This window comes from Melitaea cinxia, chromosome 2, assembly GCF_905220565.1.
Source record: "Melitaea cinxia chromosome 2, ilMelCinx1.1, whole genome shotgun sequence".
Lineage (NCBI taxonomy): Eukaryota > Metazoa > Arthropoda > Insecta > Lepidoptera > Nymphalidae > Melitaea > Melitaea cinxia.
The window spans coordinates 372,053-444,141 of NC_059395.1; the positions used below are offsets into that span (position 1 = coordinate 372,053).

The following is a 72,089-nucleotide window of genomic DNA, read 5'->3' on the forward strand; positions in this document are numbered from 1 at the left end:
GATGGTTCAGTTCAGCGGTCGCCTTGGTGAATAGGGAAGACCGCACGGAGGCCTTAATAGACAGGTACGAGAAATGCCCGGCTCGACTTGAACAGGTCGAGACTCTGTACCAGCGCCTCCTTCTGCACCTTGACGATGTGCCAATGGAGTCGCTTCCGAAGGAGCGACGGGAGCAAGTCCACGAGGACTACGTCCAAATTTTGGGCCTCGCCGATGAAATCTCCCAACGCGCCCGGGAGATCTTAGCCTCGCGCGCCGGAGTACCGCCTACAAGGGCCTCTTTGAAGACTCCCGTGGGCCTTTTGACCCGACTGCCTAACCTGGATCTCCCCCATTTCGATGGTCGACTCGACGCGTGGATGGGTTTCATCGGCCTGTTCGAAAGCCTTGTGGACTCTAGGGAGGATTTGAGCCTGTCCCAAAAGCTGGCCTACCTGCTCTCAGTGCTGGATGGAGAGGCAAGAGAATTGGTGCAGCACCTCCCGATTTGTGAAGGGAGCTATGCGATCGCGCGGTCATTACTCACCAAGCGCTACCAAAACCAGCGCTGTCTGGCCGATGCTCATATCGACCAGATAATGGACATTCCTGTCGTGAGTAATACCGCCCAGTTGAGGACCAAGATGCTTAACCCCCTCGTTGCAGCTACCAATGCTCTTAGCCGCTTGGGCCTGCCGGTTGACCAGTCGTCATACTGGTTGGTGCGTATTATGCTCAAGCGGTTGCCGGTGTCCCTGAGAGCACGTTTTGAACAGGCGCACACTAGGGATGAGGCATCTCCTCTCCCTAGTTATGAGCAATTGTTGGCGTTCCTGGAGAATGAGTGTCGCATGGGCGACGTTATGGATGCGCCGGTGGGACTATCAAGCTCCGGACCCACCAACAAACGGCGCACTGCTAAAATGGCGCCAAAGGGAAGGGCGTCCCCCCGCTTTGCAGTCGCGCAGGCTGCGCGACCGGTCTGCCGGTTCTGTAAGTCCCGGGGGCACCGAACGATGCAGTGCCCGGACTTTGTAGCGTTGCATGTGGCCTCTCGTAGGCGGATTGCTAAGGCCCGAGGCTGGTGTTTCTCCTGCCTGGGGGACCACTTTCAGCGCGCTTGCCCCGACATGCACCCGTGTCCTGTTTGTGGAGGGAAACATTTAAAGGTGCTGTGCGCCAACGCAAATGGCCGCCGCGACCACCCGGGGTCGCCTTCGGGCGGGTATAAGAGCGGACACCGGGCTCAGTCCCGCAATTTGGAGTCCGGCTCACCTCCCCCCCGCCACGCAGATTGTGCTGCTGTGGATCGCCGACATGATTCGGCGCGCAGCCCCACGGGCGGGTATGGGAGGGGGCCTCGGGTTCAATCCCGCACCTTTGTGCCCCGTTCGCCCTCACCGCACCCTCGTGACCAATCACGGTCACCTCCAGTCATTTACCACGATTACCGTGACGCACGTCCGGTACGATTGCCGTCCCCCCCTCTGGCGGAGCGTTCCCGTTTGGAGCCGCGCAACCCTCAGTACGGACGCTCCCGGCGCTACGAACCGCCGACTATGGCTCGTGGCAGTCGCCATCGAGAGGAGGGCGAGTTTAAACCACTCCCTCGTTTTGACGTGCCGTCCCGGGACAGCGGCGATAGATCGCCGCCACGCCAACATTAGGATGTTGGCGTCTGCCCCCGCTATGCACCACCCCCTTTTGAGACCGTCCTCTTGCCCACGGCCTATGTCCGGGTCTGGGGACGGACGGGCGCCTCGGTTGTAGTCCGAGCAATATTGGACACAGGCTCACAAGGGTGCATAGCCTCGTCTTTGTTGGTGGGGCAGACTGGCCTGAATATTAAAAGGTATTCAGATGTAATAAGAGGTGTCGGGAACGCCCCTGTAACCACGGTTGAGGGCCACGTTTCGTTTGAGTTCTCGCCCTCAAATTCTCCACGCCCGACGCTGAGATCGTCGGCCATTGTGATGGAGAACATCTTGGGCAGTCACCCGCAAGTTCGGTTGTCTGCGGATGCGGTAAAATTGACCGCCGATTTGGACTTGGCTGACCCTAAATTCGACCTACCTGGCACGGTCGATTTGTTGCTTGGCGCCGATGTACTGGGCAAAATATTACTCGGTAAGGATCGTGTTTTGCAGCCAGGTGGCTTAGTAGCCCTCCGGACCATATTTGGGTTCGCATTGATGGGGCCTGTATTGAGGGCTCCCCCTCCTGCTGAACCTGGAACGGCTTTGATGGTGGGCTCCGCCCTCTCTGACGCCGTGCAGAGATTTTGGGAAGTGGAAGAGCCACCACAAGCACCCCGCTCTGATCCGGAACACGAGGAGTGTGAACGGTTCTACAAGAGCAACACTAGTTATCTTCGTTCTGGCCGGATCATGACAAGATTGCCATTTCTTGCCGTACGACCGCCCCTTGGCGACTCGCGGCCTACTGCAGAGAAGCGTTTGTTGGCAATGGAACGCCGCATGAGCAGGGACCCGCTACTCAAAGAGAAGTATATTGACTTCATGCGGGAGTATGAAGATTTGGGACACATGTCTGTGTCAAAACTTGACTGGCGCTCGACGGAGCATTTTTTCCTACCGCATCATGCTGTGATAAAGCCGTCAAGTGGCAAGCTGCGCACAGTATTTGATGGTTCTGCGCAGACCACATCGGGAGTGTCCTTGAACCAGTGTCTTCATTCTGGTCCCAAATTGCTTAAGGACCTTTGTGACGTCATCACGCGGTTTCGGCGTCACCAATTCGTTTTCGTAGCTGACATCAAGATGATGTTCAGGCAAACGGTAATCCACCCTGATGATCGTCGATACCAGCTGATATTGTGGCGGGAAAACCCGCAAGATCCCATACTTGTCTACGAACTCAACACGAACACATACGGGCTGCGGTCTAGCCCTTTTTTGGCCATACGTTCGCTTTGGGAGCTCGCAGATCGAGAGCGTATGTCGTTTCCTCGCGCAGCCGCCATTTTGAAGGAGGACCTATATGTTGATGACATATGCACTGGTGCGTCCACGGAGAGAGAGGCTCTCCTTTTGCGTGACGAATTGATTGGCATCCTAGCCTCCGCAGGATATGAATTGCGTAAATGGATCTCCAACTTACCTGCGCTCTTGGATGGGCTACCTGATGACCACCAGCAGGATCCTCACCTATTTGAGAACCGTGACAATCCTACCATGATGACAGTCCTTGGAATACAGTACAGACCAGTCCAGGACATCTTCACGTTCAACGTCGATTTGGATTCGCCTCGCACTTGGACGAAACGGCTGGTTCTGTCGACTGTCGCGAGAACGTTTGATCCCAATGGTTGGATATGCCCAGTCATATTCTGGGCCAAATGCTTCCTGCAGAGACTTTGGACTGCAGGTCTTGGATGGGACGAGCCACTCCGCGAAGCTATTTTGAAGGACTGGCTCCTGTTTGCTTCCTCATTGCCTGCTATCAATATGATATCGTTGCCCCGTGCTATGCTTCCACCAGGGAAGCATACAGCGTCCCTTCATGGGTTTTCGGACGCTTCGGAACGTGGGTACGCAGCAGCCGTATATTTGCGCACCGTGACCATGGATGGTCAAGTGAAGGTGTCATTGGTCATGGCGAAGAGCAAGGTCGCGCCTCTTCGAACTACCTTGACAATTCCCAAGCTAGAGTTGTCAGGGGCGGCCCTTCTTGCTCGCCTCTTGAATCACGTCATGTCCACCTTGTGCCCGTCAGTTAACATTGAGACAGTCTATGCATGGACTGACAGTCAAATTGTCCTATGTTGGCTGAAGACGTCAGTCCACACCTTAGAGGTGTTTGTTGCAAATCGGGTCTCTCAGATCCAGAAATCGGAAACCCCGTTAATCTGGAGGCATGTGCCTGGCGAAGTCAACCCTGCTGATTGCGCATCACGGGGATGTATGGCCCCCTTTTTGGTTGAGCACTCCCTGTGGTGGGGACCTGAGTGGTTGACCAGGTCAGAATCTAATTGGCCGCGAACACCGGCCTTGGATACTGTCACATTGCCTGGGTTGCGAACTCTTGCGATTGAACGGCGGGACCATCCGTTCGACCCAGATTTCCTAATGAATCGCTACAGCTCATTAGACAAATTACTGGGGGTCACCGCTTGGATCAAGCGCTTCACCAGAAATTGTAGACACCCACAGAACAAATGCTTGGAGGCGTTCTTATCGCCACAAGAGCTCCAGGATGCTCTTCTTCATTGGGTTCGTTCTGTGCAAGAAGAGAACTTTGAAAATGAGATTGATATTTTGAGAAAAGGCAAATGTAAGCTGCCTGGAGCCATTTGCAAACTGAACCCCTTTTTGGACAGTGCGGGTCTTATGCGAGTCGGAGGGCGTCTAAGGAATGCAAACCTCCCGTATGGAGCTCGTCATCCCCTCCTGTTGCCCAAAAGTGGCCACTTAGTGAGTTTGTTGGTGACTGATCGTCACATCAAGAACTCCCACGCAGGCTGTAATGCCTTATTGGCCATTTTACAACGAGAATTTTGGATTTTATCGGCCCGAAGGACGATCCGTAGTGTGGTCTTTCGCTGCATGTCTTGTTATAGACTCAAGGCCTCTACCATGCAGCCTATCATGGGTGACCTGCCGTCGGATCGGGTCACACAGACAAGGCCCTTTGCTGGAGTTGGGACGGACTTTGCAGGTCCCTTTTCGGTTAAGACCTCGACCCTCAGGAACAGTAAAACGGTCAAGTCCTACCTGTGCGTCTTTGTTTGCCTGTCCACCAAGGCGGTACACTTAGAACTAGTCTCAGCCCTCTCGACAGAGGCCTTTGTTGCGACGTTAGATAGATTCGTGTCACGACGAGGACTACCGTCCTTGATTCGGTCGGATTGCGGCACCAACTTCAAAGGCACAAATAACTATTTAAAAGAGATATATGAATTTTTGGCGTCTAATGAGACTGAGATTGCGTCTAGACTAGCTAGTCGCAGAATAACTTGGAAATTCAGTCCCGCGTCATGCCCCCACTGGGGAGGAATTTTTGAAAGTGTTGTAAAGGTTGCCAAAACACATTTGCGACGAGTAATTGGCGAGTCCGTATTAACATTTGAGGAGCTCGCAACTGTGTTTTGCAAAATTGAAGCCATGTTGAATTCACGCCCGTTGTGCCCGATCTCTTCAGACCCTAACGATTTGGAAGCCCTCACACCGGGCCATTTTTTGATTGGACGGCCGCTGAACGCCCTGCCGGAATACCCCTATGTTGATGTGAAACTCAATCGTCTCTCGCGGTTTGAATTGATCCAACAACTCATTCAGAGCTTTTGGAAACGTTGGAATTTGGAATATTTGCATATTCTCCAGCAGCGCGTTAAGTGGACTGACAAGACTGATCCACCGCATGTTGGTGACCTCGTTCTGGTTAAGGACGCTAACTCACCGCCACTGTGTTGGCGCAGAGGGCGCATTCTTAACCTCGTCTTTGGAGCAGATGGAGTGCCCCGTTTTGCTGAGGTTCGGGTGGACGGTTCTGTTCTGAAGAGAGCGGTATCAACCTTGTCACGACTGCCAATTGATTAGCGGCCAGGTAGTCCTGGCCGAGGCGGGTAGATGTTATGAACCAAATGTAGCAACACTAAACTATTATATTATCTATGACAGTTAGTATAGTTTACGAAATGGTTTTTATCTATGAGCTGTCATTCGTCACCTTTGAATTTAAAAATTTGCATCGTTTTTCCGGTCTCCGTATAAAAGTTACGCCTTTGTTTGTACTTGTTCGTTCTCGCGAAAAATTATCGCCTTTTGTTGATCGAACCATCCTTTGTTGTTTGAAGTAATTTAATTGTTAATAGCAAAGTGTATTCCTTGTATTCCTTGTTGAATCATTGTGAAAAACGTGAGGGAACTACGCCGAACAACGGCCATTTTGATTGCTGGTTCCTGCTTCAGCCCGCCACTTCAGTTAAGTATAATTGATTAGCATTAGACGTAATGATTGGCCAATTATAGTTTGATGTTAATTAAGTTATACCTGGCGAGGCTTCACCGAACAGTATTCAGTGAAACTAAGGTAGGATTTTTATTTAAGACATTGAGTGTTAGCTCTGCGTACTGCAGACAATTGTTCGTCCCGTTCGTACCTGAGATCACGCTTCCACTCGTTTCAATATACTCCAGGTCGGACGTAACAAAATTATTATATTTATGAAGCCATGAAAGCCAGAGAGGCCTAAAATAAAAAAAATAAAAAAATAAAATAAATCTACTTTATAATGCAATACAGGTGTCGTTCTTTAACTATCATGGCGACCTTACGACGCTATTTTCGAAAAATTTAAAGTGTCACGATTTCTAAACACCCAGTTTTCCGTAGTATCTGATTTCTCATTCTGATCTGGTCATTTGTGTCCACTGAAACCACGTATTGTATAGATATAAGGTTTCACAAAACCCTCGGTTGCGCCCCGTAGATTCGAATGGGCAACGCCATTTTGAATTTCAAATAAAGCGGAAGTTGCGAGGGGGATTTATTGCGATACAATCGTCCGGTGCCCCACTTGTCTACGCACCTGCCTGTGAAAAGTTTTCGATGCTATTAACGAAATGGGCTCCTATCGATTTGGGTTAACACACATTAATGCCATTAAAATAATTAGAAAAAAAAAACAAATAATTGTATTGTAGTTATGACGTATACAGGGCCTACTCCAATCCCTGCGCTCGCAGCCATAGCGCTCTCCATACGTTCTCGGGGTAAGTAACAACCCTAAGACACCGTATTTGTTATGAAGTTGTTGAACCACCGCACAGGTACATCAGTGCAACAGGTACTGCATGATCACTATCACGGCTGTAGTTACAATTGGAGTTTCAAAACCCCACTACGCTTAATAAAGCTAGTGTATTTAGTACTTAGATTAAAAATAGTGTTTAGATTAAATATGAATTGGAAATTGTGATGAATGATAAATTTGGTTGGTTTGTATCATAATTTGGCATACAATTTTACCATATTTATAGGCTGGAAGGAGGAGACTGCTAAACTTATATCATAAATTTCATATCTCGAAGCCAAATTTAATAGAGCTTTATGTCGGTGACCGTGTGAAAGAGTACCGACATTAGATGCCTCGATAGGTCATGAGAAAGCAACGAAAGTATAAATTACGTCAATTGGCGTAATGACACTCGTGTTTATGATTCGCTTTCTTGTCCGACCGTTGACCACAATCTGATCTAACTTCCTTCGTGGAATCTATAATTTTGATTTCTTAAATAAATCTGAACGTTATTTTTGTCTTTTTAATATTTTTGACTGTAATCCCACTTCAGAATCGCAAATGTTAAATCGTTTATCTTTAATTATTAAAAGAGTAATGGTGACGTTTTTATATCAAATAGGATCACGCAATTCGCACTTAACGCTCCGTAGCAAATGTTTCAATTAATCGCACCCACTTTTTGTTCAATTATGATTTTTTATGCTCTGGAAACCAACACGCATAATTGTTGTATTTAATGTGTCACACGATTGTGCCGCAGCCGTACATTGTCTTTGATGAATTGCGGACACAATGATAAACTCTGTTAAAATTAATTTTCATTTTAATTTACCATTTGCTTATTTAATTTTTAATTAAATAACGTCATACCCAATAACTACTAGTAGAAAAATGGGGACTATCAATTTTCATAAAAATACTTGAAAATGCCGATTCAAAAATATTGTACAGGAAGATAAACTTTATAAAACAATACAATCAAATATTATTCATAATCAGTATATTTGTTGGTTTATCTTTAATCACTGCGTATATTTTACATAAACAGATTCTGTTATTGTTCTATTCAACTCGGATCAAGATTCTAACTCGTTAATACCTCGTTAATGCCTTTTCAGTGTCTTTCTATTATTTGAATATTCTCACAGTTAATTCAATTTCCTATCCTTCAAAATGTGCACATTTTGCTATAATAATGCTATCTCATTCATCGACACTTAACACCTTAGTAGATTCCTTAACACTTTACGTATTATTTTTGATTTGTAATTTATTACAGATTTTGCTGATACGTATTACCATAATTTCAAATTCAATACAATCGATTGACACTTTTGAGTCCAAGGAAGTATCCCTTGTCATAAAGTTAAACGTCGGACCGTGACGTACTTTCGCTCCGATTATATTTCACAGTCGTGGCCTATTCGCGATGCAATTAATTTGATTCGTATCGTGATTCCGTATCACTATCAATATATTTTTTCGGTCTCGCTCCAGATTTTTACTTTTCATCTAAATTTAAATTGCTTGTTGTCATGAACACTGGTCATTGTTTCAATGCTATTTTATTTTCACTTTTACATGTCTTGTTTGAATTAAGTATTTTATTTCAATCACATATATTTTTGTTTGATGTTCTGTTTTTATTTTCAATGACGGTTTATTTTCAGCTATCCAAGATAGTCGTTGCTATTTGATGAACGGTGGAGCCGTCGAGAGCTTCTTCATAAGTGAGGATACGCCTGTCGGCAGCATTATAGGTGAATTATGAATTATTACAAGCAATACATTCTGCTATTTCGAAATCTGTTAACCTTTTGTTTTTTTATTAATCAATAAAGCGTGAATGAAATGATTTAAATTTTATTTAGCAATTAAATTAAATCGTATATTTTGTATTACAACAATCAGCATTAAGTAAAGCTGTCGCAATATAGCTTTACTTAACGCTGATAGATTTGGAACTAAATATTAATTTGCTTCGTTGTTTCCGGTATTTCAAGGAACGTTGAGTGTAAATGGGGACCCAAATGAACTGGGCGGGGACATATCGCTTCGGATACAGGAGAAGAATCCTCCTGTAGCACTGGCACCTGGTAGTAAAAACATTACGCTACTTCGTCCCTTGGATAGGGAGGAGCGTCTTGGGCCATCTAGTGTATACGTTAACGTGCGATGTGATAGACGACATACAGCTGATCCGGTAAGCGTAGTGTATTATTACATTGACAATATAGGTACAATTGTTTATTTTCTAAAACCAATACTTATATCGGTATGTATTTTAATAAAAAATATCTATTTGTATAGGCTTATTTTTTTTTAATGTTTTATATAATTTTCAATTTTATTTTGCTCTGATTGAAATTTTGATGTTCTGAAATTGAACAATAAATTGTAACAAATGGTAATACTATGAATTACATAAGGTCTTACTAGTAAACCTTGCGGTATACCACAAAACAGCGATATTTACACCTTACTCAATAACTTTGCAAACGTGTTGGAATAGACTAATAGTAGTAACTAATTCTGTTTATAATAAAATGTGCTAGACAATCAAAGAACCATTTCAACATAAGTTTTATTTTTTTTTACAAAATTTCTCCAAAGCTGCTCCCAAACACACTCATAAAGTCTATGTCACTATACCGTACACTTGACCACAGATCCACAAGATGGCTTTTAGGAATAAGTATAATTTTCTTATGAAGACAGTCATTGACAAATGATGTAGAGAGCGAATGTGTCGTGTGGTAGAGCTTCGTGATCCCGGTGTCGGTGCGCGTGCTGGACGTGAACGACAACGCGCCGGCGTGGCTGGGCGCGCCGTACCGCGCGCGCGTGTCCGAGCTGGCGGCCGCGGGCGCGCGCCTGCTGGCGGCGCCGGCCGCCGACCCCGACCAGCCCGGCCCGCACGCCGCCGTGCGCTACTCCGTGCTGCCCGGCCCGGCCAGCGTGAGTGCCTCGCTCGTAGCCCCGCCCCCCGCCGGCCGCCGACCCCGACCAGCCCAGCCCGCACGCCGCCGTGCGCTACTCCGTGCTGCCCGGCCCGGCCAGCGTGAGTGCCTCGCTCGTAGCCCCGCCCCCCGCCGGCCGCCGACCCCGACCAGCCCGGCCCGCACGCCGCCGTGCGCTACTCCGTGCTGCCCGGCCCGGCCAGCGTGAGTGCCTCGCTCGTAGCCCCGCCCCCCGCCGGCCGCCGACCCCGACCGGCCCGGCCCGCACGCCGCCGTGCGCTACTCCGTGCTGCCCGGCCCGGCCAGCGTGAGTGCCTCGCTCGTAGCCCCGCCCCCCGCCGGCCGCCGACCCCGACCGGCCCGGCCCGCACGCCGCCGTGCGCTACTCCGTGCTGCCCGGCCCGGCCAGCGTGAGTGCCTCGCTCGTAGCCCCGCCCCCCGCCGGCCGCCGACCCCGACCGGCCCGGCCCGCACGCCGCCGTGCGCTACTCCGTGCTGCCCGGCCCGGCCAGCGTGAGTGCCTCGCTCGTAGCCCCGCCCCCCGCCGGCCGCCGACCCCGACCGGCCCGGCCCGCACGCCGCCGTGCGCTACTCCGTGCTGCCCGGCCCGGCCAGCGTGAGTGCCTCGCTCGTAGCCCCGCCCCCCGCCGGCCGCCGACCCCGACCGGCCCGGCCCGCACGCCGCCGTGCGCTACTCCGTGCTGCCCGGCCCGGCCAGCGTGAGTGCCTCGCTCGTAGCCCCGCCCCCCGCCGGCCGCCGACCCCGACCGGCCCGGCCCGCACGCCGCCGTGCGCTACTCCGTGCTGCCCGGCCCGGCCAGCGTGAGTGCCTCGCTCGTAGCCCCGCCCCCCGCCGGCCGCCGACCCCGACCGGCCCGGCCCGCACGCCGCCGTGCGCTACTCCGTGCTGCCCGGCCCGGCCAGCGTGAGTGCCTCGCTCGTAGCCCCGCCCCCCGCCGGCCGCCGACCCCGACCGGCCCGGCCCGCACGCCGCCGTGCGCTACTCCGTGCTGCCCGGCCCGGCCAGCGTGAGTGCCTCGCTCGTAGCCACGCCCCCCGCCGGCCGCCCACCCCGACCGGCCCGGCCCGCACGTCTCTTTCTCTTTGTAAAATATGGTTCCGAGTATAAACCACCACGCTGCTCCATTGCATGTTGGCGGATAAATTCCCTACTATGAATAACTATTTCTTTCAAGTGTCTATAATAACAACCGAAACCGTCGGCTTAACGTGCTTTCCGAAGCACGGTAGAAAGGACAGACTAAGACAGACAACCAGATCGGAAATAAGTATTTGTATGTATAAATACAAATATCCATCCCGATTGGGAATCGAACCCGTAATCATCAGTGTGTAAGCGACCATACGGTATACGCACCACTTTAATCAAACTATGATCATTTCCGTAGGACTACGTAGGTTTCCTCAGCGAGCTAGACAGCACGATCGTCATCAAGCGCCCTCTGGACTACGAGACTCTCCGCAACTTCACAGTACGCCTGCGGGCCCAAGACGGAGGCTCCCCGCCGCAGTTCAACGACACCACGCTCACTGTCGAGGTGCTCGACGCGGACGACCAGAACCCGCGGTTTACGTTCGAGCACTACACCGCCACCGTTCCGGAGGACGCGCAGGATGTAGGTTCATACGTCATTAAACAACTAGGTCGCACACAAGCGTACGGCTCACCTGGTAAGCGATTACTGTGGCTTATAGACGCCTGCAATACCAGACGTATCGCAAGAGCGTTGCAGACTCTACCCTCAATCCCCTCAGTAGTTCTGGGCACCTTACTCGTCACACACAATACTCCTTGAAAGAAGTATCTAGCTGTGATCTTCTGTAAGGTCGAGGTACTTCCCCAATTGGATTGCTGTAGATTTTCAGCACGATATTTTGCTGTTGTTCCAAACCCCAGTAAAAATTTGACCCAAATGTAAATACTTGATCTATTTATTACGTCCCTAGAATCTAAATTACCAATTTTATGCCTTTACATAGAATAAAAAAATGTGACAAACGTGACGATAATTATTGAAATACAACTTTACCACCTAATTTGTGTGTGATCAAGGGTACGATCCTGGAGACGCTCCCGGGGCCCATATCAGCTGCGGACCAGGACCTGGGCATCAACGCGCCCGTGTACTACAGCGGCGGGGAGGGCGCGGAGCTGGTGCGCCTGGACCGCGACAGCGGCACGCTGGCCGCCACGCCGCGCCTACTGCGCCTGCGTGCGCCTGCTACACTTGTCATCAAGGTACACTCTCCTCCCGCTACACCTGTGATCAGTATACACTCGTCCCGCTACACTTGTGATCAATATACACTCCTCCCGCTACACTTGTGATCAATATACACTCCTCCCTTTACATTTGTGATCAATATACACTCCTCACGCTACCCTTGTGATCAATATACACTCCTCCCGCTATCCTTGTCATCAATATACACTCCTCTCGCTACATTTGTGATCAATATACACTCCTCCCGCTACACTTGTGATCAATATACACTCCTCCCGCTACACTCGTCATCAAGGTACACTCCTCCCACTACACTTGTGATCAACATACACTCTTCCCGCTACACTTGTGATCAACTTACACTCCTCCCGCCATGATTGAGAATAAGTAGTTTCATAGAGGTCTATAACTCAACGCCGAGACAAAAACAACTTGTTGAGAGATTGTCGATGATATAGACAAATGCAAATGTAACGTAAAAATAATTGGTACACATAATGAACGAGGCAACCGTCTCGCGGTGCAGGCGACGCAGGTGGACAACCCCGACCGCTACGCGCTGGCCACCGTGACGCTGCGGCCGGCGGCGAGCTCGCGTGTCGCCGAGGACGGCGTGCGCTTCTCGCGGCGCGCCTTCAACGTGTCGGTGCCCGAGGACGCGCCGCCCGGCCGCGTGCTGGCCGCGCTCGCCACGCGCGCGCGCCACGCCCAGGTGCGCTCGCTGGCTCCAGGCTACCTGCCTGTACCTACCTGCTCTGTTCTTACCTTCAACGTGTCGGTGCCCGAGGACGCGCCGCCCGGCCGCGTGCTGGCCGCGCTCGCCACGCGCGCGCGCCACGCCCAGGTGCGCTCGCTGGCTCCAGGCTACCTGCCTGTACCTACCTGCTCTGTTCTTACCTTCAACGTGTCGGTGCCCGAGGACGCGCCGCCCGGCCGCGTGCTGGCCGCGCTCGCCACGCGCGCGCGCCACGCCCAGGTGCGCTCGCTGGCTCCAGGCTACCTGCCTGTACCTACCTGCTCTGTTCTTACCTTCAACGTGTCGGTGCCCGAGGACGCGCCGCCCGGCCGCGTGCTGGCCGCGCTCGCCACGCGCGCGCGCCACGCCCAGGTGCGCTCGCTGGCTCCAGGCTACCTGCCTGTACCTACCTGCTCTGTTCTTACCTTCAACGTGTCGGTGCCCGAGGACGCGCCGCCCGGCCGCGTGCTGGCCGCGCTCGCCACGCGCGCGCGCCACGCCCAGGTGCGCTCGCTGGCTCCAGGCTACCTGCCTGTACCTACCTGCTCTGTTCTTACCTTCAACGTGTCGGTGCCCGAGGACGCGCCGCCCGGCCGCGTGCTGGCCGCGCTCGCCACGCGCGCGCGCCACGCCCAGGTGCGCTCGCTGGCTCCAGGCTACCTGCCTGTACCTACCTGCTCTGTTCTTACCTTCAACGTGTCGGTGCCCGAGGACGCGCCGCCCGGCCGCGTGCTGGCCGCGCTCGCCACGCGCGCGCGCCACGCCCAGGTGCGCTCGCTGGCTCCAGGCTACCTGCCTGTACCTACCTGCTCTGTTCTTACCTTCAACGTGTCGGTGCCCGAGGACGCGCCGCCCGGCCGCGTGCTGGCCGCGCTCGCCACGCGCGCGCGCCACGCCCAGGTGCGCTCGCTGGCTCCAGGCTACCTGCCTGTACCTACCTGCTCTGTTCTTACCTTCAACGTGTCGGTGCCCGAGGACGCGCCGCCCGGCCGCGTGCTGGCCGCGCTCGCCACGCGCGCGCGCCACGCCCAGGTGCGCTCGCTGGCTCCAGGCTACCTGCCTGTACCTACCTGCTCTGTTCTTACCTTCAACGTGTCGGTGCCCGAGGACGCGCCGCCCGGCCGCGTGCTGGCCGCGCTCGCCACGCGCGCGCGCCACGCCCAGGTGCGCTCGCTGGCTCCAGGCTACCTGCCTGTACCTACCTGCTCTGTTCTTACCTTCAACGTGTCGGTGCCCGAGGACGCGCCGCCCGGCCGCGTGCTGGCCGCGCTCGCCACGCGCGCGCGCCACGCCCAGGTGCGCTCGCTGGCTCCAGGCTACCTGCCTGTACCTACCTGCTCTGTTCTTACCTTCAACGTGTCGGTGCCCGAGGACGCGCCGCCCGGCCGCGTGCTGGCCGCGCTCGCCACGCGCGCGCGCCACGCCCAGGTGCGCTCGCTGGCTCCAGGCTACCTGCCTGTACCTACCTGCTCTGTTCTTACCTTCAACGTGTCGGTGCCCGAGGACGCGCCGCCCGGCCGCGTGCTGGCCGCGCTCGCCACGCGCGCGCGCCACGCCCAGGTGCGCTCGCTGGCTCCAGGCTTCCTGCCTGACCTACCTGCTCTGTTCTTACCTCATCAAATGCTTAAGCCAGTTTATTTCCATAAAAGACGAAATTTAAAGACTTGTTTCCCTGCCTTAACTTTTATTGAAAATCCAAATCTTGCAAATTCTAGGTGCCCCTGCAGTTCTACGTCTCAGAGCGAAGTTTCCTCGACAAGTTCGCGATAAATAATGCAGGGGAGGTACTTCTGCGAAAGCCGCTCGACTATGAGACCGAAGATTCCTATCACTACCAGGTCATGGTCACGGACGGCGAGACGGTGAGATTCGTTCACTTAAATCATTCCTTTTCAAGAATTTTCCTATTTATTTTGCCAGACTTTCTCCTTTTTTGCTGTATCATAATTTTTATTTGGTCAATTTAATGAAATCGAATTCCGAACGAAGTTACAATATGATTGAGACACATATCGATCCAGAAACGCTTCCGTTCCAGAACGACACGGCGTCGATCACCATCACGGTGCAGAACGTGAACGAGTGGGAGCCGCGCTTCAAGCACGCGCACTACGAGTTCGTGGTGCGCGACGAGCACGCGCCGCTGGGCCGGCTCGTCGCGCACGACGGCGACCGCGGCGAGCGCGTGCGCGTGCGCCTGGCGGGCCCCGGCGCCGGGTGAGTGGCTGCTCGGGCTGCTGCGGGCTGCTGCCGGCTGCTGCGGGCTGCCGGCTGCTGCGACTGTCGCTCACGGCTCCTCTGACCCGCAGGGCGCTGGAGGTCAGCGACTCGGGCGAGGTGTTCCTGCGCGAGGGCGCGCTGTCGACGCTCAACTCGTCCACGCTGCACGTCGTCGCCACCGCCGAGGACTCGGGATCACCGCCCAGGCAGGTTCGTTACCAACTTGTATTTGTATTGTACTAGGGTCATCTGGGTGACTTGTTCGTTATAGACTTACCTAAATACTGCGTCATCTGTTCTGAACATCATCGTTTGCTCGGCAGATTAAACAACCTGTTAAAAGCTCCATGACATAAAAATATTGTTTTTACTTAACTTCAACTTAAAAAAAATGCTGTATAATGTAGTAGTTTAAAACGATTTTAAATTCAAACAGTATTCATAATTAAAAAAAAAAAAAAAAATTAGTGACTTTTATACTAATATTATAAAGTAAAGTTTATAACTTTGTTTGTATGTAGGGGGTAATCTTCGCAAATACTGATCCGATCACGAAAATTCTTTCACTAACAGAAAGCTACACTATTCAGGAGAGACATAGGCTATATTTTATTGTAATTGAACAAAAAATTCAGTAAATAAGAAAAAGATTAAAATATAATATCAAAATGGTAAATAAACTAGCGCCATCTATCGCTATTAGAAAACAATTTAGTCTTTCGACGTTATTAATTTAGTCTTATTTTAGTCTATCGACGACGTTTTCTCGATTTTTGATAGATGGCGTTGGAGCAACATATTATTTATTTAAGTGTATAAAATTTGTTCTTTAAAGTATGTTATTTGGTTAATATAATAATAATTAACGCCCAACGAAGTGGGCACGGGTCGGCTAGTATCCAATATTTTAAGATAGGCAGTATAGAGTATAGCAAGTGCCATAAAGCTATATAAAAAAAATGTCGCCGCAGACGTCAGTGCCGGTGATAGTCCGCGTGCCGGCGGCGCTGAGCACGCACGCGGCGCGTGCGCACGCCTCGCCGCTGTTCGCCGCCTTCGCGTGCGCGCTGGCACTGCTGGCGCTGCTGCTGCTGGCGCTGCTGGCCTACCTGTGCCGCCTCAAGTGAGTGCCTCCCGCTTGTACACCCGCCACGATGGCGCTGCTGGCGCTGCTGCTGCTGGCGCTGCTGGCCTACCTGTGCCGCCTCAAGTGAGTGCCTCCCGCTTGTACACCCGCCACGATGGCGCTGCTGGCGCTGCTGCTGCTGGCGCTGCTGGCCTACCTGTGCCGCCTCAAGTGAGTGCCTCCCGCTTGTACACCCGCCACGATGGCGCTGCTGGCGCTGCTGCTGCTGGCGCTGCTGCTGCTGGCGCTGCTGGCCTACCTGTGCCGCCTCAAGTGAGTGCCTCCCGCTTGTACACCCGCCACGATGGCGCTGCTGGCGCTGCTGCTGCTGGCGCTGCTGGCCTACCTGTGCCGCCTCAAGTGAGTGCCTCCCGCTTGTACACCCGCCACGATGGCGCTGCTGGCGCTGCTGCTGCTGGCGCTGCTGGCCTACCTGTGCCGCCTCAAGTGAGTGCCTCCCGCTTGTACACCCGCCACGATGGCGCTGCTGGCGCTGCTGCTGCTGGCGCTGCTGGCCTACCTGTGCCGCCTCAAGTGAGTGCCTCCCGCTTGTACACCCGCCACGATGGCGCTGCTGGCGCTGCTGCTGCTGGCGCTGCTGGCCTACCTGTGCCGCCTCAAGTGAGTGCCTCCCGCTTGTACACCCGCCACGATGGCGCTGCTGGCGCTGCTGCTGCTGGCGCTGCTGGCCTACCTGTGCCGCCTCAAGTGAGTGCCTCCCGCTTGTACACCCGCCACGATGGCGCTGCTGGCGCTGCTGCTGCTGGCGCTGCTGGCCTACCTGTGCCGCCTCAAGTGAGTGCCTCCCGCTTGTACACCCGCCACGATGGCGCTGCTGGCGCTGCTGCTGCTGGCGCTGCTGGCCTACCTGTGCCGCCTCAAGTGAGTGCCTCCCGCTTGTACACCCGCCACGATGGCGCTGCTGGCGCTGCTGCTGCTGGCGCTGCTGGCCTACCTGTGCCGCCTTAAGTGAGTGCCTCCCGCTTGTACACCCGCCACGATGGCTCCTTCGCATGTGCACTTTATAGCAAAAAAAAGATATAAAATACAATTCTCAGAAACGGATATTCTAAATATAAGAACATGAACGCACTCCAATAACAAATTTTGGGAACCAACTAAGTCTACCTAACTCTACTTTCCCTTATTTACCTATTGTAAAATATACAATTGAACTAAATCTTAAAATATTGTACTCATGTATTAAACAGTATCGCATATATTGTGTAAATTTATTTTTTAAGTTCCATCAAAACTGTCTTCCTTATAAAGTAGTACCCGACGTGACCGCAGACGCAGCCGGCAGGTGAAGGCCGAGAGCCCGGCGAAGCCCGCGGAGAAGGGCGGTCCGGCCAGCGGTCCCGCCAGCGGCCCGGCCAGCGGTCCCGCCAGCGCGCGCGGCTCGCTGGCCAGCGTGTCGGCCGGCGCCAGCAGCATCCTCGCCGCCTCCAGCTGCAGCCTGGAGCGCGCGCCCAGGGAGCCCGCCAGTGAGCGCTCGCCTTCGTACCCTGGTGCCGGTGGTGCGGGAGAATGTCCTCGCGTTTCGACGGCTGCAAAGTCAAAAGAGTTATATAAAAACAGCTACTTTTCGGGAGAGCGCAAAATAGGAAAAAGTGCTCCCATTTTGTCAATTTCAAACCAAATTTGTTGAAATGTATATTTCCTTTCTTCTAATTATGTTTAATTTACGAGATATTGCAGTTGTCTGCCTCTACATTGTGCTTAAAAATATGACAACTGAATTAACTACCACTTGGTCGTTTCTACATAGGATTTAATAAATCTGGATTTAATAAAGATGTTTCATATATTTCAGTAAGTGTAAAAAGGATGATTTTTCCAATACCAAAAATTTTCAAAAACGTCTTTCCATATCTATTGCGGTGTATTCAAATGGTTTATTATTATGATAAAACTAGTTAGTTTTTAAATAGTAGTTAACTTTTTTTACTTTACACCCGTCGATTTGTCGCTGTTGCTGATCATAATTGCCCGCCGAACTCTAGCAACATAACTCACCAGATGAACACAGTTCTCCTAGAGAGCAGTGTTATTTAGCTGTGATCTCTTTTATGGTTGAAGTACTGCCGCAGAAGTATTGCTCCAAATTTTGAGCAGGATATTTTTTGCTGTGACAGATCTCAATTTTTTTTAAAGGCGGGACCATGTTAGGATAGCTTACGTCAAGCATTTTATTTTAGAAGTTCGTTTCTTTAGATGGATCCCAACGTCAGTCCCGTGGTAAGGTGTCTCCGGAAGCCACGGGGGCAGTGACCGGCGCCGGGGCGCTCAGTGACCATCTACAGGGCGCCGCGGGGCGCTCCGGCGTGGCGTGGCCGAGCGCCACCATCCCCGCCAGGGTCAAGCACCTCAGCTGGGACGACGCGGCGCAGGTGAGTACTGAGCGCCCCCCGCAGGGCGCCGCGGGGCGCTCCGGCGTGGCGTGGCCGAGCGCCACCATCCCCGCCAGGGTCAAGCACCTCAGCTGGGACGACGCGGCGCAGGTGAGTACTGAGCGCCCCCCGCAGGGCGCCGCGGGGCGCTCCGACGTGGCAAACGCAGTGTGGGACGTCCTCCGGCCCGTTGGACCGACGATCTACGTAACATTGCCGGTGTAGGCTGGATGGGGATTGCGGAAAACCAGGATGTCTGACGCGAACTTGGGGAGGCCTATGTCCAGCAGTGGACCGCCATAGGCTGAACTAACTAACTGACTGACAACAAAGGTTTCAATCACCCATCAGGGTGGATTGACCATTTTATGTGATTTTCGTTGCAATACCAATTTGTATAAACTGATATTTTTAGTGTGTTGTCTGATACCAATTAAATTAAACATAATATCTAAAGCCAATAATAGCACTCATCAACAACCTATCTACATATGGTTTACGACTAACCAAAAAATTCGTCGGAATTAATAGTAATATTTCTAAAAATGTGTCTACTACGAGTACTTCCAAAACTTTATACAGTATTTTTTGAAATAAAAATATTGTTATCACACTCACCAGGCAACCGAAGACCGCCGCGAAGTGACGGAGGCGACGAACCCCGCGATGGCGGAACACATGAACCTCACCGTCTACTTCTGACAGCCGTCCGACGAGCGGAGAAGCGTTATACGAGTTATTTGTAATTGAGCAAACAAACACTCATTGACTTGCGAAAGTTGAGCCTGAAAACTGATAATTTTAAATTGCAATTTTAGTCAGTACATCTGATCTTCGAAAACACGATATTTTAAAAATTAATAATGATTGATTAATTATGTAGGGTTCAGCCGCAGATACATATCGCCCAATCAGCATTTTACACTAGTTTCACAATTTATTAGCTACATAGAATCAAGCCTTTAAATATTATAAAAAAAATATTTATAACACACTACGTTACGTTGGGCATGGGCCTCTTTCTTCACTTAGGAGAAGGAAAAAAATCATATAATATTGCTATAAAATAATTTCTCAAGTACTAAACTGAGTTTTTATCATCTACAGTGCAAATGTAGGCTCAATTCTCGTGAGACAATATCTCTTTATAGTAATAAAAATAATGCTGGTGTACATTAGGAGTCAGGTTAGCTACTAGATTTAAGTAAAATCTTTTATACGAGTGCTTAAAATGTAATTTGTATATAGACATTGACGTTTAATGGTTCCTGTGTTTTTTCAATCAATTTTGTACAATAGTAAGAAAATTTGTCCTAAAGTAGAACCTAAATGAACACTTTCACAGACAGTGAAGTAACGAAAATTTTAAAAAATATTTATTATAGAAAATTGTTTAAAATAATTAAGAAACAATAAGTAATTTAGGAAAGAATGAAAATTAATAATATGTTTACTGTTTTTAACCATTTTAATTATTAATATGATAAACATTAACTTTCATACGAATATAGTAATTTTAAGATGGGTTAAGTACTTAATGGACCAATAGCTTAATAGATATAATCATTTATTTAAAAAAAAGTTTACTAAAAAAAGGTTCCAGTCTTTTAATTTTTTTTAATTCTATCATTACTTATATGTTGTAGATATAATCTATAATAATAACGGTCCCAAACGACATACATTAAAATTGTATATTTAAAAGATTTTGTAAATGTTTGTTTGTATATTTATGAATTATTTAATAATTTGTTACATCGATAGATATATTGAGTTACGGAATAAGTAATGACTGTTATTAAACTTCTGTTGACTAAAATGTGTTTTATTGAATGTCACGGCTTTCTCTTGCGAAAGTAGTGTGTATTAACTTCACAATGGACGTGACCTTTGAGGCGGACAGGACAATGAGGCGACACAGGCAGAGATCTGATACCTAAATTATTATATAAGATTGTTTATTCGTGTCTTCCGATTCCAAGAATAAACACTTTAAAAGCATAATATTTGTGTGTAAAACTCGCATGTCAAATTATCGAAAAACCGCGTTCAAAAGTTTTTTTCCTACTCGAAAACCCTAACAATAGCGTTTTATTACAATTGCTATTTAAGTATTTAATAACTGATAATAAATTTTAAAAATTTGCTTTACTGATAAAAAGCAGTTTTTATAAATAAGAAAGCCAAATAAATTTTACTCATCTTGCTTAAAAGCATTTCAACTATTCCCCTTTTAATTTACCCTTTCAATAATTAAAAAAAAAGTGTGTGTACGCATGTACGAAGTTATATTTCACGTTGCTAACTTGTGACAGTGTGACCCTAACCCCACCAAAAGAAGTATAACTTCAAAAACTATTCTACCCAAATCCTATATTTTGAAAATATATTGTTTTCAAAATATGTATAATATACTCGTTTTAGCAGCACCATTTATTTCACTTTTAAAATATTCATTTAACTTTCTTATAAAAACATGCCCATAAAAATAACAAACAACAAAAGAGTTAATATGTAATAAATTAATTATGCTAACGATTTTAAATATATTCATAATAAATAGTTTTGCATAAACTAACACTTAGGACATAAAAGTAGAGATTTAAAAACTTCCACCGTTTGTTTGGCTGTATCAGTGAGAGTCGGTGAACGCGCGAAGTTTGACGTGTCGTTGCGCGGGAAAAGTGCAGTTTCTACGAATATTTTTATTTTCTAAACTATTTCTGGATTCCTATTGATGTTGCACTGTAAGTAATTATATTATTATTGTTATTGAATTAAGAATAAATATGTTTAAATTAGTCAAAAGTTTGAAACTAGATTTTAAAATTGTTTAAATATAAAAGACATTGGTACCTACGTATATTTTTGTAATTGTTTTTATTTTGATGGAAGTATTATAGTTGCTCAAATATCTGTAATTCGATCCGGTTGCTCTTACTTAAATTTCTTTATTACTTGAGGAACTATACATTATTGTTTTTATTTAGGTACAAAGAGGAATTCAAAAGACGACGACTTACTCGTCGCTGGATTTTTACATTTTTTGCTAAAACAAGTTAAAGTGTAATAATATATTAAATTAATTGTTGCTCTGATCCTAAATTTACTTGCCGAAAGCTGTCTTTCGATTCTACTTGTATTCGGTTATGTTTTCAATAAGCTGACATAAATCCTTTTAATATTATAACGCTATGAGTGAAGTGAGTATGAATGGATGGACGTTTATTGCTCTTTAAATCTTGTGAGATTGATAGCTAATAATTGCTGGCAAAAAAAGCGACTACAATTACATCGACAAGTAATACAACGTAGGTAGACGAAAATAGCCAAGTAAATACGCATTATCAAAGATTACTCCAAAAGTTGTAATGAGATCTCGATGAAATTTATATGTAAGCACATGATAAACATCGACTTTCGATTAAATTAAAAATCATCAAAATCGGTACACCCAGTAAAAAGTTACACGGTTTTCGAGGGTTTCCCTCGATTTCTCTGGGATCCCAGCTGCGATTCTACGTTTTCCTGAAGAGTGACCTAGGCGACACAGTGTCTGTCTGACACTGTCTAAATCGTCTGCAATAGACGGGCTAAGGCCAATGAGACTGATATATATAAGGTCGAATTGAGTAGCCTCCTCCTTTTTTGCAGTCGGTTAAAAAGCCAGAATTACAGATAGACTACATTTCATTCCGATATTCCCACGGGAATTAAATTCCGCGCGAAATAAATAATAGAAATTACGCGCGTAAAATGGCAAGGCAGAGCTTGTAGGTATTTATATATGCTACCTCAAATTGCTTATTTTCCTCTCGGCAGGATGTCCATATCTTCCAAAGTACTGAATATTTAAGTTTGAACTTTATGTATGGCAAAGTTCAGGACATAAACTATCTTTCATATGTTTCGAAAATACGATTCCATAAATTCTTCTCGATACAAAAAAATCGCAAACTTACCTCTATTTTTGTATTAAAACCTTAATATCTCAGTAAATATAGAAGTTACGGACTTGAGATTAAGCACGGTAATTGAAATAAGTATGAAGAAGATTTTATATGTTGCGTTTTTTTTTTCAAAATAACTATTGATAATGTTTGTGGGGAGAAAATACATATAATTCGCGCGATGAACAACCAAGCGCTCTCAATTCTCACGTGTGGTTAGTGCGGGTGAAATCTGAATTCGAGCTGAGATAGTAGTGCGTAGCCCTTAAAACAGTAAAACCACGTATCAACGTCTTAATATTAAAATTATGAAAGTCCCAATTACGAGTAAAAGCAAATCGTTGCAGGAAATTCCTGTTAGTAAGCGGATATCGAGAAATCGCGACTAGTGTGGAACGGTGTACTTGTTTACGACCGCACGGCGTGAGCGACCACTTTCTCCGCTCTTACGCAACACAACGACCCGCGGCACGACCTCCACACGCCCGCTTTACGAATCCGCTTCAAACACCTTTGTATTATATTTAAGACTGTGTGTCGATATTAGCTGTTTCTTTTGTTCTAATTTATTATATAAGTAACTAGCTGACCCTGCAAACGTTGTTTTGCCATATACGTTATAAAGCCCCTTAATCCCCCCCTTGTAACTAAGGGGTATTAAAAATAGATGTTGTTCGATACTCAGACCTAACCAATATGCAAACAAAATTTCATAAAAATCGGTCAAGCCGTTTCGGAGGAGTTTAACTACAAACACCGCGACACGAGAATTTAATATATTAGATGAACTTTAAGAGGATCCTACAAAGAAGTCCTCAAAATATATGGTTAACTTTATTTAAATTTAGCTTAGTTAAACCTTCCTTAACAACATTAAGGGCATGTGCTAAAATGACTCTTAATCTAAAATTAATTATAAATAACCTATAAACTTTAGTTACTACCTACTTACTAGGTTACTGAAATAGTTTAGGCCCGACTAAGACTAATCAATCAATCAGTCATTAAATCAGACTCTATTATTTTGTAGTAACTAGCTGCGCCATGCAGTTTCACCCGCGTAGTTTCCGATCCCGTGGGAATGCCGGAATAAAAGTAGCCTATGTGTTATTCTAGATCGCCATGTGTCTACGTGCCAGTTCCATAAAAATCGATTCAGTAGTTTTTGCGTGAAAGAGTAACACACATACATCCATCCTCACAAACTTTCGCAATTATAATACTGGTATTACTATAGGGCAGTAGGACTTTGTTTTCAAATCAACGTAGTTCAATAGGAAATATCAACGTTGGTCGCTTTCGCTTCAGCCTGTAATATTCCACTGCATATGCCTCTTTTCCCATGTAGGAGAAGGATCAGAGCTTAATCCACCACGCTGCTCCAATGCGGATTGGTGGGATATATTCCCTACTATGAGTAACGATCGCTATTAGGCGTACATAATAACAATCGAGACCGTTAGCTTAACGTACTCTTTGAAGCACGGTGGGGAGAGCAACACGGACTAACAAACCAGACCGGAAATAAATATTCGTATAAACACAAATATCAACTCCGAGCGGGGATGGAACCCGCGACCGTCGGTGTTTAGGCACACGGCATACGCACCATTACACCAGAGCGGTCGTCAACAATAACAGATTATTTGAAACAGACGTGTACATAATTATGTCTCTCTTTACTTATTACTAGGTCAATTTATAACATAAAGGGTAAAGTATTAGATTTGTAAGGGATTACATACTACAATAGTTTTCTAACTCATTATATCACTCTATCCAAGGAAACGTACTAACAATAAAGCATAAGCTGGGCCATTAGAAAACGTACTGTTACATTAATAATGGGGTTAGACAGCCATTAGATCGCCATAGATATTGTTATCGTTGCTAAATTTCACACAACAGTAAGTCCGGATTATGTCAGAAGACGCTAATTACGTGCTTCGAATGATTCACGAATTACGAAACTCCACGGTTGAATGACTACCGAAGTGGTCCAAGTACATTTCGTTATGTCATTAATAGTCTGTATTGAATTTATTATTACCCACATCACTAATTATGTGGTTGACATGATTGTATATGTATAATTATATATGTGTTTATTTACATATGTATCTATATGTAGCTGTAGATAAGACTTTATTCGTAAAAAAACGAATGTACTTTAGACGACACGTCTGAAGTAAAACTTGCCCCTACGGTAATATACGAAACGTAACTATCTCTTTTGTATCTTCACTAACTTATACCTCCCTCTCAACTTCCGTTCGCCTCACCCGATTGCACTTTTCGTAACGCTCTCGTCATTCACCAGCTCCCACCAACCAGTCAGCTTCGGTATAGATTATGAACTATCTTCACTGTATACAATTAAATCAAGTACAGTTTTGTAATAAGTACCTACCTACTGGAAAACCCGACAGGTTTTGATGAAGCGGTTATTCAAGTAAAACTTTTTACGCACGCTTGACTTGGGGAGTAACCTGGTGAATGCTTGACGCGGATGTTACGAGAGTGTAGTACGAGTACACTTTTTTCTCTCTTTCTCTCATAGCCATATTTATTTATTATTTTTTATTATTATTTAAATTTATGGCAGCCCTATTGTGAAGGCCTATTGTTAATAATTGTGTTTGCTCGCAAACGAAAAAAAAACCGACTTCAATTACATCGACGAGTAATACAACGTAGATCGACGAAAAAATAGTCAAGTAACTACGCGTTATCAAAGATAACTCAAAAAGTAGTTATCAGATCTTGATAAAATTTATATGTGACCACATGATAAACATCAGCTTTCGATTAAATTAAAAATTATCAAAACCGGTACACCCAGTATAAAGTTATTGCAGATTTTCGAGAGTTTCCCTCGATTTCTCTGGGATCCCATCATCAGATCCTGGTTTCCTTCCTGGTTTCCTGGATCACGGCACTAAACTAGGGATATCCCCTTTCCAACAAAAAAAGAATTATCAAAATCGGTACATCCAGTAGAAAGTTATGCGGTATAATACAACGTAGGTCGACGAAAAAAGCGTCAAGTAAAAACGCATTATTAGATATAACTCGAAAAGTACTTGTTCGATCTCAAATAAATTTAAATGGGACCAATTGGCACACACCACCTTTCGATTAAAAAAAAAATTGTCGAAATCGGTCCACACGGTCAAAAGTTCTGATGTAACATATTTAAAAAAAAATACAGTCGAATTGAGAACCTCCTCCTTTTTTGGAAGTCGGTTAAAAAAGTTTTACTTTCTGTGGTCTAAAGCACACTCGTTTTTTATGTATCAAATACCTGTAATATTAAAATGTACATTTGTAAAAAATAAATGAGTAACTATAGAAGTTGTCGAAAATAATATAATATAAATAAAATAACTTTTTTTATTAGTCATTAAAAATTGCATTTAGGCTGGACTGGAAACGAAAGAATTAATTATGGTGTAATAAAAACTTAATGAAATAATAAAAGGGGAGATTATAAACAACATAGCTTCATGAACATTTTAATATTTTAATAATATATTGAAAGTAACATTTTGAATTTAATTTACTCGATAATTTCGATGGTAAGTCGTGGCGAGGTACGGTTCAACATGTTTTATGTCTTCTCCTTTCCAACTTTGGCCACACTTGTCGGATCCCGTATTCCTGTCCTTATTATTTACGTCCTATTCACTGCCTTCATTTTTATTCCTATTTCAAAATAATTTATTACTTATCATTTGCCGACTGATGATTTTTTATTATTATTGCCATTTTATTCGAATGTTTAATTAGTTTTAACTTTTACTTCGGTACTTTTAATACTTTCATTATTTTTTATCTTTCATTTAAAACATTTACTGTCTCTTTATACGCCTATTTGTGTACTGCTTAAAAGTAAAATCAGTTAATGACCTTCCTTCAATATATATATATGGGGTTTGGAAAACACAGAAAACACAAACAAGCGAATATATCGACACGACTTACCAAGAAGGTAAACATTTGTCATCAGCGGAGATCGAATACGAGAAAGCTGCACAACCGGATGCAGTCGCTAAGTTCTCATACTAAGACGATAGTTTGTAACAAAACTTGTTTAAAACTAAAAATAACTTCTATGGTATTATGATCGAGACCACTTCCAACCTGAGGTTTCAATAATAAGGAAAACTATTTGATGTTTTCCACAACATTTTTATGTAATTACAGATGGCAATCGTATTCATCGCATTAGCTCTGCTGATGGTAAGCGTCAGATCTGAAAATTCAACGGTATCAGACATAGAGTCAGCAGACGCTTGTGAAGCTTTCGGTCCTTGGAGCCAGGCGCTGGAGGACTGGGCCACTGCCCCGCACTCTGACAGGCATGGTACGTTCTGTAGCTTAATACATACGAGTACACACATGTATGCATAAGTTTATTAAAGTTTTTAATTTACACGACGAAAGTTACGACGAAGTTTAAATTACACGACAAAATAGTTACTTCAAAGTTATTACTAAAGTTTTATTTTAAATTAAAGTTCAATGTTGATCCTATTGTACTAACAAAAAAATAGAGAGGTGAGATATGGAAAGAGAATTATATATTTTTACATATTTTTAATACTATTAATAATCTAAGTACGAGTAGGTACTAGAAATCCAATAAAGTGGGATAGTCTCCAACAAAACCAAATTGTTTTCATAACTAAAAGCATACATTTATAATTTTCTACTTATAAGTCAAACATTTCCAGGACGAATTATGGTGCTACCACCCGCAAAAGGCTACTACGTGACCGAGCGCATTGACACGCCTTATCTCTCACCCCCTCCACCCCCTCAAACATCCCACACACCATCATCTGGTTATTATACATCCCATAACCAGGATCCAATTCCTATCCACGATAGTTACATGCCCCAAAACCAGGGATATGTGCCCCCTAGCCAAAGTAATACACCCTTTAACCAAAGTCACATGCCCTCGAACCAAGGTCATCCAAACCAAAGTCAATTTTCACATAAGAAAGGTCTTCCTCCCCCAAAGAAAAGTCAGCCCTACAGTAATGGACCCTCGCTACCAGCGCCGCAGAGTTACAAGGAGTGGGAGGTGAACTCGCCCCCTGGGGCGGGGAAGATCGTCAACAAACCACCAAATCCTTATAAGGACAAAGTTAAGCCTAATTACGTAAGTCATAGTAGTATTGTCTAATTTTGATTTAACAAGTCACAATAGCAGATTTTTTTAAATACATAACTAGGTCGGCAAACAATCGCTCACCTGATGGTGTGCGATTACTGTAGGTTATACATTGATCTAAAAAACCTATAAATCATTGAGGTTATAGCTTATAGACTACTGCAACACTAGAAGCATCGCAAGCGCTTTGCCGACTCTATCCCCAATTCCTCCAGGACCTCTCGTTACCTTACTCAACAACATAAATACAATACTGCTTGAAAACTAGTATTGCTTAGGTGTGATCTTCTGTAAGGTTGAGGTTTCCATTCGGACTGCTCCATATTTTCAGCAGGGAAATGGAAATTTCTTGCTGTGCCCTATCCAGTTAAAAGTTAATTTGCATTTTGAACCAATAAAAACATGAGGAGATTGATTTATTAAGTATCTTTGGTTTGGTAACCTTTTAAAAGGTAACTAAGAAAGAGTTCAGACATTAATTATCTTTTGGTTTATGTACTTCTTTGACTGTGTTTTCTTTTTGGTAGCGTTATCTTTTTAAATTTTTCGGTTAAGTACATAAACTTGTGTTCATTGGCTTTTATTATACACCCTTCTCCTATATGCAGAAAGAGACTTATGCCCAGCAGTGGGATGTAAGGATCTAAATAAATATTCTTGATATTATTTCATCCCATGTAATTGTTAATGTTTTACGTGTCGCAACATGCTTTCAAGACCAGCTATGGTGGCAGGATATTTCAGTAATATTACGCTTCAGCCTGTAACATCCCACTACTGGGCATAGGTCTCTTTCCCCATATAGGAGAAGGATCAGAGCTTAATTCACCACGCTGCTCCAATGCGGGTTGGCGGATATATTCTCTGCTATGAGTAACGATCGCTATCAGGTGTACATGATAACAACCGGGACCGACGGCTTGACGTGCTCTCCGAGGCACGGTGGGGAGACCCACAAGGACTGCACAAACACCCAGACTACGGCAAACACCTGTATGGCCAATACAAATGTTGATCATGGGCGGGGATCGAACCCGCAACCGCTAGCGCAACAGGTACAATCCATGGCTGTAACCGTTGCGCCAACGCGTGTCGTGTACATATAGTTTAGCATGTGTATATGTTGTTGGGTGGTCCCCAGCCCGTGGACCGTGTGGACGACCCACCCCGCAAGCAGGTGTCGGAGACGGACCTGTACCTCCTCAGCGCCATGGAGAAGCTCGTGTACCGCGCCGACCTCATGGAGAAGAGGCTGCGGCGGCTGGAGGACAGTCTGTACGAGCTGCTGGCCACGAGGGACAACGACCCTGGTCTGTATGAGTGGAGGGTAGTTTGTTTACGATAGATTGACTTGCGGAGTGAGTTGGTGAGTGCGTGACGAGGGCGTTCCGAAAAGCGTGATTGGGCGAGGCGAACGGTACAACGAGCACTAGTTTTTTTAACCGACTTCAAAAAGAGGAGGTTACTCAATTCAACCGTATATGTGTTTTTTATGTATGCTCGGGGATAACTCCGTTGTTTATGCACCGACTTTAATAATTTTTTCTTTGTTTTTTTGTTGGAAAGGAGATATTTCTAGTTTGGTACCATGGTAAGAAAACTAAGATCTGATGATGGAATTCTAGAGAAATCCAGGGAAACTCTCGAAAATCCGTATAACTTTTTACTGGGTTATAGTTTTTTTACTCTTAATGCTCTATAACCTTATTTTTTGTATTAATTTTGTTTGTTTTAAAGTTATTTTTTATATTACTTCGTGTTACTTTCAGCTTTGCATGATTTTTACAATTTTTTTACACTTACTCACTTATACTCATACACCTTATTTACCTAATTCACACATAAACAAGTACGTTACACTTAATATGTTGGTTCGTTTTACTAGTTTGAAGGTCGGGAATATATGTATAATCCCGGCCTTCTGTACTTGTGTTGCAAACTTAATCAAGTTATGATTGACGGAAATATTGTTGAAGATATCGAAAATATTTTAGTTTCTGGATCGCAACTCTGTTCTCCTGAACAGTGTAACCAATCTCTGACGAACGCTTTTGGATTAAAAATTATGCATGTTAATATACGTAGCATAGGCTGCAATTTTGACTCACTTCTAGTTTTGCTGATGAGGTTGGGTTATCAAATTGATATTTTAATTCTTTCCGAATGCTGGTTAAGTAAAACTCATACAATACCAGTTTTACCTGGTTTCAATTCATTTAGGTCAGGTTTCTCTAATCAGAATGACGGTGTTGTTGCATACGTTAGAGACATATTGGAGTGTGAGGTTTCTGAGCCTGAGGTTAGTGATGCAAATTGTTTGATGATCAGGCTTTCGTCCACTCTTGCGGTGGTTGGTTTATATCGTTCTCCTTCCTTCCACGATATTAATTCTTTTTTAAATAGTTTGGACATGCTTTTGGCCTCATTAAACAAATTTAACACTTTGGTCGTTATTGGTGATTTAAATATTAATATTAGCAAGTCGCCTCTTGATCCACATGCAGAGGAGTATTTAAATCATTGCGCTATGCATGGGTTGCTACCGGCTCACTTGTTTCCAACAAGAAAAGATAACTGCCTGGACCATGTAATCATGCGAAGCAATAAGAATTCGGCTACATATGTAATGGATACCCCTTTTACCGATCATTGCCCCATACTAGTTTGCTGTGAAATGATTTACAAAAATACTACGGCTTCACGTTTTATATCCTATGTCGATGAATCAGCAACTCTGACTAAACTAAAAAAGACAGACTTTTCCTACATTTTAAACAGCACTGATCCAGAGGATGCGGCGAGGAGATTAGTACTGGCAATATCTTCTACCATACAGGACCATACTCGTATTATAACGCTCTCAGGCAGGAAGCGAATTATAAAACCCTGGATTACTCCTGGATTACTACGCTGCATACGACATCGTGATAAATTATACAAAAAAACTAAAAGTAATCCAAATGACATGACTGCCAGAATAATCTATACTCGTTACAGGAACTTCTGCAATAATTTGTTGAAGAAAATAAAGACTGACTTCGAAACTAACGAATTCCGGATGGCTGGCAAAGATGTTAGGAGAACTTGGGCTGTTATTAAAAAAGTCACCAATATATCCAACGAAAATACTAACACATCAAGTCCTCTCATAAAATCATCTAATGACCCGATCGAGTCAGTAAACAAGGTTAACGAATTCTTCGCAAGTATAGGTAAAAATTTCGCTTCTGCCACTGGTAGCTTGGAGAATAAGCCTCAGCTTTACCTACCTTACATTGCATCAACTTTGGCGTCAACTTCGATGGTCTTGAATGAGACTGATGACGTAGAAGTCACAACCATCATCAATGGTCTTAAGAGCCATTCTGCTGTTGGATGGGACGGTATAACGACATCTTTACTTAAAAGCGCCGTGGACATTCTCTGTCCTTCAATTACTAGGGTCTGTAATCTCTGCTTGTCTCAAGGAATATTCCCCAAAGTCTTCAAAACCGCCATTGTTCACCCAATATTTAAAAAAGGTTGTAAAGAATCTGTTACCAATTATAGACCTATTTCTGTTTTAAGTTCTCTATCAAAGATTCTTGAAAAACTTATTAATAAAAGACTCGTATCTTATTTAGAGAAATATAGCTTGCTTGCTTGTAACCAATATGGTTTTAGAGCTGGTAAATCTACAGAGGATGCGCTTATGACTTTGGTGGACGATGTGATTGGAAATATTGACGGTAAAAGAAGGACTCTGGGTATATTCTTGGACCTGTCTAAAGCGTTTGATACAGTTTCTCTTCCTTTTCTTCTTATTAAATTGGAAAAAATTGGCGTCAGGGGAATTGCTCTAAACCGACTGAAAAGCTATCTATCTGAAAGAACGCAAAGAGTTAAAATAAACAGTGTCATCAGTGATGAGGCGAATCTTACGTATGGAGTACCACAGGGTAGTATATTGGGTCCCACTCTTTTCTTGATATACGTAAATGACCTCTGTAATCTTAAAATACCAAACTGCAAAATTGTATCATATGCAGATGACACTGTTCTTCTCGTCCATGGTAAAAATTGGACTAAGACGCGTAAGCATAGCGAAATGGCTCTCTCCGTCGTGACGAGTTGGTTGTCTCACAACATCCTGACTTTAAATTTGGATAAGCCTGTGTTTATGACATTTGGCTGCAAGCGCTCCTTACCCTCCAATTCCTTCTCTATAACCGCACATAATTGCTATCCCGGACTTGGTATTTGCAGCTGTAGCAATATAACTCGCTCTTCCATTGTAAAATATCTAGGTGTACTCGTTGATGAAAATCTTACTTGGAAGAATCAGATACAAGCTATTGCCTCCCGGTTGCGTAAACTTACATACATCTTTAGACAGTTAAGATCAAGTGCTAGTTTCCAAATTATGAAGATGGTTTATTATGCCCTTGTGCAATCGTTACTTGCTTACTGCATACCGGTTTGGGGTGGTGCAACCAAAACAACCTTGCTTCAACTGGAAAGAGTGCAGAGATGTATCCTAAAGATTATGATTTCGAGACCTATCCGTTTCCCAACAACAGAACTGTACGGGATTTGTGGCGTATTAACAGTTCGACAGTTATTTGTCCTTTTCTCTGTTCTCCGTAAACACAAATTCACCCCACTTGATGAACGGTTTTTGTCGGGAAAACGGAGATGTGATAGAGTATGTCCTGTTCAATTTTGTCACAGAGTCTCCTCATTTCGTCAGTATTATTACTTGAGTCCCATACTGTACAATAAAATTAATAAGCAATTAAATATTTACCCCCTAACTTATCGTGTATGTAAATCTAAATTGACAAACTGGTTATTGAAATTAAATTATAATCAGACGGAAAAACTTTTGGTCACTGTAACCTAGCTAGACATTTTTGGTGTTTTTATAGGTGAACGTGGTGAAACGTATCCACATATTCTAACAAACACATACGCACACACCTACGCACACACATACACACACAAACACAAACACACACAAACATTTCGTACTTTCACACAACACACGTCTCTAAATTCCACATCATTGTATCCCTTTTTTTATCTTTGTTTTATCATAGTTATTTTATTGTTGTTTGATCTTTATTATTCCTGATTTCATTGTGTTTATGTTTATATTTTGTAACTTTTGGTCATCTTTGTGATACGACGCTTTTGTGAGGAGGGCGTTAATGACTGCGACAGTTTTATACTAATGCAGTTATTATCGTTACAAATAGTTTTTGTTATGTACCAAATATTTGAAATAAATAAATATTATTATTATTATTGGGTGTATCGATTTTGATAATTTTTAATTTAATCGAAAGCTGATGTTTATCATGTGGTCACATATAAATTTTATCGAGATCTGATAACTACTTTTTGAGTAATCTTTGATAACGCGTAGTTGCTTGACTATTTTTTCGTCTATCTACGTTGTATTACTTGTCGATGTAATTGAAGTCGGTTTTTTTTTCGTTTGCGAGCAAACACAATTATTTTTGGAAAGGAGATATCTCTAGTTTGGTACCATGATAAGGAAACTAGGATCTGATGATGGGATTCTAGAGAAATCGAGGGAAACTCTCGAAAATCTGTATAACTTTTCACTGGGTGTATCGATTTTGATGATTTTTAATTTAATCGAAAGCCGGTGTTTATCATGTGGTCACATTTAAATTTCATCGAGATTTGATTACAGCTTTTGGAGTAATCTTTGATAACGCGTAGTTATTTGACTATTTTTCGTCGATCCACGTTGTATTACTCGTCGATATAATTGAAGTCTGTTTTTCTTCGTTTGCCTGCCAACACAATTATATTATTGATGGTCTTTTTTATGATGTATTTTATATAGGAATACGTTTTGCATATAATTTTAAACCATGATTAGACTTCTTAATATGGAGGACTTTTAAATCGGTCCAGAATGTATTGGTCGAGGCGCTTAGACTTAATTCCTACTGACCGTGGCGCCCCCAGAGCCGTGCCCGGGCGCCTTCGACCGCGTGCGCTCGCGCTGCTACAGCTGGGGCGCCGCCGCCGACTGGAAAGCTGCTGCTCGTGCTTGCCGGAACCTGCAAGCTTCGCTGGTGGAGCTGCTGGACCACCAGCAGCAGCGCGCTCTGCTGGCAAAGCTGCTGGCGGACAAGGCGCTGAGAGGTCAGCGCTATATGTGTTCAGTATTTATGTCACTAGGTCGGCAAACAAGCGTACGGCGGGAGCGTCTCCAGGATCGTACCCTTGATGACACACAAATTGGGTAGTAAAGTTGTATTTCAATAACTATCGTCACGTTTGTCAATTTTTTTTTATATGTGAAGGCATAAAATTGGTAATTTAGATTCTAGGGACGTAATAAATAGATCAAGTCTTTTTTTTTATGTCACTAGAAGCATCGCAAGCGGGTTAAACCCACAAGTTGTCGACCCAATCCCCAATCCAGGAGCTCTGGTCACCTTACTCACCAACAGGAACACAATACTGCTTGAAAACAGTATTATTTAGCTGTGATCTTCTGTAAGGTCGAGATACTCTCCCAGTCGGGCTGCTCCATATTTTGAGCAGGAAATTCCTGCTGTGCCCTACCTCAGTTAGGTTAATTATTGGTACCGCAGGTGCTTGTGGACGGGGCCAGCTCAGATGCATGAATTTACTATTGGTATCTTGATTGGCACCTCATTGTCTACTCTGAGAAATCCAATATAAAGAATGGTCGCAATGGCCAATAATAATACTAAAATGTAAAAAAACAAATAATACTACTACAATAAAAAAACTTCTACATAGGTAACGACTTCTGGACGGGCGGCTTGAACCCCGGCCTCCTGTGGATCTGGTCGCACTCGGCGCGGCCCGTCGCCCTCGACAGCAACTCCACCACCACCACCACCACCACCAGCACCAACAACACCACCAGCGACATCCCGGGCGAGGGCCGCTGCCTGTCGCTGGTGTTCGACCCGGCACGCAACTCCTACTCCCTGCGCGGCAGCGACTGCTCCACACCACTGCGTTACATCTGCGAAGCGGACGAACATCGCGACTCGATCTCCAATGAAATACAGCGCGCCGCTCGAGTTTTGCGACAGAGGAGTGGTGGGAGACGCTCCAAGCTGCTCTGGGACCCACCCGGGTCGGACTAGCTCGATTATAATTGACTCAATCCGCTCCTATTAGATTGATGGAGATAAGGATAATCTAGTAAGGAATTGAAACGCGGAATGTCTGATCAAGTTGTGATAAAAAAATAAATATTCATAGTAAAAGGTAGACATAGTTGTTGTTGACATAAGAACAATTAATTTATTCAACTTTTTAAATAGTGTGTTTGTATATAATGTCACTTAGATACAGTCAATTGAATAGTATTTTTTATAAATCCATAGAGTAAGACTGACTTTTATAACGATTTATAATCTATATAAATAAAAATGAATGTTGCTGAGGGCATAACTCGAAAATGGCTCGAACAAAAAAAGGTTTTAATACCAAAAAAAATACTATTTACTTTTGACAGAACGAAATCTATCCGGGTAGCTAGTAATAAAATAAAACAAAATATTGTATTTGTATTATAAATCTTATCATTCTAAAATATTTACAATGTTGAGTTTGAATCACAACAAAATAACTTATTAAAAAATATATTAACATAAGCAGTCGGCATGCACTTCTCTACTTTAAGATAAAAAAAAGCGCGTAAAATAAACACTAGACGCCGAGACAAAATCACATTGTAAACAAAAATAGACAAAAAAAAATTAAAGACATTTTTAATTGTCTACTTATTTACAAAATTTCGTCTCAGACGAGTTATTAATATATTTACAATAATGAAAATCTGAAAGTAGAGAGACGCACATAGAATCAAAATTATGTCATTCCAGACGAAGCGGCCTCGTTAACTATAAGCTGTAACGATGCTGGGACGTCGTTTGAAAGACAGTGCCTTTTAAATCAACCGCTTCAAAAGAATTTGTAGAAAAAAACAAGTGTGCTTTAGACCACACGACTGAAGTAATACTTCTTTAGCGATAGGCCTGCACTGTGCCTTAGATATACGAAACGTAACGAGATAAAGAGGGAAAACGTGTGCTTGCGCCTCTCTCTTTCCCCGTTCGCCTTACCCGATCACATTTTTCGTAACGCTCTCGTCACGCATCCACCAGCTTACTCTTCAAGTCAAGCGTCCGTAAGGAAGTTTTACTTCAAAAACTTTTAGCCTCATACATTTAATCAAATTTTTTAAAAACGTATAAAACTTTAATTATTAATTACTTTTTAAATCACGCCAAAGCAACGAGCACACGCTTGTTATAAAGCCTAAAGCCTAAATAGTTAATTTTAATTTATTATCTATTACTTACAAATTCTTTTCAAACGGTCTTTACAAGTAATATGCCAAATAAAATACTTTGGCACAAAATTAAAATACATATTTCACATAGAAATGAGATATTTCAAGATTCGACGCAGAAAAGGTTTCAAACAATCGCAACACTGATAGTGAGAGAATTCAGAAGGAAAAGATTTTTACAATATATTGTATTTTTGTTTAACGGAATTGTGTTCATATCTTTATCATTAAATCAACTATTAACGAAGATAGACGTAACGTAGAAATTTTAATGAAATTACATCATTTTCATACATTTGCTCATATTGAAGAAACAAATATTTAAATAAAAATAAATATGCTCTAAGGACTAGTATAAAGCTATTGTAACTGGCAACATTGTGGAGAAAATAAATAATTTTTTATTTAATATACCATCTGTTTCATTTATATATATTCTATTGTCGGAATTATGGGTTTATATTACGATAATTATAAAAAAGTGTGTTTTTGTGTAATTCACACACTGCAGAAGCGATACTTCTTTGGAAGGTAGCCAGTTGCGATTTAAGAAAAAGGTCGTAATTTCACTCTTGTACATTTATGTTTGTTTCTTTAACGTGACGGATTTTCGTTTCATCGAGTTTCAAATCACAACGATTTTAATGAAGTTTCACTTTAAAAAAAAAGGTTTAAAAATAAATTTGCGAGTGTTTCAGTGTTCACACACGAAAAAATAAGTACTATTAAAAAGCAAAGTATATTTTGTACTTATTGTATATTATTATTGATATTAGTAACCAAAAAAAAAAAATATATTATTAATCTTGACATTCTTATTACAATAAGAATTTTATGAACAAAAATAACAATTTTTCTCGAAAGTTTTATATGATTTTTGTCAAAGATTAATCTGTAGAGCTGATAAGACGGCTTATATTCCTTCCATATATTATATAAATATATAATTAATTTTATCAATAAGTCATAACAGCGTGATAAAATCACAATCAACATGTATTTTGATAAAAATTAATTAATGGACAGTCGCAGAAGTTCGCAAGAATAATATGGGACAGAGGGGCCATGGCGAAGCCAGAATGGGGAAGATTGGAGGAAGCCTTTGCCACGTGGGAAACAGATACGCAAAAGTGGAACAATAGGAAAATTTGCATATAATCAAAGAAATACTGTCATGTCCGTATGAAGGCTATATATAAAGGCTATATATATGCTATGTATATTTTTTTTTTTTTTTTTTTATGACAAATAGGCACATTTGACCACAATCTCACCTGATGTTAAGTGACGATGCGGTCGAAGGTGGAGCATGCCTGCCTAATAACAGCCTATTCACTCTGGCCTTGAAGGCACCCAGAACAGGCAGTATATATAATGGAATCATCACTGTATTGTTTTTATATTTATTTATATGATAGAAATATAAATTAAAGAAACACGTCTACTAAATGTATCATATGTACAGTTTTTTTTTTTTTAAATATTAAATAAAGTTTTAATAAAAAGCGTTTAAATATAAATAATCAGCATCAGAGAAATAAATTCAAGTTATCTTTTTAACTCTGAGTGGAGGCTCGTTACGAGCGAGGCGTCTCAGTACATAATTGTTAATATGATTTAGATTTCTACAACAATGTATGTGTAATGTACTGTGGAAGTCTGGAAGTCGGCGTGTGAATAGTAGTGGGTATATGCAGGTCGATAGTAAAATGTTAGTGAGCCGGAAAGTGTGGTAGTCTGCCGTTAGTCTACCGGTAGTTGGGCGATAGTCGGGTGGTAGTCTGCCGGTAGTCGGGTGGTAGCGTCGCTAATTAAAGTGGAACTTGAACTGGAAGGGCGAGCCGTGCTGGAAGTGCGCGAAGGGCGAGCCCTGGAAGTTGTTGCGGCCGGCCTCGGGGTCCAGGGGGTCCGCGCCCGCATCGAATTGGGCGCGCTTTTCGGGATCCGTCAGGACCTGAAATTCACATAGTAAATAATATGAGCAAATATTGTATAAATTACTTTTGTAATTTTAATGGAATGAAATAAATAATCGCTCTGATTCATATGTAATTATGATATTTTATAGTGTACTTTTATTCTTTGAACGGTAACTAATAAATTAAATTAAAAAAAAATACCTCCTTAGCTGCAGCGATGTCGATGAACTTTTTCTCAGCGACCTTCTTCTCGTCTCCCTGGAAGTTATCGGGATGCCACTTCTGCGCCGCTTTCCTGTACGCCTTGATTATTTCCTGCTTCGTCGCTGTTCTATTATTTACAAAGAAAAAAAAAACTATTATTCACTCATTACTACATATTAAAACGATAAACCTTATAATTTCAAGATAGGAGACGAGGAGGTATTCTTTTTTCTGAATACAACTTAATGTATGACTAATGATAGAAATCTATTTAACCAACCAGCTATACAAAAATGTTTATTAAGCGTTCTAACCTCTTAACACCTAGGATTTTATAGTAGTCCCTCTGCTCGGACTGTTTCTGCAGTTTCTGAGCTCTGCTGATGCCGTCCTTGGCTCTCTGAAGGCCCTCTTCTACTTCTAACGCCTCTTTGTATGATTGGATAGCTGTGGACAAATATTACTATTCAGCCTGTAGCATTGCTTTCCTGGGCTAATATAGGGGCTAAGCTTTAGACTAGCAAAAACCGAATTATGGGGTTTTTGGGGGTGGAGGGTGGAGGGTGTAGGGAAAGCTATACAAGGTAACACTGCCACACTTCGAAACCCCATGATTATGGAGATATCCATGGTTAGTTTTGAGATTAGAGGAAGAATTTAAAGGAAGAATTTAATAATACCTTTGAGCTCCGCGTCTGACTTCACCTTAGCTCCGGCGCTATGGGGAGTGCCACCCATGCGCCGTTTCGCAACTTTATACCACCGTCGACTCCAAGATCAACAAACGATACAACTTGCGGTAGCCATGCTTAGTTCCGTAGCTTTCAGATGTTATATTCACATTTCGCACTTGATATTAACATTTCAGACGTTAAGGTTATTGTTTTCACACGGTTTTTTAACAAACGATACAACTGATGTTTAATGACTGAGATATAGATGCTTTAAAAAAAATGGCGCGCCACTTATCGTTTCGCTCCAAAGCAATGTAAGCATAAATTCATTGTTTTTGTTTAAATAACTGTAAAGGCAAAGGTCTAAGACCATATAGCCTTATTTCATGTTATGTTTTTTAATTAAATATATGTTATAAAATTACGTCGATAAACGGTGTAATTTTTAAATTATAGGTTAGCGTTATTTTTTTTTTTTTGTAACAAAACTATGTCAATAAACAGTGTAATTTTTAAATTAGATAGGTGAGGGTTATTTTTTTTAGTAACAAAACTATGTCGATAAACAGTGTAATTTTTAAACGAGATAAGTTAGGGCTTTTTTTAGTAACAAAACTATGTCTATAAACGGTATAATATTTAAATTAGATAGGTTAGGGTTATTTTTTTTAGTAACAAAACTATGTCGATAAACAGTGTAATTTTTAAACGAGATAAGTTAGGGCTTTTTTTAGTAACAAAACTATGTCTATAAACGGTATAATATTTAAATTAGATAGGTTAGGGTTATTTTTTTTAGTAACAAAACTATGTCGATAAACAGTGTAATTTTTAAACGAGATAAGTTAGGGCTTTTTTTAGTAACAAAACTATGTCTATAAACGGTATAATATTTAAATTAGATAGGTGAGGGTTATTTTTTTTTTTTAGTAACAAAACTATGTCTATAAGCGGTGTAATTTTTAAATGGGATAGGTTAGGGCTTTTTTTTAGTAACAAAACTATGTCTATAAACGGTATAATATTTAAATTAGATAGGTTAGGGTTATTTTTTTTAGTAACAAAACTATGTCGATAAACAGTGTAATTTTTAAACGAGATAAGTTAGGGCTTTTTTTAGTAACAAAACTATGTCTATAAACGGTATAATATTTAAATTAGATAGGTTAGGGTTATTTTTTTTAGTAACAAAACTATGTCGATAAACAGTGTAATTTTTAAACGAGATAAGTTAGGGCTTTTTTTAGTAACAAAACTATGTCTATAAACGGTATAATATTTAAATTAGATAGGTTAGGGTTATTTTTTTTAGTAACAAAACTATGTCGATAAACAGTGTAATTTTTAAACGAGATAAGTTAGGGCTTTTTTTTAGTAACAAAACTATGTCTATAAACGGTGTAATTTTTAAATTAGATAGATTAGGGTTATTGTTTTTTAGTTATAAAACTATGTCAACAAACGGTGTAATTTTTAAATTAGATAGGTTAGGGTTATTTTTTTTTAGTAACAAAACTATGTCTATAAGCGGTATAATTTTTAAATGGGATAGGTTAGGGCTTTTTTTTAGTAACAAAACTATGTCTATAAACGGTGTAATTTTTAAATTAGATAGGTTAGGGTTATTTTTTTTTTAGTAGTTTAGTCATTTTTTATTAATACATCTATTTCTCAGTTGTTAAACATTAGTTTTATCGTTTGTTAAAAAATCGTGTGAAAACGTTAAATTAACGTGTGAAATGTTAAAATCATGTGCGAAATGTAAAAATAACACGTGAAAACTACGGAACGGAGCATGGGTGACGTAAGTTGTATCGTTTGTTGATCTTGGAGTCGAGATCGTTTTTATTTTGAAAATAACTTATGAAACGTAAAAATAACATGCGAAATGTGAAAATAGCCTGTGAAATGTGAAAAAAAAACGCGTGTGGAATGTGAAAATAACGTGTGAAAGCTGCGAAATTCTTTTCCTAACCTCAAAAATTTAACCATGGATATTTCCATAGCCATGGGGTCTCAAAGTGTGACAGGGGCAGCGTAACAGCTAAAGCGCCCGCGCACGCTCGCTCCGAGCTAGTGGTATACAGTAAGCCGTACCGTCGTCGAACATGTCGAGCCCCAGCAGCGCGTCCCCGCGGTCGCACAGCACGCGCGCGTCCCGCTGTAACTCTAAAGCGCCCGCGCACGCTCGCTCCGAGCTAGTGGTATACAGTAAGCCGTACCGTCGTCGAACATGTCGAGCCCTAGCAGCGCGTCCCCGCGGTCGCACAGCACGCGCGCGTCCCGCTGTAACTCTAAAGCGCCCGCGCACGCTCGCTCCGAGCTAGTGGTATACAGTAAGCCGTACCGTCGTCGAACATGTCGAGCCCCAGCAGCGCGTCCCCGCGGTCGCACAGCACGCGCGCGTCCCGCTGTAACTCTAAAGCGCCCGCGCACGCTCGCTCCGAGCTAGTGGTATACAGTAAGCCGTACCGTCGTCGAACATGTCGAGCCCCAGCAGCGCGTCCCCGCGGTCGCACAGCACGCGCGCGTCCCGCTGTAACTCTAAAGCGCCCGCGCACGCTCGCTCCGAGCTAGTGGTATACAGTAAGCCGTACCGTCGTCGAACATGTCGAGCCCCAGCAGCGCGTCCCCGCGGTCGCACAGCACGCGCGCGTCCCGCTGTAACTCTAAAGCGCCCGCGCACGCTCGCTCCGAGCTAGCGGTATACAGTAAGCCGTACCGTCGTCGAACATGTCGAGCCCCAGCAGCGCGTCCCCGCGGTCGCACAGCACGCGCGCGTCCCGCTGTAACTCTAAAGCGCCCGCGCACGCTCGCTCCGAGCTAGTGGTATACAGTAAGCCGTACCGTCGTCGAACATGTCGAGCCCCAGCAGCGCGTCCCCGCGGTCGCACAGCACGCGCGCGTCCCGCTGTAACTCTAAAGCGCCCGCGCACGCTCGCTCCGAGCTAGTGGTATACAGTAAGCCGTACCGTCGTCGAACATGTCGAGCCCCAGCAGCGCGTCCCCGCGGTCGCACAGCACGCGCGCGTCCCGCTGTAACTCTAAAGCGCCCGCGCACGCTCGCTCCGAGCTAGTGGTATACAGTAAGCCGTACCGTCGTCGAACATGTCGAGCCCCAGCAGCGCGTCCCCGCGGTCGCACAGCACGCGCGCGTCCCGCTGTAACTCTAAAGCGCCCGCGCACGCTCGCTCCGAGCTAGTGGTATACAGTAAGCCGTACCGTCGTCGAACATGTCGAGCCCCAGCAGCGCGTCCCCGCGGTCGCACAGCACGCGCGCGTCCCGCTGTAACTCTAAAGCGCCCGCGCACGCTCGCTCCGAGCTAGCGGTATACAGTAAGCCGTACCGTCGTCGAACATGTCGAGCCCCAGCAGCGCGTCCCCGCGGTCGCACAGCACGCGCGCGTCCCGCTGTAACTCTAAAGCGCCCGCGCACGCTCGCTCCGAGCTAGTGGTATACAGTAAGCCGTACCGTCGTCGAACATGTCGAGCCCCAGCAGCGCGTCCCCGCGGTCGCACAGCACGCGCGCGTCCCGCTGTAACTCTAAAGCGCCCGCGCACGCTCGCTCCGAGCTAGTGGTATACAGTAAGCCGTACCGTCGTCGAACATGTCGAGCCCCAGCAGCGCGTCCCCGCGGTCGCACAGCACGCGCGCGTCCCGCTGTAACTCTAAAGCGCCCGCGCACGCTCGCTCCGAGCTAGTGGTATACAGTAAGCTGTACCGTCGTCGAACATGTCGAGCCCCAGCAGCGCGTCCCCGCGGTCGCACAGCACGCGCGCGTCCCGCTGTAACTCTAAAGCGCCCGCGCACGCTCGCTCCGAGCTAGTGGTATACAGTAAGCCGTACCGTCGTCGAACATGTCGAGCCCCAGCAGCGCGTCCCCGCGGTCGCACAGCACGCGCGCGTCCCGCTGTAACTCTAAAGCGCCCGCGCACGCTCGCTCCGAGCTAGTGGTATACAGTAAGCCGTACCGTCGTCGAACATGTCGAGCCCCAGCAGCGCGTCCCCGCGGTCGCACAGCACGCGCGCGTCCCGCTGTAACTCTAAAGCGCCCGCGCACGCTCGCTCCGAGCTAGTGGTATACAGTAAGCCGTACCGTCGTCGAACATGTCGAGCCCCAGCAGCGCGTCCCCGCGGTCGCACAGCACGCGCGCGTCCCGCTGTAACTCTAAAGCGCCCGCGCACGCTCGCTCCGAGCTAGTGGTATACAGTAAGCCGTACCGTCGTCGAACATGTCGAGCCCCAGCAGCGCGTCCCCGCGGTCGCACAGCACGCGCGCGTCCCGCTGTAACTCTAAAGCGCCCGCGCACGCTCGCTCCGAGCTAGTGGTATACAGTAAGCCGTACCGTCGTCGAACATGTCGAGCCCCAGCAGCGCGTCCCCGCGGTCGCACAGCACGCGCGCGTCCCGCTGTAACTCTAAAGCGCCCGCGCACGCTCGCTCCGAGCTAGTGGTATACAGTAAGCCGTACCGTCGTCGAACATGTCGAGCCCCAGCAGCGCGTCCCCGCGGTCGCACAGCACGCGCGCGTCCCGCTGTAACTCTAAAGCGCCCGCGCACGCTCGCTCCGAGCTAGTGGTATACAGTAAGCCGTACCGTCGTCGAACATGTCGAGCCCCAGCAGCGCGTCCCCGCGGTCGCACAGCACGCGCGCGTCCCGCTGTAACTCTAAAGCGCCCGCGCACGCTCGCTCCGAGCTAGTGGTATACAGTAAGCCGTACCGTCGTCGAACATGTCGAGCCCCAGCAGCGCGTCCCCGCGGTCGCACAGCACGCGCGCGTCCCGCTGTAACTCTAAAGCGCCCGCGCACGCTCGCTCCGAGCTAGTGGTATACAGTAAGCCGTACCGTCGTCGAACATGTCGAGCCCCAGCAGCGCGTCCCCGCGGTCGCACAGCACGCGCGCGTCCCGCTGTAACTCTAAAGCGCCCGCGCACGCTCGCTCCGAGCTAGTGGTATACAGTAAGCCGTACCGTCGTCGAACATGTCGAGCCCCAGCAGCGCGTCCCCGCGGTCGCACAGCACGCGCGCGTCCCGCTGTAACTTTAAAGCGCCCGCGCACGCTCGCTCCGAGCTAGTGGTATACAGTAAGCCGTACCGTCGTCGAACATGTCGAGCCCCAGCAGCGCGTCCCCGCGGTCGCACAGCACGCGCGCGTCCCGCTGTAACTCTAAAGCGCCCGCGCACGCTCGCTCCGAGCTAGTGGTATACAGTAAGCCGTACCGTCGTCGAACATGTCGAGCCCTAGCAGCGCGTCCCCGCGGTCGCACAGCACGCGCGCGTCCCGCTGTAACTCTAAAGCGCCCGCGCACGCTCGCTCCGAGCTAGTGGTATACAGTAAGCCGTACCGTCGTCGAACATGTCGAGCCCCAGCAGCGCGTCCCCGCGGTCGCACAGCACGCGCGCGTCCCGCTGTAACTCTAAAGCGCCCGCGCACGCTCGCTCCGAGCTAGTGGTATACAGTAAGCCGTACCGTCGTCGAACATGTCGAGCCCCAGCAGCGCGTCCCCGCGGTCGCACAGCACGCGCGCGTCCCGCTGTAACTCTAAAGCGCCCGCGCACGCTCGCTCCGAGCTAGTGGTATACAGTAAGCCGTACCGTCGTCGAACATGTCGAGCCCCAGCAGCGCGTCCCCGCGGTCGCACAGCACGCGCGCGTCCCGCTGTAACTCTAAAGCGCCCGCGCACGCTCGCTCCGAGCTAGTGGTATACAGTAAGCCGTACCGTCGTCGAACATGTCGAGCCCCAGCAGCGCGTCCCCGCGGTCGCACAGCACGCGCGCGTCCCGCTGTAACTCTAAAGCGCCCGCGCACGCTCGCTCCGAGCTAGTGGTATACAGTAAGCCGTACCGTCGTCGAACATGTCGAGCCCCAGCAGCGCGTCCCCGCGGTCGCACAGCACGCGCGCGTCCCGCTGTAACTCTAAAGCGCCCGCGCACGCTCGCTCCGAGCTAGTGGTATACAGTAAGCCGTACCGTCGTCGAACATGTCGAGCCCCAGCAGCGCGTCCCCGCGGTCGCACAGCACGCGCGCGTCCCGCTGTAACTCTAAAGCGCCCGCGCACGCTCGCTCCGAGCTAGTGGTATACAGTAAGCCGTACCGTCGTCGAACATGTCGAGCCCCAGCAGCGCGTCCCCGCGGTCGCACAGCACGCGCGCGTCCCGCTGTAACTCTAAAGCGCCCGCGCACGCTCGCTCCGAGCTAGTGGTATACAGTAAGCCGTACCGTCGTCGAACATGTCGAGCCCCAGCAGCGCGTCCCCGCGGTCGCACAGCACGCGCGCGTCCCGCTGTAACTCTAAAGCGCCCGCGCACGCTCGCTCCGAGCTAGTGGTATACAGTAAGCCGTACCGTCGTCGAACATGTCGAGCCCCAGCAGCGCGTCCCCGCGGTCGCACAGCACGCGCGCGTCCCGCTGTAACTCTAAAGCGCCCGCGCACGCTCGCTCCGAGCTAGTGGTATACAGTAAGCCGTACCGTCGTCGAACATGTCGAGCCCCAGCAGCGCGTCCCCGCGGTCGCACAGCACGCGCGCGTCCCGCTGTAACTCTAAAGCGCCCGCGCACGCTCGCTCCGAGCTAGTGGTATACAGTAAGCCGTACCGTCGTCGAACATGTCGAGCCCCAGCAGCGCGTCCCCGCGGTCGCACAGCACGCGCGCGTCCCGCTGTAACTCTAAAGCGCCCGCGCACGCTCGCTCCGAGCTAGTGGTATACAGTAAGCCGTACCGTCGTCGAACATGTCGAGCCCCAGCAGCGCGTCCCCGCGGTCGCACAGCACGCGCGCGTCCCGCTGTAACTCTAAAGCGCCCGCGCACGCCGTCAGCGCCTCCGTGTACTGCTCCTCCTGCGGACAGTGTGCACACAGCATTAGTACACTTCAGTCTGAACATCCCCATGTCAAATACGGGTTGGCGGATATGTTCCTTGCTATGAGTACCGATCGGTATCTGGTGTATATGATAACAACCGGGAACGACGGCTTAACGTGCTAACTTAACGACGGATTACTATGCTGGTGGACACGAGAGTGTTAGGAAAAGTGTGATCAGGCGAGGCGAACGAAAGTTGAGAGGGGGGTATAAGTAAGTGAGGAAGATTCGTATATTACGAATATAAAGAAGTTTAACTTCAGTTGTTTTTCCTTACCTTAGCATAACAGCTACAAAGCCACCGGCGAGCCTCAAACACAACAAGAGTGACCTGATCTTCGACTCTTAAGACTTTATTAGCACTCTCCACACAGCCGAGGTAGTTCCTAGCCTGGCTCTGCTCCTCACAATCTAACAGCAGCTTATCAACTTTCTTCAGTTTCTTGTAGAACGGGAAGCACAGTTTGTGTTCGGGATCCAATTTTAGACATTCTCTTATTTCCTGTTTGAGAAAAAACAATCCATATATTAAATAGTTTTGTACATGAGACTGGCATTTCGTTTTTATTGCATGATGTGAGTTAAAAAATATTTCAAAATGATTAGTAGAAAGTATGACAGGTAGTGACGTTACCTTAAGAGCATCATTGACATGTCCTAACTGGTATAAGAGCGAAGCGAGGCGATGGTAGCCATCTGTGGAGTCTTGTTGGAGGCGGTTCACGGAACGGATATCAGACACAGCTGAGAATAGGTCATTCTGAAAAGTTACAATTTTGTTATAGCATAATACCAAACTACATTTTATAGTTCCAAATACACCCCTATCACACTTGAATAAGCCACACATGCCACACACTAGCACGTCCATACACACACCACCCATACTCCTGCAACACATAGACACTTACACACCCGCACACCCCTACATGTTCATGTAAAAACACCCACCCACCACAACCACATAAGTCTCACTCACCAGTGCAATATAGCAGTCGGCTCTCAACTGCCGTAGCCTGGCGGACCAGGGCGAAGTCTCCAGCAGGCGGGTGGCGAGGTCTACGGCGGCGCGGTAGTCCCGGCCGCGGTAGTAGGCCTCCGCCAGCCGTAGCTCCTCAGCCAGCTCATCTACTCGATTGAACCCAGCGTGAGCCTCCTCGTTGTAGGGGTCGCTGTACGTCTGACAACAGAATCAGAACGATTAGAATCAAAATAAAATTTCTAATTAATAAGTTTTATATTAAAATCCATAATACAGTCCTGAAAGATATATTTTATGATAAATACTGTCATGATGTCTGAGGTCATTTAATTTCTTTCTACTACAAAAAACATTTCATATACATAACATTTAACATACCTTAGAAAAAGGTCAGCCGAAGTATATTACGGATATTTTCTATATATAGTACAGACGGCCTAAAAAGTTTTGAATGTCCTTTATGTAAATTAGGACTGTTATTTAGTCTATTTTTTTATAAACGAATTAGATTGAATACAGTATTTTTTGTCGTATACCTACTTTAGCGGACAGCTCTACAGATTTACAATTTATCATTTGAAAAAAAATCTTTGCTTTGATACCATTGATATCCAGAACTAGCTAGGAGAGTGTGATATAACTAAGCTTTATATTTCAATGCCCGATATGCTGTGTTATAAAAAACGCTGCAGAAAAAGTATCAAAACCATCAAACAATCTGATAAAAATTTAAAATTGACACCAAAAATTAAGCTCTGTGCCAAATTTCAAATTAAATAATCGAGAGAATGTAGTACTTTTAATTACTAAATAAATTATGAAGTGACCTTGCGATTTTATATAGTTTAATATTTACAGTATTGCGCACCTTTCATTCTTACTAATCAATGACTTCAATGACGACTAAGCAAAAAACGTTACTATCATTAAAGCATTAAGGCGTAAAATTCACGCATCATATCTCACGAGCTTATCTGCCTCATGAAACAATTTTATAGATTATACTACAATTTCGTTCATAGCGACATTTATTACATAATTTTTGTATTTATTTTGTGAGTTAATTTGACCTTTAAAATTTTGTTTTGTTCATGCAACACAAGCTGTTGGCAATTTTTTTATTTATTTATTATTAAATGAAAAAATTAAAGACACGTAAAAATTAAAATGATATGGTCTGTAAGGTTTTAGAAAAGTTAAGTGGAACAAATGTCCATAAGAGTAAAATGAAAAAAAAAAAAAACATAATTAATTCAATTTCTTTAATAATTAAGAAAATATACAACATTTTTAATCTCATACTCTCTTTTTAATTCACCTTTAGTCATGGTGGTGAAAGTCATAATAAACATAAAATAATTAAAATATTCATAAATTATTCACATCATCTTATTCTAACTTAAATTTATTTATCGAAGTCTTAATCTAATAAGCTTTTGTTTAATTAAATAAATTAACATTTGAAACAAAATATTATGAAAAACAATTTATATTTGGAAACATCTTTGATGTGTATTTCTAAATGCCAATAAATAAGTCTGTAAACACATGACAAACATTTGTATAACATAATTATACAAACTTTTGTTAGGTAAGAGAGATGAGCCTGCAACTTCTACCGCTGCTAGTTAGTGATACCGACAACTAAGCCTATGTAATATTAAATCATGTTCTTACATTACATAAAAATAAGGTATTTTATTATGAATATTAACTTACGACTTGTAAATAGTCATCTTTGGCCTCCTGGTACTGTGCTAGTTTGAGGTAAACATTAGCCCGATGGAGTCGGGCTGCTGTGAAGTCGGCTTTCATTTCTAAGACCTACAAAAGTGTTTTAGACGTAAAAAATATTTTTTTTTCATCTACATGTGTGTGTAAAAGGTCATAAATAAAGACATTTTAAAAAATATTTTTAATGTTCTAAAGTTACCTCATTTGTAAATCACAGCTCTGTTTCAGTGATTTTACATTTATTAGACTTTATATTAAATTTGTTAATTACTTTTTATTATCAGTAAAGGAATACATAGAAGCCATTAAAAATGTATTGTTTGTGTGTATTTGTTTATTGTACCGTTCAATAAAGCTACACACTTAATTTCTATTTTCAATGTATGAAAGAATGTAGTATGTGTATTATATCAGCAAATAATAGAGATATACCTTAGTAAAGTCCTGTAATGCAAATTTTGCTTTTCCGAGTGCATAATACACTGTTCCTCTTTTAAAATATGTGAGGTAGTTGTGTGGATCGCCCTCTACAAATGAAAAATGTAGCATTAAGCACTTCACTGTATTATGATCCATATTTGATGAAATACCATAAATATAAATATCTAAGAGATATCTATAATTCAAATGGTGGGAAAGAAATAAAATTATGATACATTATAAATATAAATATTGGTAATTATGTACAATCGAGGAGTGCAATTTAACCCTAACCTATCTAACTTAAAAAGTACAACGTTTAACGACAGTTTCGTTAACAAAAAAAAAAAAAACATAACCCTACCCTATCCATAAATTACACTCCTCGATTGTACATAATATCCTAAATATTAGTAGCTCCGTTCTCTTGCCAATAATAATGACAGTGATTAAGGATAACTGTTATAAATCTAGCTCTTTGTGGATATAAATAAAGTTTTATCAGTAGTGTTAGAAGAGTGGAATATTTGACAAATGAATACGATAAAACTAGCTTTTATAAATGGATTATTGAATTATTAGGTGGAATAATAGCTTGTTTAAAAGATATGACTACTGACCAACCGCAGCATGATAGTGTGTGAGCGCGTCAGATAGCTGACCACGAGCGAGGAAATCTCGACCCAGTTCCAGGTGCTTGTTCACATCAGCCTGTGTCGTACACTCTGAAACTGTCGGGTACACACTCAAAAACAACTCTTAACTCATAAACATACGAGGTAAATAGTAAAAGCCGAACTGTGTCAAGAAAATAAACCTACTTACATTCTAATATAACTTCTAAAACTAAAAACACTAAACATGGTGTCACTTTGTTCCAGTTGATATTCGATAGGTAGTCCATTATTACGACTATATTTATAATTTTAGAACTAATTATAAATTAAAGCACAACGTTTCGATACAAACTAATTATTTGACATAGCCACAATCCATCTTTCGTTCGTCTCTTTTCGTGGTCTGTCCTGATTGGACCAAATCAGATAATTTCATAGATTCACAGATATATAAGAATTTTAATGAACATCAGCGTCAGCTGACAGCCTGACATTAAAATGTTCAAAAAATGTATTAATTAATTATTGTAAATTAATACTTGTAAGAAAAATAATTATAGTTCAGTAATTATAGTAAATATTTTTTATATATTAAAAATCAATCGATTAGTGAATCATTTCTATTTAAATTGAGAATAGCAAAGCAATCTTTTTAATAAATGAAATCATTTGAAAATATAAAATCAAATTTACTAAATAATATTTTAAAACCAATTCAATACTAAGCTACATAAAATCTGTATTTAGAGAATATTAATATATTATAATATTATTACATATAATATTAAAAAAGGCATGATTGCCCTTTAAAAAATATTATTATTGGTAACTATTGGGGCAATACCGATCACAGTCTTTCTTTCATTTCGACTAACAAAATAGTGTCCGGTTAGTGTTATAAAATTGTTATTTTTGAAATAAAATAATATTAATGCATTGAAATATAGTTTTAACAATACCCTAAATATATTCTCTTTTAACAATTATTGCTTAATATTAGTGGATTGGTGATATTTGTTAAGATACTATTAGATTATTCGCCTTGCTCGCAGTGAGATGTCAACATAACCTGTAGACAAACTATTCTAAATTGGTGATTTTAACTTTAAGGAATGGCTGATACGCCTTCAACAGCGCCTAAGGCAAAGGCGTCTAAATCCAAGGCCCCAAAAGAGAAGGTTTCTAAGGCAGCCCCGGCTGCGCCCGCAGAACCCCCAAAGGCTGTGCGTAAAGTGTCTTCTAAACCCCGTCACGGCAGACTATACGCTAAAGCAGTCTTCACAGGGTACAGACGTGGTCTTCGCAATCAACATGAAAACACCGCTCTTTTGAAGGTTATTATAGTTATTAGGAATATTTCAAATCTTATTTTGAGGTTATGTTGGTTGTAATAATATCAGTTTTTCTGTATTGAATATTATCTGCTTATTTCTTGTTGTGTTTGTAGCCATAGTTTTAATATATTTTGTAGTTTTTATTTTGCATAAAAGCACTGCTATGCTAGGCTCGTATGTTTATTGCTTTGTATATAGCTTCTGTTCAACAATTAAGTGATGTTTATGACATTTGAAACCTGAATTATCATGTGGATAAAATGATTTACTGATACTAATTAAACTTTACACTAGACACACTATTTCATATAAGAATTCAACTTATAACTGTTTAATTATTAAAGATCGAGGGCACCCGTGGTCGTGAGGATGCCATCTTCTACGCTGGCAAGAAATGCGTGTATGTGTACAGAGCTAAGAAGAGGACTCCAATTCCCGGAGGTCCCCGTGGTAAGAAGACCAAGTTGCGTGCTATCTGGGGCAAGGTGACCCGCCCACACGGTAACTCTGGCAGCGTGCGTGCCAGGTTCAAGTCTAACCTCCCTGCTCAGGCTATGGGACACAGGATACGAGTGGTGAGTAAATATAAACAAGTTATTAATTTATTTATTCCTGTGATAAAGCTAGTAATAGAAATAAAAATAAAAATTGTAATTGACAATGAATTATATTCAGTTTTGTTTTTTAAGCTTTTGGAGCCATAACTATAGGTTACTTATATAGGTAAATAGTGTTGTAATATTGTAGTAACATTAAGTAAGAGATCTTCAAGGAATTTTTATAGTCCTTATCAAAATTGCATTCAACCAAATTTTAAACATGTAATATATCCTTAAGTAACGAGTATCCTTAAATACGTTACTTATGACGAGTTATGGTAAAGAAGTACCTTTATAATTAAAGTAAGGTGTGTGGTCTTTCACCTGTTTAAAGTATGGTCACACTCATCATCATCATTTGACATAATTATGATGACTCTTTGACTTAAAAATCATTCATTAAAGTTTAAAAACAAAGTAGCATATTTCTACATTAGTTTATTTACATAGAATTATTTATGAATTCGTTGTTGACATTTTTATTTTCTTTTTATTACTTATTAGGTAAACAGACAGTATAGAAGACTTAACATGAATGAAAAACATTACATGTTCTATTATAAGTTTTGCATATATAATTGTGTTTGCTCGCAAACGAAAAAAAAACCGACTTCAATTACATCGAAGAGTAATACAACGTAGATCGACGAAAAAATAGTAATACTTTGTTCGTATTCCATATAACGCGACATTATAAAATTGTAGAATTATATAATGTTCTACTGTTATTTCTAACATTTTGTTAGCGATTGTAGGCAGAAATTTCATAAAAGGCCCGTCGTCGATTCGCGCGAAGCGCTGACATCGCTTATTACGGCGGGTTTTTTAGTTGTAGCGGATTTATATTGAATTACGTATGTCTTTTTTATTAAAAATATGTAATGTTCATGTTTTCACACAGCTCCGATGCACGACCGGAGTTTACCCCTTCAGATTAACTGTCTAAATAGGCACAAAAAGGCTTACTAGTCTAAGAAATATATTATTACTATATCAAATTTTAAATAAATGAATGCAATAACGCCATCTATCGGAACCTAATTGCGTTATTAGAAAACGTCTGAACGCCATCTCTAACAAGGTCATTCGTTCAGTAGATTTTACTGTTCAATTTTTTCATTCCGGGGCCTTAAATGAAAATCGATTCTTAAGGAGAAATCTCCAAAAACAGTCAAGTAAATACGCCATATCAGATATAGCTCAAAAAGTTCGAGTCAAATCTCAATTATATTTAAATGGGACCACATGACAAGCACCACCTATCGATTAAAAAAAGAATCATCGATATCGGTCCACCCAGTAAAATAGTAATGAGGTTAATATAACGTTGGTCGACGTAAAATAGCCAAGTAAATACCCAGTATTAGCGATAACTCAAAAATTAAAAGCTCAAATATATTTATAACGAATAAACTGCTACTTTCTACTCTAGTGGAATATTGTAATTTGATCGATAGTGAACGAAGTAATTTCATAACATTTTGATAGATGGCGTTGTGGCAAAGTATTGAACATGACCACAGTCGTCTTAACATCGTCATGTAAATACGTGTCATCAAAGATAACTCAAAAATTGCTCATTATATCTCAATCATATTTAAAACGGACGACATGACAAGTATTAGCTTTTGATTTATACAAAAAAGATCAAAATCAGTGCACCCAGTAAAAGGATATAACGTATAATACAACGTAGGGTGACGAAAAAACCGTCAAGTAAATACGCAATATTAGATATAACTCACAAATTACGAATCAAATCTCAATTAAATTTGAATGGGACAACGTGACGAATAGTAGCTTTTGATTTATATAAGAAACGTCAAAATCGGTGCACCCAGTAAAAAGTTATGAGGTATAATACAACGCAAGGTGACGAAAATAATTTCAAGTAAATACGCGTTATCAAAGATTAATCAAAAACTAGTTATCAGATCTCGATAAAATTTATATGTGACCACATGATAAACATCAGCTTTCGATTAAAGTAAAAATTATCAAAATCGATACACCCAGTAAAAAGTTATTGCGGATTTTCAAGAGTTTCCCTCGATTTCTCTGGGATCCCATCATCAGATCCTGGTTTCCTTATCATGGTACCAAACTAGGGATATCCCCTTTCCAACAAAAAAAAAATAATCAAAATCGGTACACCCAGTAGAAAGTTATGTGGTATAATACAACGTAGGTCGACGAAAAAAGCGTCAAGTAAAAACGCATTATTAGATATAACTCGAAAAGTAGTTGTTAGATCTCAAATAAATTTAAATGGGACCAATCGGCACACACCACCTTTCGATTAAAACAAAATTTGTCGAAATCGGTCTACCTGGTCAAAAGTTCTGATGTAACATACATAAAAAAAAAAAAAAAAAAAAAAAAAAAAAAAATACAGTCGAATTGAGAACCTCCTCCTTTTTTGGAAGTCGGTTAAAAAGAAGTGTGACATGAGAATAATAAGAACAATTAAATATGAAAAAATAAAGAAATATTACAAATTAATTAATCTGAAATATTGACTATGAAAAATCTTAGTTTGTGGATTCATATTATTTAGCTATACGAGTGATGCTTAGACATTTGAAACCTGAATTTTATGTGGATAAAATTTAACTGACTTCCACCTTTCTACTTCATTAAAATATTTCTTTTATATTTTGTATTAAAACAATTTTTTTTTTGTTGCAGATGTTATATCCATCAAGGATCTAAGAAACTCCTTTATAATATAAGTAAATAAAACGAAACCCAAAATTAGTGTAATTTTTATTTTTACAAATATACCTTTGTTCCGTTTCAGCGTATCGCAGTGCATTGCTGGACGTAGGCCTATATAAGTTCACTCTAAATTTCCTGGTTCTCGACATTCCTCATCCAGTCCCTACTGATGATCTTACGTAAATTGTCGGTCCAGCGATCCTTATATATTTATTATATTATATATTTAATTTATTTATACATATTCAACTTGAATTTGTTTATGTTAAAGTTATATGGGGAGGCATTTTTAGTTACTGAATATATTTTAAGGAAAAGATCTGATCTTTAAGTAAATAGAAAGTTATAAGGGAGATATAGGTTCTCTCCTATTATTGAGTTTTAACTTTATGGACCTCCCAAAAATTATTATTACTTCTTATTCTATTATGGCCGTTTGTTATAGACTTTTAAAACTAAATCGTAATAACAGTAAAATCTAGTTTAGTATCCAAATTTTGTAATTGAAAGTTAGTAGCATATTTGCTTCGTTATATAATTGTTACTGTAGTTATACAATACTGACAATGTGATTATAATAAACATTAAATAGAGGAGTATTATAAGCTAGTCTGTAAAGGCACGAGTCCCAGGCGGACACATAATACTAGCTTCGTGTGTGTCGATAGAATCACAAGTTTTGATTCGAAATTTCACAGTAGGTATAAAAGATTGAATTTCAAATTTCTTTCTTTTCCTATTTCTTTGGAAATTATCAGACATCAAAGTTACTAAATCTTCTATTTAATTTGTGGAAAACTTAATTCTTAGGGTTCTTTCATTGATCACGTGATTTTTTTAACAAATCAACCCCTTAGTGACGTGTGATGAGGTTTTATCCAAAAGCCGTATACGTATTTTTGTGAAAAGTATTGCAATTTTCAGAATATTATTTTTTGACATGCATACATATATTCATTTCTAATCCTATCTTTGAGAGAAACCCCAAGCATAGCCCGTTCTATTGCACGTTGAGCGACCCTAAACTTGTGGACCAGTCCCTTCGAGAACGAAAGTAACCGACGTAGGCTACAGAATTAGCAAGTTGAAGTGGCAGTGGGCTGGTCATCTATGTCGCAGGACCGATGGCCGTTGGAGTAGACGGGTCCTGGAGTGGAGACCGCGTCTTGGCAAACGCAGTGTGGGACGTCCTCCGGCCCGTTGGACCGACGATCTACGTAAGATTGCCGGTGTCGGCTGGATGAGGATTGCGGAAGACCGGGATGTCTGGCTCGAACTTGGGGAGGCCTATGTCCAGCAGTGGACTGCGATAGGCTGAAGTGAGTGAGTGAGTGATACATAATTATATTCTGACTAAATTTTGGAAAATGAAGCTATGTGCTATAAATTTGTATCTATAGGCAGGGTGGAAGACATGCAGGGTGTCCGCCGGTTATTTTTTTGGTGTTGAAACCGCGCGTTCAACGAAAAATAAATAAACGTGAAATCTCATTACAGCCCCTCGCGATATTTCCTACTTTTTTCGAACCGCTCTCCTCTTGTCACGTAATTAATGGACGTCTACTTAATATATTAGTTATTTTAAAATCTTAAATGATTACGATTATATAAATTATTAACTTTATTGTTTTAGGTATTATTTACATTTTTATGAATTAGGAAAGTGTGATCCTTACGAAATAATATAGCAAAGACGCTACAATACTATGTAGATATTTTTTTAATGTATATTAGGGGCGTCTTAAAATATTAAAAAAAAATTGGGTAAATAATTGGGCTGTAATGGAGTTTATGGGGCAGAGTTCCTGTTTTCGTAGCGCGGTTACAGTAGCTGCAGGGTTTTGTGCTTACAGAGATGTATAGCTTTTGCCATCCGGTTACATTGTTAATAGTATATAAATATACGGAAATACTACGACATATATCTTAAACGACAAAACGTATCAACCTTCGTTTGTTATTATATGACTTACACACATTTGCTTTCAGTAGAAAATGTGTTGAAGTCGGTTCTTTAAAAAAAAATATTAAACTAGCGGACCGGACCCGACAAACTTCGTTCTGTTAAAAAAAGATTTGGAATATGGCAGTTTTTTGTTCCTACCTATATTATAGTCGGCGCAAAAAATTCTCCTGAACAGAACCGTCACCCTGATGATAGGGTGGTGTGTGAGGTTCAGCTCGGGTGACCAAAGTATCTCCACTTGCACGAACATTGGCCACCCTTCTGTGACCCACTTAAAAACCCCGATTGGGATGTCTGCTAGAGGGCTTCAAACTAAGAGGCGAACTTAGGGTTTAAACCTGATTGGAAAATAATCTAAAGGGACAGTGGGAACCTAAAGGTGACAAATATTTAAAAATTGTGTGCCTCAATGACATAACATAGAGATAGACGGGTTATTAACCGACGTAATCGTATTTAACAGTGGCGCAAGTCTACGTCACAGAACGCGCGACGCGTCGTACCCGATCGCGCCGATTGGGCCTGATCGTGACGTGATATTAAATTAATATAAAAAATCATTAAAGATAATAAAACCCTGTTTAACGCGATTTGTTTGACAGATGTAATGACTTGAAAACTAATGTATTTTATGTCGCGTACCGAAACTGAAACAAAAGAAATAATATCGCGAAACCAACCAAAATAAAAATCAGTACTAATGATTTATAGCTCTTACATTTTTTGACTATTCAATTTGGTCGGGTTCGCGATATTATCACTTTTGTTGAGTTTCGGAACGCGACATTAGATCGTCCAACGCGAACACGCACACTGTTTTTGTGGATATGATTGAATTTGAACTTTGTGCCGCGATAATAAAGTGCAAATTTACTCTTTGACGTTAGGAACACACCTACATTGCTTAGACAACAGTGAGTACTTGTAATTTAATATGAACTTTATTGAATAGCAATAAAGTTCAAATTGACTCTACATTTCAGTTAGAAAATGATTGTATGGAAAAAAGAAAAGGGCTGTTTTTAGAGTTTTCCCGGAAACTTCGATTTTTCTCGCCGTAAAAACCATCCTTGGACTTCAATGATTTAAAAAAAAAATGTTAAAATTGGTTCAGGCGTTGTTGAGTTATGCGCTTACTAACACATTTTGCGATTTATTTTTATATTATAGAATTGGCGATAAATCGATATGATTGATGGGTGTCGACAGAATTCCACAAAATATATAAAGCAAACAATATAGAGGGCGTTATGCGTCAGACTCTTCTCCACAGAGCAAGAAGCTTAAAGTGTTTTGTATAAGCTTCTTGCCACAGAGGCAAAAGATGACGTTTGAAAATGTATATTAAAATTAGGAATCTAATTTAAATCTAAAATTTAATAGTCAGTAATTGAAAATAGAAATGAAAACGTGGAAAAAGTCCTTTTGTCAGAGAAGAAAAATATTCAGACTACGAAAAATATCTGTATCTCACGTATTACCCCGAACAACCTGTAAACGTTCCATAGTTGAACAAAAGCTTTATCTCTATCTAGGTGGCGGATTAGAACTTAGTCCACTACGCTGCTTAACTGCTAGTAAGTCAACGTGTTTCTTGTCATGAGTAACGGTTTTTATTTAAATCAGAAACAATATTCTTTACTAATACAAATATCTGCCCTGAGCGGTCCTGGTGACGAGAATTTCTGTAAGTTTCTCGTTAAGTAACTACATACTTAAATTACACATGGTTGTTCTGTACAGATATTTGTGCTAGCGCAATGACCAGTTGCACACAATATCACGATAGATCTCATCGTATGATCCTAGTTTAATATTTTCGGTGTCAATAGCCGACTAAACTTAATTAGGACCCCTAAGAAATTTATGTCATCAATCTTGACGTAGGAAATCACATCGTACATTTAATTTCGACGGTCGTACATCTAATTATTTAAGTGTGCATGCAACCGAAGAAATAGCCTCATAGTATATTTGGGGCATCGGTATATAGTAATATGTTAATTTAATTGGTCACTAATAGATGGCGGTACTTGTATTTTTTTTATCGCGCTATCATTAGGATTTTTCTAATCATTAAGGGGGTGATAGACGTGCGAGTAAGTTCGCGAACTTGTGGCTCGACGACTTTTTTCGCTAGTGTGTCACCCTAAGTACGCGTACTTTAAAACCGCCGAGTAAGTTCGTTGGCGATCCGACAAGTTTGAAATTTTGCTCGAGGGGGAGATAGACGTACGAACAGACGGAAAAAAAAACGAAGTTCTGAAATAATTTGTTTTGATTAATTTCTCAATCAAAAGTAATAAAAATTACAAATACCTACACTACAAGCGTTGCGCGAACACGGACTAGCGAAACATAATTGTGTTTAAAAAAAACTGACTTCAATTAAATCGACAAGATCGTAGGTAGACGATAAAACAGTTAAGTAAATACGCATTATTAGATATAACCCGAAAACTATCACCACCACGACCACACGACACACACTACCTTTTGATTATAATTGTGTTTGCTCACAAACGAAAAAAAACCGACTTCGATTTCATCGACGAGTAATACAACGTAGATCGACGTAAAAATAGTCAAAATCAGTACACCCAGTAAAAAGATATAGTTATAGAGAGTTTCCCTCGATTTCTCTGGGATCCCATCATCAGATCCTGGTTTCCTTATCATGGTACCTAATTAAGGATATCCTCTTTCCAACAAAAAAAGAATTGTCAAAATCGGTACATCCAGTTGAAAGTTATGCGGTATAATACAACGTAGGTCGACGAAAAAAGCGTCAAGTAAAAACGCATTATTAGATATAACTCGAAAAGTAGTTGTTAGATCTCAAATAAATTTAAATGGGACCAATTAATACACACCACCTTTCGATTAAAAAAAAATTGTCGAAAACGGTCTACCCGGTCAAAAGTTCTGAGGTAACATACAAAAAAAAAAAAATACAGTCGAATTGAGAACCTCCTCCTTTTTTGGAAGTCGGTTAAAAACAAAAATTATGGAAATCGGTCTACCGAGTCAAAAGCTCTAACGTTCTGAATCAAATTGAGAACCTCCTCCTTTTGTGGAAGTCGGTTAAAATTGGCGGCACGCGGCTTACTGTGCTGCCACACACACGAGCGGAGGCATATATCTACTAAATCAGTAACTATTCACTAATTAAAAAATTGTAACATTGGAAAAAAAGTTACTTGTTATTTTTAGAACGCACCACGTGACTGAAGTCAGAAGTAGCAGTTGGTTGAATTAATAAAAAAAAGATGTACCCAGTGATTTTTTTTTTATTTTCATCGTAAGCTGGGGATTTGTGGAATCAAGATAGGAGTGGAATATAACAAGGGTATAACGCGCAGGGGCTTAAAACTGCGGTTACCGTTATTAAATTTTTTAAATTATAACTCCTACTTTAATAATTCTGAGGGGAGCGAGTACCTTTTACATTAAATATCTATATAATCTCTTGTAATAGAATAAAATTACAAATACAATTTTTTTACCAGACTTTACGAATCGAACTTTTTAACGTAACGTAAATGTAACGAAACATACGAACTATTTGATCGAGATCTAATGACTACTTTTTAGCCGACTTCCGAAAAAGGAAGAGGTTCTCAATTCGTGAATTCTTTATGAATATACTTCAGAACTTTTGACTGGATGGACCGAATTCGATAATTTTTTTTTTAAATAAAAGGTGGTCTCATTTAGGTAAATTTAATTGAGGATTGACAAGTACTTTTTTAGTTATATCTAATCATGCTAATTTTCTTGACTATTTTGTCGTCTACCTGTCTACTTGTCGATGTAATTGAAGTCGGTTTTTTTTATTTGCGAGTACCGAAACAAAATTACTTCACGGATACGCAAGCAAACCATTTAGGTACATTTTGACAGACGTCATAAGTTTTTTTTTAATATTTGCATTCGCAGAGATTAAGTAATAATAATTAGCACTAAAAAATAATTGGCATTGAAAAAACATGTACAGATTTTCTTAAAATTACAGTAATTCTAGAGTTTTCGACACAAGAAAAACACTTATCGTCCATATCCGCTTCAGGCTAAAACAATGATCGCGTGCATTTAAATATTTCTTGAAAATAAAATTCGCACTTAAATTTTTTCCTAAATATAACAAAACTATATTTAAATATGAGCAATCAAGGCAATGCGTGACGAGTTTTGATGGAAGTAAATTGTTTTCAAATTGGTTAATAGTGGAACTTCCATACAGCTTGCACATGGTATGCAACGTGCTCTGAAGGTGAATTGTTTGCTAATATTGTCTATTGTGGTTTTTCATTGGCATAATTTTCGTATATCAATAAAAACAATAAAAGCTTCAGCCTGTAATATCCCACTACTGGGCATAGGCCTCTTTCCCCATATTGGGAAAGGATCAGAGCTTAATCCACCACGCTGCTCCAATGCGGGTTGGCGGATATATTCCCTACTATGAGTAACGATCGCTATCAGGCGTAGATGATAACAACCGGGACCGACGGCTTAACGTGCTCTCTGAGGCACGGTGGGGAGACCCACAAGAACTGTACAAACACCCAGACCATGGCAAACACCTATATGGCCAATCATCATCATCATCATCATCATTACAGCCTATAAAGTCCACTGCTGGACACAGGCCTCCACAAGTTTACGCCAAAAATAAAGTGAACTCATGTGTTTTGCCCATAGTCATCACGCTGGGCAGGCGGGTTGGTGACCGCAGGGCTGGCTTTGTCGCACCAAAGACGCTGCTGCCCGTCTTCGGCCAGTGTGTTTCAAAGCCAGCAGTTGGATATGGCCAATACAAATGGCCAAACAACAAACAAATACTATAATTATTAGATTTATTTGTAAGTTTAAAATGATAATAAAATTTTAATTGTGGGAACTGACACGGTCGAGCAGGACACATAATAAAATGTGACATTGAACTTCTGTACAAGCCTAGTGAATAGTTAATTACGAGTATAACTAGTGGTCGCCCAGAGGTCAAAATTCGACCATAAATATTTAGATTTAAAAAAAGAAACAAAAAATTATGAAAATAAAGATCCTTTTTTTTTCATTTTCAATTTGACTACAGACTGACAAGCAACAAAAGAGTATAATATGCGTGTGTGTGTCAAATACATGGTTGTGTGTGTAATGTTTTTTTTTCATTGGTTTAATATGTTTTTTATGGATAATTTAAAAAGAATATTAGCATTCTGCACTCCTTCTCTATATAAACTATAAGTGTGCGAAATTTTATACTCTTCCGTCTGTGCAACTTTCGTAAAAGTGGTACTAAGTTTTTGCTTGACGTATTAATATATAGATGACGCAGGTTTGATCACTCTAGATGACTCCTCACATGACAACTAATGGTATGGGACATAAGATCTTACAAATTTATGTTTGTGTTTATTTTATCTCTATTTCTGGATCCCCAAAACTATTATTATCTTTATTTAAAAAGTAATCATCTTTATTTAAAAAGTAATCATCGTTACAGAAAATAGACAAAATTAATTTTATTTTGTTATAGCTAAGGGCTAATAAACAAGCTAAATAGAAAGATTATAATTTCAATAATTTGTAGGTATATGTACATTAACTTTGTTCTTATTTAGATTTTTTATTTATTTATTAAGACGGTATGAGGAAATCAGATATCAAAGAAGATAGAGGAAAGTTCACCGAAAAATCAACAGTATTAATTCGTTTTTACTATCATTATTTTTAACTCATACTGGCTGTCTTTAATAACAAATAAGGAAGGGATCAAAGAATCATTTGGGTAAAACCATTAAAATATTATATTATTATCACAATAAGTCGGATTTTCCCGGATAACTAATAATAAAATAAATATACATTATTATCAGTTCGTTTTTGCGTCCGTTTATTTTTTTAATTTTTTCCTCTATCAAAATATCGTTATGCGGATATCTTTAAATCAACCAGTGTTAAAAAAAACCGGATTATTTAAATAAACTCCTAGTAATTGATTATTAAAAATAAAAGTTAGATATACAATCTCAAGTTGATATTAGAAAAAGCTGTTTTCTATGAAATTAAATTTAAAATACTTTATTTTAAGTGATTTTTAAAGTTATTGATTTTTAAGTACGGCTGGACTAATCCGGTTATTTTTTTTTTAATTTTTCTTATACTTTGTATAAAGAATCTTAGAGAATGAAAAAATAAGAGAAATGAGAAGCATTGTGGAAAATTTCAGAAAATATGCAAATTTCATTCATTTGAAAATTGGCATTGAAATGAAATGAAATAAAATTTAGGAGATAATATGGCAGAGAAGAAGATCGTACTAGCGATCTTTTTCTATATTTATATCATTTTAATGTGACGTATTTTTTGTTTTAAATCGTACCAGTTATTTTTGAGATAAATGCATTTAAGCTCTAAATGAATCTAAGTGTTATGACATTATTATACGAGTATGTAAGTAGTTATAACGTGCCAAACTCATTCGGGCACTTATGACATCACAGTACCTACATTAAATCCGTACAAAGTTCCTAAGGCTTTGTAAATAAAGAGCTCTGATTTTCCATAATTTTCCTAACTATGGAGTTTATAGATAGTTTACGAAGATAGGCTCCGACGGTAGCAGCCCTGACACCGATATCCACTTACAACAAATCGATCACATTGTTTCCTCATAAAGCTTTTATGCACAGACCCATTTTGAGCTACAAGGTCGATCTCATTGTGTTCTCTTTGAGTTACGATAAGTTTACATGTCACATGTTATTGTTATACAATGATAATACTTAAAATGACACTATTTACGTACTATTTCCCATAATCGTGGAACTATCACTATTAAATTGAGCGCGAAGCTGTTAAAAATAAATGGTTGAAACAAATAAGCCATAATATAGCCATTTTATAGTTTTGTAATTTTAGTAGTATTTTTATAGTTGAAATAGAGCAATCGGTCGCGAGATAAATGCGCAGTTATTGCATATTGCTAGATTATAAGTAGATGAGTAAGATATGACACGAAATTTGAATTAATTGAAAAGTGATCACCGGCGTTTAAAATTGTTTTACGTAAATTAAAATCACAAGCTTCATGTAGTAATAATGTTTTAATTGTAATGTATAAAGTGTATTGCGTACTTTCTAATAAAGTAAATTGTTACGTTTGTTTATCCTGCTTTCACATCTTAATGTGCATTCCATTATTAATTTTAATCATGTTTGCAGTGAAACGAAGAAAAACCGACTTCAATTATATCGACAAGTAATACAACGTAGGTAGACGAAAAAATATTCAAGTAAATACGCGTTATCAAAGATTACTCCAAAAGTTGTAATCAGATCTCGATGAAATTTAAACGTGACCAAATGATAAACATCGGCTTTCGATTAAATTAAAAATCATCAAAATCGGTACACCCAGTAATAAGTTATGCAGATTTTCGAGGGTTTCCCTCGATTTCTCTAGGATCCCATCATCAGATCCTGGTTTCCTTATCATGGTACTAAACTAGGAATATCTCCTTTCCTACAAAAAAAGAATTGTCAAAATCGGTTCGTAAACGACGGAGTTATCCCCGAACATACATAAAAAGTATCACGAAAAACACGGTCGAATTGAATAACCTCCTCCTTTTTTGAAGCCGGTTAAAAAGTGGGGAGAAGAGGGTCTAATGAAATATAATGTAATTTATAGATATTGTTGGTCTGTCTTAGTTAGTCCCTATTCTCCCTTTTTGTGTTCTCTACTTCTATGAAGATGAAACAAGGGATGAAAGGTTTGAGAAGAGTTCTGTCATTGTCAAAGATAAAAAATGAACCTTATTTTAAGATTTTTGATTAGGAATGAAAAGGACGTATCTCAGCTGGTTTTAATAACTTACCATTAAGTGTGAAATAAAACATGAATTTATCAGTTGCCTGTCGAGTAAATAGAGTTATTCTTGTATATAAAATTCTCGTCTCACAATGTTAGTTACAATACTCCTCCGAAACGGCGGGACAGATTTTTATGAAATTTTGTATGCATATCAGGTAGGTCTGAGAATCGGCCAACATCTATTTTTATATCCCTAAGTTATGAGGGGGGGGGGGGTTATTAAGGGGTTAATAACATATATGGCAAAACAACGTTTGTGAGGCTAGCTAGTCTTATATATAAAATTCTCGTGTCTCAATGTTAGTTACCATACTTCTCCGAAACGGCTGGACCGATTTTTATGAAATTGTGTATGCATATCAGGTAGGTCTGGGAATCGGCCAACATCTATTTTTCATCCGTCAAAGTTATAAGGAGGTTAATAACATATATAGAAAAACAACGTTTGCGGGGTCAGCTAGTAACATACTCGTAATATTTCATGTCAAGCCTGTTAAATAAGATCTTTTTTACCAGCCAACAGTTAATTACCTTATACATTAAGCGCGAGTCATTCGCGTTGCGCAGTTTTTTAGGTAGTTAATAAACCATTTCACGGTCAATATTCCATCGACCTTGAAACCGTAGCGTGAAAAATGAACAATGTCACATTAATGATAGCCTTTGTTGTACATATCGAGAAATAAATAATAAATAAACCTTTTGCATATCAAAAAAAGGTATTGAAAATATTTATACATACATATATATACAAACAAGTACAAAAGGCGGTCTTACCTGAAAATAGGCAATTTGAGGTAAGATTCCTGCTGTGCGGTTACGGTAGTACACCTGTTTAGAGCAGCACAATGACTCAATACAAACTAATACATAGTGGCAGTCTATGTCACTGGTAACAAAGGCGTTGCGAGAAATACAAGACGTGTCCGGACAGGGCTGTCGGAGCGTAAAGCTATTGTGTACTTATATATTACGGCGTTAAAGAATATAGCCACCCCCCCCCCTCTTCCCGTGGCTGTCGTAAGAGGCGACTAAGGGATAACACAGTTCCACTAGCACCTTGGAATTTAAAAAGCCGACCGATGGCGGGATAACCAACCAACTGCTGGCTTTGAAATACACAGACCGAAAACGGGCAGCAGCGTCTTCGGTGCGACAAAGTCAGCCCTACGGTCACCAACCCGCCTGCCCAGCGTGGTGACTATGGACAAAATACATGAGTTCACGTTTTTGGCGTGAACTTGGGGAGGCCTCTGTCCAACAGTGGAGATGTTGCACAGTGCGATAGGCTGACGTGAAGACAATATTCGGACTAAATAAGGGGCATTGCTTGTGCAGACTTCGGTATTGTTTGTATCCTAAGATAAATGAAACAATGCATTTGTTTTATAACTAACATGCTAAGTAGCCGCGTCAACGTCTTACAGCTTTGTTCATAACGAATTTAAGACAAATTCTCAATTGTGAACTGTATCCGAATTAAAAGTGTACTATTTTAGCTGCCATTGTGTATGAATTCTACAAAAATTGCGTCGCAGTTGGTCAATTTTAGCTTGTCGTTCGTAATTCGTTAATGCGTGTTCTAGATCGCTTTCGACCTTCTTAGGAAACTTCCAATTTTTCTTAACTGTGGAAAAAACCTTTTAAATAATTCTCGGTGGTTCTAAATGCCGTAATCATTTAGGGAATCAAGTCTATTTCAAAATAAATAACAAAAATCTACACTTAATTGCCCATTTTCTCATAGTTTTTTTGTTTGTTTTAAACACCACTCAAAGGCCCTTTATTAATTAAATCCGTTAGTCCATCAATAACATTAAAAGCACATAAAACACAATATCAATAAACAATCAAATCACGATAAACGTCACGTGGCCAATAGACGACCATTTGTAACTAGTAGTGAACATTTCCGAGGATTGCAGTGATCTGTCGTTTATGTTTCTAATAAATTACGATCTGTTTTTAAATACTTTCATTATTCTATAGTTATATTCATATTCATGTTTTCTGAAGTAAAACTTCTTTGGCTGTTACAGCAGTATTGCAAAAGTGTAAAATAAAAAATCGGTATATTTGCCTCCGAAAAATCGGTAGAAATCGGTAGATTTTTACTCGGAGTAAAACAAAAGTATTTTAGGTCAATAATGCGTTCATTTATTTAAATTTGTTCCGTTAACATAAATCAAATTCTTTATTTGCATGAATATAGTTAATACATAAGGTGTTATTAGTTACAATGTCTCATATAATCTACCTTAAACGGCGTGCAAATTTTTGTTCCATTTATAATTATAATTATTTTACATTACAGAAAAAGAAAGTACTCAAAAGCAATACGTTTTATCACTAAGAAACATTAATTATAGAAGTAGTCCATACAAGCATCATAAATACAAACAAATCAAAGATAATAATTGCATTATTTCATTCTTCGCAGCAACTGCTAAATTGCTAATAATGAAACAGATTATTAGTATTCCCGACTTCCCGTGGGTGCGATAGAATAGCACGTTGCCGCGAAAGAAGTATGAATTAGCGATGAATTCGCTTAACACTTCATAAAATTTCGCAACTACATTTAATTTGTTAAATGTGAATTGAATCTTCCCATGTCAATAATGAATCCGAATACTAATCCTAATCCATCGAAATAATCCAAAAATAATCTATCACTAGTCCTATACCTAATTCAAGAAACAAACCCGAAGAAAGTTATCTTCAGGGATTTTCCCTTGTAAACCACCAGACAATAATAAACTCTATTAAATCACGTGTTAGTACAATTTGTTTTAACACACCGCGGATTTGAACGGTCATATTCGACGTGGTGGGAAGAATTTCGGGAAGTCCCCGTGCATTGATTTTGTGTTACCTTTTTCTTTTAGTGTTACCGTATTAAGAATATTATTTTACCTTTTTTTTTAGAAAATTATTTTACATTAGTTGAAAATTCAAAAATTCGGTAGATAGCACTGCTAAATCGGTATATCGGTAGACAAGGGCCAAAATCGGTAGATCTACCGATAAATCGGTAGCTTTTGCAACGCTGTGTTACAGTAATATACGAAACGTAACTCTCGCTCTGTCTACCAGTACTCATATTCTCACTTTTCGTAGCGCTCTTGTCACGCACTCACCACCTTACTCCCTAAGTCAAATGTAAATAAGTTTTAGTTCAACAACTTAATAATACCTAAGTATCTATAGGGTAAAATTGTCTTCTTCAATCAACAACATTACGTCAGCAATCTGGGCTCATTCCGCACGAGTAAGCGATTGATCGCTTAACTTTTTTTCGGGGATTAATTTTTCATCAGTGACAATGAAATATCTAAAGAGATAAAAAAGTATAATTTGGTTACTAGCTAGACGCTCTTAAACATAATTGTTGTCTTCCGTTTAGTCAGCTAGGCTCTCTATAGACTATTATTTTTGCCGTGTAGGACAACTTTTTATTTTAATTTTTCTTTCATCGTCAAATACTTATACAATGATACTACAACAATATCTTAATTCGTAATAAAAAAAAATACGTAGAGTGTGCTTAAGACCGCGCGGCAGAATGGAAAACTTCCTTGGCAATCGTAATCAATTTATAATATAATAATAACTATTAAATTAATAAAGACAATTATTACGTATTCATTGAATAAAAGTTAATAATAATAAATTAATTTAGTATATTAATATACTAAACACAGCGACACAACAGCGAAGAGTATCTGACTGTATCTTTCCGCTTACGCACTCGGTGGTCCCGAGTTCACCCGATCAAGCCTTTCACCTCAGAGCGTGACGGATTAGCCTAATTTACTACCTACGAAAAAATGTGTGTGCGGTGCCTTAAAAGAAGTTTTCACTTAAAAAACTGTCACTTTTATAAAAAAAAATGCTGTTTGTTTAAATAAATTCTGTAGTTTTTTTCAAGAGAAATTCATCAATCATTGAGTATGTAACAACGTAGGTAATACATTGTTAGTGCCTTTGTTCTGTAAAAGTTGAGTGAAGACGTTATAGCGCTCATAAAATCTGGTGCATTTTACGAGGCAATTACTCTGTCAATTTACCGAATGTCGATACAAAGGTGAGTATTTTCGCAACGAGTTCCGGTCTATTAACAGACTTTCACACGGCTGCAATTCATCCAGAGCACTTATTATTTATGCTCGACGTCCGCCACGCAACGCATCGGTAGACCGAGCACGGGCTCACTGATCTTACGACGAACGTGTCGTACTTAAAGCTATCGGTTAAATGTACGGTTTAAGCTTTCACTCAAAAGATTGTTTACTAAATGTTATTTTGATAAGAGAGTTTTTTTATACATAACATAAACATCCATGGGCCCATGGCTTTTTTTATTTACATTTTAACTGTCAAACGTTGAGGCGTATTGGTTTTAACATTGCATGCTTCAAATTACGAACTAAAGCTTACTAATTTGATGGTGAGTCCAGAACTGACCGTGATATATATATATATATATATATATATATATATATATATATATATATATATATATTTATATATATTTATATATATGTAGGCTAATGATTAGGGATAGGTTATACGACTATAGTATTTTTTTCTAAAAAGGGTAGGAATAATCGTATAACTGTATGTATATTTATATTTTCCCCAGCCAGGTGTGACTTACTCTCCATAGGGATACATAACGTCTATGAGAGCAGTACCTATGATTTGGATGTGATCTTTTATAAGGTCGAGGTATTCCTCTACTCGGGCTGCTCCAGATTTTGAGAGCGATATTTACTACCGAGCCCTACCTCACAAATAACAACATTTCATATTATTCGAAGTTAAATTGGCTAAGAGTTAATGACCATAAGCTGAGATGGGTAGCTATAATTAAATAATCTATCGTTTAATAATAGAATGAATTCAATATGGCATATAATATTTCAACGTTTGTTTTCGATAGATAAATTCACATGAAATATGAAATAAATTTTTGTACTTACCGTTCGTAAGTGGTAAACTTGACAATTATCCTGATCTTTTTCTTTGGTAAGTACAATACTTTCTGCGAAAGTTTAATGAATTTCAGATTTTGTTTAAAAGTCTACTGTGTCGGAGTTAGAGGTGGTACACCACGCTGTACCCACAAATAATCCGTGCTCTATCTGTATTTTGGGAGAAATAAAATACAAAAACGATAAAAAAGAGAATACCTGATAAGTAGTATATGTAGTACTAGCTGTGCCCGCGACTTCGTCTGCGTGGAATTTAACAAAAAGGTTATTGTTCAGTTCGTAGAGCTATAAAATAAATCGATTTCTACAATAAAAGTAGCCTAAGTTACCCCTTATTACATCAGCTATCTGCCAGTGGAAGTCCCGTCAAAATTGGTCGAGCCGTTTCAAGAATTACCCGGAACAAACAGACAGACATATAAACAAAAATTGTAAAAAATGTTATTTTGGTACATATATGTACCGTGTATACATCCATATGCAATTACTAAAAAGTGGTTATTTTAATATTAAAAACAGACACTCCAATTTTATTTATCTGTATAGATATGTATCATGAACGTAATTGTTTTTACATCACCATACGTGTATAACGGTCATCAGGCAACTCATGCTTGTAACTACACGTGTAACCACAAAATGTCTCTTACGAACATGCGATAAATTATTTTACAGTCTGTGTTTGACAATAAACAATATCAAAAAATTAGTTCATAATACGTGAAATTAATAATAATTTGTCTGTATCTGTATAATTATATGATTGTATTAAAAATAAATGAATAGCTAAAGCTTATTATTTGGAAGAGGATTACACAAATGACAAAGATGTGTGGACTTCTAACGCTTTATTTCACGCCAGATTACGATACAGTTTATTTTTTAAAGGTGTTGCGTGTCATGTGGTCACATTTAAATTTAATTGAGATCTGTCAAGAACTTTTCGAATTATATCTAATACGTGTATTTACTTGACTATTTTTTGGTTCACCTATGTCGTTTTATATCGAATAATTTTCACTGTGTTTACCGATTTTGATGATTCTTAAATTAATCAAAAGCTAAGCTTGTCATGTGGCTCATCGTGTGTCTTCACATCTGTATGGCTAATACAACTTTTTGTCATGTGGGGGGATCGAACCCGCAACCGCCAGCGCAACAGACACAAGTGCTGTGACAGTTGCACTACGCCGGCGACATAAAAAAATATAAGAAAAAACACATTACCTATAATTAATTATAATTAATTATCTTAGTCAACTTTTGTTGTTTTTTTACAATAAATTTATTGTAAAAAACAACAAAAGTATTGTTGAAACCAACTTGAATTAAGAAATTTTTAGGTATTTAAATTTTTTGCTTAAATGCCCATTATGATGGAAGGTTGGTAGTTAGTACGTATATTCACTATTTTCGAGGTTTCAATTTTATACATTTATAATAAATGAATATGCTTTAAGGCTTTTTAAAATTTAAACCTTCAAAGAGGCAATTAATGAATCCTTAATAGAATGGATGATAAAGGCTTATATATGAATACTTGCATGTTTAAGTATATTTATTTCATGTTGTTACAGTATTTGTCGAAACGGATATTGAGTGCTGACTTTCAACTTTACTTCAACACTCAATAGATATGTATTAAGTATAGGTACGTATACATTTTGTTTATTTTTTTTACAAAAAATATTTTCTTTACGCGACCACTACACAGCGATTTCAACTCTGTCGCTGATGGTCCAATATCCGTAACGATACATAAAACGCGGAAAACGTAGACTTTATTATTTTCCAATTTAGTGATAGATTAAGCGAAACAATCAAACAAGTACACATTACTTAAATGGAAATATTATTGCTAACATGTTTATGAGCTTTAACGTTCACGTGTAGCACTTGTTTAATTGTTAATAACTGGGGTAGGGCACAGCAGGAATTTCCTGCTCAAAATATGGAGCAGCCCGACTGGGGTAGTACCTCGACCTTACAGAAGATCACAGCAAAATAATACTGTTTTCAAGCAGTATTGTGTTCCTGTTGGTGAGTAAGGTGACCAGAGCTCCTGGGGGGATTGGGGATTGGGTCGGCAACGCGCTTGCGATGCTTCTGGTGTTGCAGGCGTCTATAGGCTACGGTAATCGCTTACCATCAGGTGAGCCGTACGCTTGTTTGCCAAGCTAGTAACATAAAAAAAAGCCTAAAATATAAATCTTCGATTCGATAAAGTTGAGTCATAAGATTTAACTGAGGTAGGGTACAGCAGGAAATTTCCTGTTCAAAATATGGAGCAACTCCACTGGGGTTACTACCTCTTGCTTACAGAAGATTACAGCTCAATAATGTTTTCAACACATGAGTTCACGTTATTTTTGGCGTAAACTTGTGGAGGCCTATGTCCAGCAGTGGACTGTATAGGCTGTAATGATAATGTTTTCAAGCAGTGTTGCTATACTTCTGGAGTTGCAGACGTCTATAAGCTACGGCATTCGCTTACCATCATGTGAGCCGTACGCTTGTTTGACGACCTAGAAAAAAAGGTAACAACTTCGAAAAAAGATTTCTTCTTCTTTCAAAATGTGATTTTAGGAAGTCGCAAAAATATATTGGAATTTCTACTCAATTGTAAACTTTTGATTCCAGAAATAGTGAATGCAATATCTGGCAGATAAAAAGCACTGAATATGATTACTAAAATTATTTAAAACGGGATATTAACCATGTTTTTTATTTTCATTTTGCGGAGCTCGATATTTAGACATTATTTACGAATGTCTTGATTAATTCGAATATGAAACTGAAAATCTGTTGTCGCGTTATGCGTTAGATAAGTATGAAACTTTATCAATACTTTGTTAAATTGATTCTTAATCTTCTAATCTTGCTGTGAAACAGTGTAATATGTGTTCGAGATCACGTGAAAGTCGTTCTGAGTGAAACCATTAAACTGCCAAACCCAGACAAGAATAATAATCACACCGTGATTTACATTTGGGATAATATTGAGGAAAATCTTAGATAAAAAAGTTGGTTTTACCGCGCACAATACACATCTACATAATTTAATGGGTGTAGGTAGTTTTTATATTGCTGTAAGCTTATGACGTAATTACAAAAAATTTGTTAAGACGGATATAGGTCTCGCTAGTAACGGCTCGAAGTTTGCTAGTAAGAGCTAACAGCGGAAAAAGTTATAAATTTACCAACGTAATTGTATTATGAAAACAATTTAGTTTTAAAATTATAATCGATTACAAGAATTATATG

The 72,089-nt window shown here is 41.3% G+C and overlaps 3 protein-coding genes across 3 annotated transcripts; 2 read left to right on the forward strand and 1 right to left on the reverse strand.

Annotated features, from left to right (window-relative positions):
• The first annotated feature begins 26,579 nt into the window (after nt 1-26,579).
• LOC123666809 lies at nt 26,580-34,740 on the forward strand. Its single transcript, XM_045600841.1, has 5 exons — nt 26,580-26,739; nt 27,110-27,543; nt 28,697-28,865; nt 33,538-33,717; nt 34,345-34,740. The coding sequence occupies exons 1-5, from the start codon at nt 26,580-26,582 to the stop codon at nt 34,698-34,700; spliced, it is 1,299 nt and encodes a 432-aa protein (XP_045456797.1). The 3' UTR covers nt 34,701-34,740.
• A 2,565-nt stretch (nt 34,741-37,305) lies between these two features.
• Nucleotides 37,306-49,698, reverse strand: LOC123659567 (dnaJ homolog subfamily C member 3). Its single transcript, XM_045594775.1, has 11 exons — nt 49,538-49,698; nt 49,333-49,443; nt 48,725-48,819; nt 48,278-48,382; nt 46,556-46,756; nt 46,211-46,336; nt 45,854-46,078; nt 45,434-45,551; nt 38,352-38,484; nt 38,035-38,164; nt 37,306-37,868 (listed from the first exon to the last, which is right to left on the reverse strand). The coding sequence occupies exons 1-11, from the start codon at nt 49,614-49,616 to the stop codon at nt 37,722-37,724; spliced, it is 1,470 nt and encodes a 489-aa protein (XP_045450731.1). The 5' UTR covers nt 49,617-49,698; the 3' UTR covers nt 37,306-37,721.
• Nucleotides 49,699-50,138: 440 nt separating this feature from the next.
• On the forward strand, nt 50,139-54,016 carry LOC123659576 (60S ribosomal protein L35a). Its single transcript, XM_045594786.1, has 4 exons — nt 50,139-50,217; nt 50,440-50,663; nt 51,008-51,238; nt 53,951-54,016. The coding sequence occupies exons 2-4, from the start codon at nt 50,442-50,444 to the stop codon at nt 53,972-53,974; spliced, it is 477 nt and encodes a 158-aa protein (XP_045450742.1). The 5' UTR covers nt 50,139-50,217; nt 50,440-50,441; the 3' UTR covers nt 53,975-54,016.
• Nucleotides 54,017-72,089: the final 18,073 nt, after the last annotated feature.

Coding starts and splice junctions, on each gene's coding strand:
- LOC123666809 (XM_045600841.1), top strand. CDS start 26,580: ATGGCAATCGTATTCATCGCATTAGCTCTGCTGATGGTAAGCGTCAGA. Junction 26,740..27,109: donor CCCGCACTCTGACAGGCATG/GTACGTTCTGTA, acceptor AAACATTTCCAG/GACGAATTATGGTGCTACCA. Junction 27,544..28,696: donor ACAAAGTTAAGCCTAATTAC/GTAAGTCATAGT, acceptor GGTGGTCCCCAG/CCCGTGGACCGTGTGGACGA.
- LOC123659567 (XM_045594775.1), bottom strand. CDS start 49,616: ATGGACTACCTATCGAATATCAACTGGAACAAAGTGACACCATGTTTA. Junction 48,820..49,332: donor ACACTATCATGCTGCGGTTG/GTCAGTAGTCAT, acceptor TTTCATTTGTAG/AGGGCGATCCACACAACTAC. Junction 38,485..45,433: donor GCTCGACATGTTCGACGACG/GTACGGCTTACT, acceptor ATTTGTCCACAG/CTATCCAATCATACAAAGAG.
- LOC123659576 (XM_045594786.1), top strand. CDS start 50,442: ATGGCTGATACGCCTTCAACAGCGCCTAAGGCAAAGGCGTCTAAATCC. Junction 50,664..51,007: donor AAAACACCGCTCTTTTGAAG/GTTATTATAGTT, acceptor TAATTATTAAAG/ATCGAGGGCACCCGTGGTCG. Junction 51,239..53,950: donor TGGGACACAGGATACGAGTG/GTGAGTAAATAT, acceptor TTTTTGTTGCAG/ATGTTATATCCATCAAGGAT.